This window comes from Apis laboriosa, unplaced genomic scaffold, assembly GCF_014066325.1.
Source record: "Apis laboriosa isolate Shangri-la unplaced genomic scaffold, ASM1406632v1 scaffold111_cov153, whole genome shotgun sequence".
Classification (NCBI taxonomy): Eukaryota; Metazoa; Arthropoda; class Insecta; order Hymenoptera; family Apidae; genus Apis; species Apis laboriosa.
In genome coordinates, this window is record NW_025220849.1 from 1 (window position 1) to 72,089 (window position 72,089).

The 72,089-nt window shown below is 30.9% G+C and overlaps 8 protein-coding genes across 9 annotated transcripts; 4 read left to right on the forward strand and 4 right to left on the reverse strand.

The window, feature by feature from the left end:
* Window positions 1-1,581: 1,581 nt before the first annotated feature.
* Window positions 1,582-9,308, forward strand: LOC122711054. The gene is made up of 3 exons (XM_043929454.1): window positions 1,582-1,731; window positions 1,791-1,856; window positions 9,193-9,308. Exons 1-3 carry the CDS (start codon window positions 1,636-1,638, stop codon window positions 9,283-9,285), a joined length of 255 nt encoding a protein of 84 aa, XP_043785389.1. The 5' UTR covers window positions 1,582-1,635; the 3' UTR covers window positions 9,286-9,308.
* On the reverse strand, window positions 2,236-3,194 carry LOC122711044 (shematrin-like protein 1). The gene is made up of 3 exons (XM_043929442.1): window positions 3,183-3,194; window positions 2,824-3,035; window positions 2,236-2,389 (listed from the first exon to the last, which is right to left on the reverse strand). Exons 1-3 carry the CDS (start codon window positions 3,192-3,194, stop codon window positions 2,236-2,238), a joined length of 378 nt encoding a protein of 125 aa, XP_043785377.1.
* Window positions 5,504-8,715, forward strand: LOC122711034 (trichohyalin-like). Its single transcript, XM_043929430.1, has one exon. The coding sequence runs from the start codon at window positions 5,839-5,841 to the stop codon at window positions 8,620-8,622; it is 2,784 nt and encodes a 927-aa protein (XP_043785365.1). The 5' UTR covers window positions 5,504-5,838; the 3' UTR covers window positions 8,623-8,715.
* Window positions 9,309-9,839: 531 nt separating the features above from the next.
* On the forward strand, window positions 9,840-11,130 carry LOC122711123 (zinc finger protein 511). The gene is made up of 3 exons (XM_043929583.1): window positions 9,840-10,055; window positions 10,212-10,413; window positions 10,479-11,130. Exons 1-3 carry the CDS (start codon window positions 9,916-9,918, stop codon window positions 10,920-10,922), a joined length of 786 nt encoding a protein of 261 aa, XP_043785518.1. The 5' UTR covers window positions 9,840-9,915; the 3' UTR covers window positions 10,923-11,130.
* Window positions 11,131-11,574: 444 nt separating this feature from the next.
* Window positions 11,575-20,539, reverse strand: LOC122711025 (protein giant-like). Its single transcript, XM_043929404.1, has 3 exons — window positions 19,999-20,539; window positions 14,881-15,032; window positions 11,575-12,576 (listed from the first exon to the last, which is right to left on the reverse strand). The coding sequence occupies exons 1-3, from the start codon at window positions 20,131-20,133 to the stop codon at window positions 11,613-11,615; spliced, it is 1,251 nt and encodes a 416-aa protein (XP_043785339.1). The 5' UTR covers window positions 20,134-20,539; the 3' UTR covers window positions 11,575-11,612.
* A 184-nt stretch (window positions 20,540-20,723) lies between these two features.
* On the reverse strand, window positions 20,724-25,381 carry LOC122711064 (40S ribosomal protein S12, mitochondrial). The gene is made up of 5 exons (XM_043929467.1): window positions 25,245-25,381; window positions 24,880-24,927; window positions 24,748-24,795; window positions 21,141-21,362; window positions 20,724-21,035 (listed from the first exon to the last, which is right to left on the reverse strand). The coding sequence occupies exons 1-5, from the start codon at window positions 25,306-25,308 to the stop codon at window positions 20,902-20,904; spliced, it is 516 nt and encodes a 171-aa protein (XP_043785402.1). The 5' UTR covers window positions 25,309-25,381; the 3' UTR covers window positions 20,724-20,901.
* Window positions 25,382-25,751: 370 nt separating this feature from the next.
* On the reverse strand, window positions 25,752-27,010 carry LOC122711127 (cuticle protein 64-like). The gene is made up of 3 exons (XM_043929598.1): window positions 26,924-27,010; window positions 26,247-26,364; window positions 25,752-25,958 (listed from the first exon to the last, which is right to left on the reverse strand). The coding sequence occupies exons 1-3, from the start codon at window positions 27,008-27,010 to the stop codon at window positions 25,831-25,833; spliced, it is 333 nt and encodes a 110-aa protein (XP_043785533.1). The 3' UTR covers window positions 25,752-25,830.
* Window positions 27,011-29,831: 2,821 nt separating this feature from the next.
* LOC122711112 (mitochondrial genome maintenance exonuclease 1-like) lies at window positions 29,832-31,262 on the forward strand. Of its 2 annotated transcripts, none has more exons than XM_043929563.1 (4): window positions 29,832-30,431; window positions 30,492-30,699; window positions 30,855-30,987; window positions 31,047-31,262. In XM_043929563.1, the coding sequence occupies exons 1-4, from the start codon at window positions 29,891-29,893 to the stop codon at window positions 31,191-31,193; spliced, it is 1,029 nt and encodes a 342-aa protein (XP_043785498.1). In that variant the 5' UTR covers window positions 29,832-29,890; the 3' UTR covers window positions 31,194-31,262. The 2 variants fall into 2 exon arrangements, with proteins under 2 accessions (XP_043785498.1, XP_043785505.1); XM_043929570.1 differs by having other exon boundaries at window positions 31,051-31,183.
* The last annotated feature ends 40,827 nt before the right edge of the window (window positions 31,263-72,089 follow it).

The window sequence follows — 72,089 nt, forward strand, 5'->3', positions numbered from 1 at the left end:
CACAACGATCAAAAGTTTGAACGTTTTGCGAACGCACATCAAATGGAGAATTTATTTATTTTAATTAAACCTTCGTGCAAAAGGAGGGTGGATGGGACGTCGTGGTTAGGGTGGGTCTCCAATTCGCAGCAACCTCCAAGCGGTGAGACCCGGGAAATCATATTTATTTAATATACAATATATAATTTTATCATTGCAATTATATATTTATATATTGTTGATACAATTATATATTTTATAGGAAATAATATGAGCTAATTGGCTGCGAGCGCGATTATATTTTTGGTGATTAATTTTTTATTTGTTGAAGATTGTGGTTAATAATATTTTCGTTTCAATATTTAAAATTGAAAATTATAAGATATTATATATATATATATATATATATATATATGTATATGTAGTGAAAAATATTATCTTTTAAAGATATATATATATATATCTTTAAAAGATAATATTGTGTATGTAGTTTGAATGTAGTTTAGTAGATGGCGTTGTTGTTATATTTGTTGGTCGATTTTCAAAATTTAGTTTAGAGAATCCCGTAAGATGTCTCATTAATTTGTTTCTTGTCGGTACTTTTTTTTTATGTTCTTGTAACACACTAGTGATGGCGCTATTTTCCGAATATTTATGAATGTTCATTTAGTTCTTTCTGTGTATGAATATATTTTATTTTATTTTTACTTTTTTAATTTTTTAATTATCAATATTTTATATTTTAATGATAATAAATATATGTAATATTGATATATATATAAAATAATATATTTATGTCTCGTATAATTATATAGCAATTTGATTGTGATATTGCATATTAAATTTTTTTTGCTATTTTTTGTTTTTTGTTTTGCAAAGCATTAGTGATTGAATGTTTTACTAATCTAATATTACGCATTATTCATGAGAAATGTTTTTTCATATTTTTAATTGTTATATTAATAATAAATTAAATTTAGAATATATTGCATTTGTTGTATATATGTATTGTCTATCAGATTAATTTCTTACCTTATTTATCACTGAGTTGTAGGACACCAAATTTTTTTTTTTGCGATCTTATTCAATGAAGATTCATAGCGTATGTGTAAATATTTTTTATTTTTATCTTTCGATGATGAGGTAAATGTAGTTTCTATATAAACTTATCGTATGGACTATAATAAATATTTTTTTTTTGTTTTGAAATCAATTTTTTTAAATGTGTGACATAAAGTTCCACAGGTCATGTTTTTCTTTTGTCATAGATTACATATGGGAATTTTCTGTATGTACTCTTTGTATTCTATCTGTAGTAACAAAATAATAAACTTCTTGTCGATAAAATAGATTATCCATTATATATTACAGATTTCTTCAATGCAACAGATGTTAAAAATGAAAAATATAAAATAAATTACAAATATATTGTGTGTTTTTATATATTAATAGGTTAAAAAAATTCAATTATCTCTAAATCAATCCAAATTATATGAAATCATTATAGAGAAATCCAATAAAGTCTTTGTTGTTTCTTTTGTATCTAAGCAACACTATACTGCATATCAGGTACATGTAAAATATTCGAGTGCACAAGTATTATGGATTGCGAACGCGAAAGTGAAAAAAGTAATACGTTTTCTATTGCGTTTTGAAATGTACGCAACTAATTCACAACGAGTGTGCAATAATTTATCCGAGCAACAACAAGTTAAACTACAGAAGATCAAAGAGCTGACAACTATTTTAAAGGTTGATTGCAAGCATTAAAAAATTGTTTTTCAAACCTATTATAATTATTTATTCTACAGGATACAGATAAAAATTTGACTATTTGTGAAGAAATATTGTCAACTTATATAAGGAAACGTTTAAGGGTATGTGTAAATTATTTCATTCCTTTTGTAATATGTAATTCCGTTTTTTTTTTATTGATAAACATCATGAATAATAATTATATAGTTAATATGATGAATACGATGAATAATTTAAAGAACAAAATTGAATGATAAAATCAGACAAATATTGAGTGAAATTATTTTACTATGTAAATTATATATATTTTATTTATTTATATTATTTGGGTATCCAAAGTTGTGTTATTTCAGTCTTAAAATTGTAATGTACATGATACTCAATGTATCATTACAAATTTAAATTAAATTAATGTATACTTGATTAGTGCAAAAATTTAAGTAATAAGAAGAATTGTGTATTATAAAATTATGGAAACATCTTAAATGATTTTTTTCCAATTTACCATCCTTTGTACCATCCGCCGTATCCACGATATCCAATATATCCACCATATCCACCATATCCACCATATCCACCATATCCATGCCCATATCCACCATAACCAAATCCATGACCATAATATGGCCAACCTGGATACCATCCTATGGCATACCTAAAATGATATTTTATATATATTTTTATACAAAAAACATTATTATTTTCATTCTTTTATATTACTTCAGATATTCTTGTAAAAAAAATGAAGATTGTATATATTATAAATAAATATATGTATCATAATAATTTTATTATTTTAAAATATTTTAAAATTAAAATTTTTTATTATTTGTACAAACATTGATTGTACAGGTTATCAAAAATTTTTTTATTAAATCATACTTATTCATTAAAATTTTTATTTTTTTTATTATAGTCTCAAATGATTAAAAATTAAATTAAAATACACAAATATTTTTAAAAGAGCAGGAAATTAATCATGCAAAATATTTAACTTCCTATTACAAAATCTGTAAGAATCTTTGAAGCAAACGGTTATTTTTTCCGCAAAATTTAAGATTGCAAAATTTCTTGCGAAAATCTACATACCAGGGCCAACCATAATTATAATAATTCCACGGACTCCAACCGTAACTTCTTTTCGTCACTTTTTTTTCGCCAATTTCATCCTGAGAATTCGGTTGCGCTTGATTATCGGCAATTATTTTTTGCACTATGTCGCTCGTCGATTTTTCAGAGATGCTAGTTGAAGGTATAGTAGTAGCTACCCCCAAAGCAAGAATGGTCAAAAACAGCAACGACTAAAATGTTTATCTAATGTCACCAAAGCACTCTTCCGAACAAATTAAAAAAAACTGATGATACATTAATTCAATGAAACAAATTTGAAATAAAATGAAATAGATTTTTAAATTTTTTAAATTTTCTTGACATAAAATTATTCTTACCAGAAAATTCATGTTAAGCTTAACTGACAACCAACTGTGTGACCTATAGAATGAACAGTACTTTTATACCCGATATACTTTGGAATTTGTTTGTCAGGTTATATATACTCAATTCTGGATCCACATTTTCTAACGAACAAACTAGTCTCTGATACGCTTTCCATCTATGGAATCATTGCATCTCGTAACGAGTTGCATCGATAATAGATTCATCTGGATTGAGGAAAGCACAGAATTCCCAATAGAAATATCATGTAATCGAAATCTGGTTTTATTGTTTTGGTCATTGATTATGAAGATTACCATTGAGTTTCAGAAAAAAATTTTATCAGGCTAGTTTCTTGTAGAAAATATTTATTTACAGGCTATCCGTTTCTTATTTATTTATTTTATATATTTATTTGGAATAGACAAATATTTGGAATAGAAGAAATATGATTTAAAGAATTCCAATTTCATTTATATATAAACATTGTTCAAAGGAAAATTTTTTTTCTATTTTTTTCTTCTCGCTTACAATCAATTAAATCAATTTCTTTCATAAGTTGATAAAAAAAACCATACATTTCTATTCACCAAAACATACTTTTTCCAAATACTATCTTTTCCAAAGTTAAAAACTGTATCTTTATCTAACTAATAATCAAGCGCAATTACATCTAAACAATCATCATGCGAATATCGCATGTATCCTATAACAATTTCACGGTAATTTCGTCGATTGTAAAATACACTAGCTACTATAATGTTTGTCATCCGCTATTATTTACGAAAGAATCGAGATAATGAGACGAATATTCAAACCTGAGAACGTTCTCAAAAGATTTACGCATTATATCATTAATCTGATGAGATAATTAAGTTATTAACTTAATTATTAGATACGATGCTCGATCGAAACGCATTTGAAGCGAATCGACTACTATTCGAAGAGTCAAACGAAACGACAGGAACTCGATTACATAAAGATCTGAACCTTCTACCAATTCCTATCGTTGAAAACTCATGTCGTTAATTTTTTCTTCTTCCTTGATATAATAGCCTCTATAAGGTGGTTTTATCACACCGGTCCAGGAAATCGAATAGCGACACCGTTTGCTCGAACTTTCTCCGAGTGGAGAACAAGTGACATAATCGACATACTTAAGAAAGTGTGGTCAAGCAAATATCTAAACTTAGATTATTGAATAATGATATAATCGTTATCTCTTGTAATATAATACTTGATAAGTATAAAACATATTGGATTCAGTGAATGTAAATGAGCTTAAGTTACATACGGAACTGTTTTATTTTTTAATCGATTGATTTAGAATATTTTTATTATATATATAACTTTCGTTCGAATAATTTCATTAATTATTGTAAGTTGATTTATTTTATTTTGCGAAACAGAAACATAAGAAACATTTTGTACATAAGAAATAGTTTTATTTTTACTTGTTCTATAGAAATAATCAATTGAGTTGCTCTGTATGAATATTTTTAATTAGTTAGTTTTTGTATGTTATGTAATAGATAGTAAATAATAGATATTAAAACGGGTAAGGTGGAAAGTTTCAAAAGAAATTGATTCTATCGTTTTAATCTTCAAAGAAAAGTAAGACAATATGCTATGATTTTGTGCATATGCAAAATATCATAAATCATTTTGTCAGAAGAATTAGCTAGTTTAGTTAAACAATCTTTTTAAAAATTTCTTCCAAGTATATTTCTTAAATGCAGCTGCACAAATCGATGAGCATTAGCTATGCGTATAAGAGATGTAACAAAACGGTATAAATGTTAATGAATATCGTTTGACGATTTGATATAAATGAAAATATAATTTTAGACATCTAAAATTTTTAGAATTTTAAAATTATAGAATTTAAGGATTTTAGAACTTTTAAAATTTAAAAATTTTTATTTGTATATATCCTCAAATCCAAATAATTGTATTTCCTCTTTTTTTTTTCTTATTCTTTCAAGCTGAATTCAATTACATTTAAAAATATTATATTTTTTTTTTATCAAAAGAATTCGAATATTCATGTAATTATTTATAACTACAGGTGCGATTCAAATTATCTCGTATCCGCATCAAATTTATTGCAACTCATCCTATCTATCATCCGATTTCTGTGCAATACCTTCCTTTTCCATTACGATGTATCGCTTCAGTTATCTCAAATCAACGAGCGGTTCTGTGTAATTGAGGTGAAACTCGACATTTCTTTCCGATGTTATGCAAAAATCCATCCCCGCCAGTTGACGTTTCGTTTAACGACTCTTAGCTGCGACACTGGTCGTCCAGTTCTCGCGGGCTCTCGTGATACAAAAGTACTCTTCTTTAACTTAGTCTTTATCAAACGATGAAATACGTCTTCCTGTTTCATATGTTCCTCGTTGAAATTTAATTCCAAATCATAATAATTTAATTGCAAATCATAATAATTAATCATATCAAATTTTTGCGATCATATTTAAAAAAAACCGATATTATAAAAGAAGAATTCGCCAATAAGAAGATCGAGAAGAGTCTCAACATAATATGTAACGACGATTCAAAGAAGCTATAATTGAAGATGTCACGGTGTTCAACCTCGCTACCTCGTTATCATTCGATGCATAAAATATAACTTCCTAACAGAAAGTGATCGAGGAGCCATCAACGATGAAACTTAGCATGTTCCACGTTCTGTGCTACCTGGGTGTGCTGACCGCATTCGTTCTGTCCGCGAAGAGTGACTGGAAAAATCAGCCTGTTTCGAACCCATCATCAAGTATCCAAGAAACGAGGGAGAAGTCTTTAGACGCAAGTAATCCGCGGGACAAACGAGCATTAGGTCTGATTCTTTCAGGCCTGGCACAGGTTTTTGGTTATACGGTAAACCCTGTTCAAATAGCTTCGTTGCCCAATCCGGCTACCGAGTCGGACGAGACAAGAGTAGGTACTCAGTCATCTGGCACTCAAGCGAATTCCACTCAATCGAATGGGTCATCAACTACCGCAGCTCCTAGACAACGAGAGACTATTAGATTCACCGGTGTAGTGAACTTCGGGAATGGAACTGGCGTGCTAACCCAATTACAGCAATACGAGGCGTTGTTTCATGGAGGAAATGGTAATTCGACATCTGCAACAACCTCTGCATCATCGGCAACACAGTCACCCCAGGTAGATCCAAGACCTCCTCTGGTAGTCAAAATTCCTCTACCGGTTGTCCCACAGCCAGATTTGCAGCCTATACCTCAACCACCCCTGCCTGAGATCCCTCCTCAAGATATTATGCTGTCGTATCCTGCACCAATCGTCCCTGTTCGCAAGGAACAACAGATGAGAAGGAAAAATTTGACAGAGAAAGTAACTGTGCAAAATCAAACGATTCAAAGTGGAATGGATGTTCGATCGCATCCTCCTTCGACTACTGTTGTGGTTCAGACGGAAGATCCACGATGGAAGAAGGAGTATGAGGATAGGTTAACGGAATTAGAACGTAAGCAGGAGGAACAGGCTAAAAAATTGAGGGAACAGGAATGGTATAGAAATCGACAGAAGGAGGATAATTATAATTATGAAGAGGATAGAAAAGAATATGATGATCGAGGAAAACAAATAGGAGAACAACATTCTGAATGTAGAAAGGAAGAGGAAGAAACTGATAAGGGAAAGGAGTCAGAAGAGGAAGAAGATCAATCAAGAGAGAAGAATGAAGAGAAGATTCGTGAATATTCCACGAGTCAAAAAACAAAGAAGCCTGAAGAAAGCGAAGAGGAAGAGGAAGGATACCAAAATTATAAAAATGATGATGTTTATAAAAAAAATATGCCTCAGTTAAATGAAAATTATACTAGTATACAATACAATGAACCATTGCCATTAAGTGAAGATGATGAGCAAAGACGACCTGAAGATTTGCGTAATAGTTACGGAGAACCTTTGTACAATCGTGAATTGTTTGAAGATGGGTTCGTGAATTTTTTTGGAAATCAGCCACTGAGAGATATTTATAACTCTCCATTTTCAAATTCAAAAGAGAAAATCTCGGAAGAGGAGGAAGATTCGCGTGAAAATCATGAAGACAGAAGTGATGAAAGAGAAGAGGAGAATATTCCAGCGAGAAATAAATATGAAGAGTATAGTTTAGAGGAAGATATGGATACCAAAAGGAAGGATGAAAACGATTTTGAACCATCGAAAAAATATTTTACTAATGTTCAAACGAATAGCAAAAATCAGTTCGAAGAACGAGGAACGATCGAAGAAATGGAATTTGGTAAATATATGCCTTTAATTGTTCCTGTTCGGTATTTAACTGCTCCTGAAGAATTAAGAAAAGCGAAAGAGAAATCGTCATCGATGGAAAAATTAAAAAAAGATAATAATGTATTGGAGACAGGAATAACGAAGAAGATTTCAAAATTTAAAGAATCATGGCGATCAAAAAAGGAGAATTTAAAACCAATAATAGGTCTTCCGGAAAAGCCAAGACAACTTCACGAAGGCGAACAAAAGGATCTACAAATATGGCCACCACCATTCGATTTTGTTCTAGATAGTACGATTCATACCAATGTTGTTCAAGCAAAATTTAACAATAATGATAGTATAGAAATTCCTAATATTCGTCAAAAACCTGAATCTTTTAGTAAAAAGAAGGAAGAAAGACAACAAAGAAACAGAATTTTTAATAATTCAACTCAAAAAATTTATGATTCTCCCGAAGATATTTATTATCAAAGATTTAAGAATGATCATAAACATAAAATTGTTTCTGAGAAACGATTGAATAAACCAATAAATGCTGAGAGATCGAATCGTACACATTTTAAAATTGAAGTAAAAGGACTAAAGAAATTTGAACAAAATGACCATGGAAAAGAATTACCACAATTTCATGAACATTATAAATATATTTCCAATAATAATTATAAAAATACAGAACGACCAAATGTCGATGTACAACATTCTTCGAACCAGCAAATTCCAAATTCATTGCATTTTAAAAATTTTGAATCTTTGAAACATAATATTGAAAAAAATGAGCCTGTTGTAGAGGATAAAAACAAAATAAATGATAAAAATCAAATAATGCAAAATGTTCAACAAAAATCTGATCCATCAATCATTTTTGATCCTACAGAGAATTATAGTTTCTTTGATTTTAATGAAAATATACATGATTTTAATCATGGAAGAGAAAACGATAGATTGTCCGAAGTTTTTGAAAGTAACAAAAGAATTGAGAATAAAAGAGCAATTGGCTTGACTATACCGCAACAGGACGTGTATCATTATGACGAAAGTTTGACGAAATTTTCCAATGAACCGGAAAGCAAAAGCGTGAAAGTCAGAGGGAATAATTATTCGAATGGTGCTATTGCTATGAAAATGCATCAAGAACAAATTGGTCCCAGCGAATCGATAAGTTATATCAGTTATCCTAGTATTTTGTAATAATTTGATAATTTTTAAATTTATGATTTATTTGTAATTAAAATCAATAGTTATTTCAAGTGGATTTCGATATCATTTTATGAAATTTTTTTATAAAATTATATTTAACATACATTTTCTAAAATACTTTATGGAAAAAAAGTACTTAGGTGAATTTAATCATATTTCATACTTTATAATCTGAATGAAAAAATTAAAATGACATTTTTATTATAAAATTAATTAAGAAAGAATGAAATATCAAATTATGAAGTATCAAAAACATGGAAATTTTAATTGAATATTTGAATTATTTATTAAAAATACAAATATAAAAATATAAAAATATAAAAATATATTGGATTTTTTTAAGTGGTGTAAATTAATTAAATAATGTATAAAAAATTATGAATAAATTAAACATTAAATTTTAATGACAAAATGAAAATAAAAATTCATTGTTATAAAATAAAAATAAATTTTAATTTTGTTAATATGAAATCTAATATATTTTTTTTAATATGCTTTTTCTATTTATAATCTACAATATACGATAATAATGAAAATATTTTATAATATGATATGTTACAGGATAAGCGAGAAGAAATGCAAAGGAGTAAAGATTTGGAAAATAAAATGACAGAAATTTTAGAAAATTTGAAGACCCGTCTATTGGTCGAATAATATTTATTATTATTACATTGTATTATATTTATTACAATGTATTCTTATACATTTTTTTTCCTTATTTTTGTTAAAATTATTGAATTTATTTAATGGATATTATGTAGATATTTTATTCTAAATTATTAATAAAAGAATGGATTGCTATATAACAGATGCAAAATTCAAAGATATATATCTTACTTACCAATTCCTTTTTTTCTGAATTTGTGCTTCTTTGTCATCCCATATCATCCTCTGTGAAATTATTTATTTATTTATATACAATATATATAAATAAGTTAAAATTATATATATATGTATGACAAATAAATAAGTAATACTTTAATGTTCATTTTGTAATATTTTGAAATATTATTTTATTACATTTAAAAATTGAAGACTTATTTTTTTTTATTAACATCTTTGAAAAAATTTTTCGAGAATAAATGTAATTGCACAATAATCATGATTCGAATATTGATTATTGTCAAAATAATTAGATATTTCACCACTAGAGTGCAGATATATCGTGATGTTAGTGTTAGAGATGTGTTTATATTTATAAAAAATAATTTATGAAATGTGTAATATGAAATAACATTAACATTACAGATTATATTTTTTATAAAATTCAATTATTTTATAAAAATGGAAGAATTTTTACGAAACATAGGTGTAGGATTAAGACCTATTAACGATCCATTTTTTGAGGATTCATATAATGCTTGTAAAATATTTCAACGAAAAGGTGTTACTGTTGAAGATGATGAGGAATTGTGTCATGAAGTGTAACTAAAAATTCATTAAATATTTATTTATTATTCTTTCTAACCTAGAATATGTATAACCTAAACTAACCTTATAAATGAAACCTTATAAGTAGAATTGTAGAATGTAAAAATTAAAAAGAAAAATTGTCTAATAAAATGATTTATTAATTTCAGAATAAGAGAATTTCCTTGTTACGTTACTGGTTGTAAAGCTATATTTCATACATTGATTGATTTTGAAATGCACTATAATAGCAATCATCGATACGTTTGTGTAGAATGTAAAAAATCTTTACCAAATCCTAGATTATTAGATATTCATATTCAAGAAACACATGATAGTTTCTTTCAAGTTTTATCCATGAAGAAATCAATGGTAAATATAAATGCTATTATACATTATTTTTATCAAAATATTTATAAATATTTGCATCTTTTCAGTATCAATGTTATGTTTCGGAGTGTGATTTGAAATTTAATAATGCACTTGAAAGAAAGGATCATTGTATCAATATACATAAATTTCCTAAGAATTTTAGATTTGATAATACTTCACATTGTATAAAAGATAAATCAAAAGATAAAATGGATATTGATGAACCCGAATATGAAAAAAAAGAACGAAAATCCAAAAAAATACAATTAAATAAAAATCAAAAGACTAAAATGTTTGCAGCTGCAGCAAAAAATATATCATCAACAAATTCTAATACTAGTTCATTAAATTCTTCAAATATTATTACAGGGGCAAACTCATTACATTTTATTCCTAGACAAGTTCAAAAATCATATACAAAAGCACTTACTAAAAATCAAACTAATGAGAAAAATGTATTAGAAACAGCTAACATGTTAGATTTGGCTAATTCATTACCAGCTTCATGAGTATATTAGTGTATATATATATATATATATACATAAATATTTTATAATAATTAATATTTTTTTAATATTTTTTTATTATAAATTTTTAATATCACAACAATCTTTGTATGTACAATCAAACTTACAAATAATTTCTATTTTATCATTTATTTACATATTTATGACTATATTACAATATAGGATTATGTACATTAATTTTAAATTTAGTCCTGAGTTGTTTCTAATATATTGAACATTTTTATAGAGTACGTATAAAATTTATTTAAAGTTTTTAAATTTTAAGTACTACTAATTATTAATGCTTAATAATTTATAATTGTCAAATACAATAATGTTTGTTACTTTATAAACAATAATAATAATTGTATAGAATAATAATAATAATAGAATTGAATGGCACAAAAATTCAAAGCTTTTAAATCTTAATAGTATATTAAATCTTAATAGTAAATTAGGAAAACATTTTTACATTTATATATATACATATATGTATATGTATAATATACATTTGGTATTAATATTTTGAAAAAACCAAAAAATTACAAAAAATAATAACATATTATATAATACAAATTTTGTACTTTTAAAAAAAGTCAATTTTCAAAATTAGCATAGAAGAACTTAAGTCTTAAATACTAATAAAATATTAATTAACTATATAATTAAATTTATATAAAGTATATCTTAAACTTACGTTGAATAAACCATACATCTAAGTTTAGCTGTTTCGTTCCTAAGAGCAACAAGTTCATATTTAAGTTTAATATTTTCTTGTTCTAAGAAAGCTGCTCTGATAGCAATTTCGTCTTCTTTTGCTCTTCGAGCGTCCCTGGAGCGTTTCGCTGCCTCGTTATTTCTTCTTCTTCTTTCCCAGTAAGCTGCATCTTTTTCATCAACCGTACTCGTTGGTAATCCAGGACTTTTTGTAACTCTTCGCATTTTCACATTAGTTCCTTCGTTTGATTTTTTAACCGATTCTAACATTCGTTTCCGAAATTCGGAATAAGCCTCATTAGAATTTTGATCATATATCATTTCCACTGCTCCTACAGTGAGTGACAACGGATCTTTTGGATAAGCTTTAAATGGTCTTGCTGCTTTTTTGCTTTCTTTATCTGTAGATGTATTGGATAATCCAATTTCATTGGAACAAGTCATCGAAGTTGTTAACGATGAAGCAGGAATATTAATTATGTCTGTCGATTTAACTGTGCCACTGTTTTGATTAAGAAATGTCGATAACATAGTTGGAATTGGAATATTCATTGGCAAATTGGAGAAATCACTGTGTTGACTTTTGATATTATTCTCTGACATATCTGTATGATCGTAAAATGGTTCATATTTGATTTTTATCGGAGAATTAGATTCTGAAGGTGGTGTTATCATGAATGTTCGAACTTCAAAAGGACTATTTCTTTCGGTTTCGGATTCTGAAACATGATTAGTTTGATCATGTTTCGTACTACTCGCGGATGAATTTAAATATGAATCTAATGAATTTGGTTGGCTGGAAGTCGAAGTTCTTCGTTTCTTGAAAGAAAGATCCAGAATTGCATCGGCGAAAAATGCTTCAGTATTCAATTCTTGAGAATTAAATTCCGTTTTTATGTTGTTCATTGACGGCATGGAGAAAGATTCCATTTTCCAATATCTAAGACAGAAAAATATAAATAAATTAAAATATTATTTTAATCAAATCATTTTCAAAATAAAACGGTACAAATATTTTTAAATTCGTTTAATCTCCGAGATATTAATTATATATATTACTATTCATATCGATCGTGATAAATTAAAATAAAAATAAATAAAAATTCATGCATATATATAATAACGATTAAAATTGTCAACGAAAAGAGAACGTAACCAACGATAAATGAATTTACATATTCTTGAAAAAAACTTATTACATTAATTAAAACAACTTACAATTAGTTATTAAACAAATAACACTGAGTTCTACCGTGTTTGATGTCGTATCATTTAATGAAAATTACACAGAAATCGTTTTACTGTAGGTAATCGAATAGACATTAGCGTCCATTAATTACGCAAGTTTGAAATTCTTTTATGTTTATCGAGTAACTATCGTGGTAAACGACTAATGTCTCTTACCTAATGATTAATCCAAGGTTATACACTGGTCACTGATATCACAACACACTGTCTCTAGTTTGGAAGCGTTTTTAGGAAGATTTTCGAAAGATAACTGTTTGAAAGAAAATCGGTTTTTAACGAACATATACAATCGGTTTTTCGAAAATATCTTTGTAGTATGAACCGTCAAAATCGTTTAAAACGAGAGAGGGTGTACTTTCGCTTATATAGTAGTGGACAACCCTTGTAAGGTCCAAAGGGAGGAGACTTCCTTAGAAAATGGTGGGGAGAGGCCGATCCTGATGACTGTGGGGGTCGAACTGGCACGCGTTTACCACTTCCTATTCCCAAAATGTTTATAGGGCAACACGCTCACGTGATTGTACACAGACGCAATCATGAACGCGGGAAAATTAGTAGTATTGAGTATTTATGATCGCGCAATTGGAATAACAATTTCGTCAGAAATCGTATCTGTGAAGGTTGTTTGATAAAGGTAGTAGAATTTAATACATATGTATATACATATATAGTAATTTTAAAATAAAAATTAAGTTTAATAATTTTGATTAATTGTTGTAATTTATATTTCACTCACTTAAAATACACATATCACAAAAAAATTGATATTTTATTCATTAAAAACCAATAAAGAAAACAAAAGGATTGAATTTTAAAATTCAAAAAATAATTAAATTTTCCTTCTTAGGTAGATTTTTCTTTAATTTAAACATTTTATTTATCATTTTAATATGCCAACCGGTATGCGATTTAAAATATTTAAAAGATAAAAATATTACGTAGCCAATGATGATCTTGCCACTGTACTACCTGTCGTGGCATCCTGAGGCGAAACAAATTGCAGCATTTTCTTGATCTCGTATAACAATCGAATCCCGCTAAATTAATCCTTGCAATCGTACTTATTATTTGTTTCAGGATTGTCGAAAAATCCAGTTACCGGTTGGCATACTAAAATCCTTTTTCTTAAACCCTATCTAAAGCCAGTGGCAATTGCTCTGTCAAAGAATTGTGCGTTTTGCGACCTCCTACTGAGATATAATATTAACAGTATAGACATAGTGCATAAAATTACTCTGCATAACCTTTTCATACAATTCTTATTTTCACAAAGTAATTTTTCACAAAGTTAAAGGGTTCTGTGTCGCAATGATTTACGATGGCAAACTATACAAGAAAATCGCGAAATTTCCTCATAAATTAACCGGCGAAAGCGTTGCGGCCAAGTGAAATTTGCAAAATTTTTAGGGCAAAGGGAAAGTTGTTTGTAACTTTTGAACTTTGACGTTGATCATTTGATGTATGATCTCTTTTTGATGAATTCCTTTCTTTCGTTCGCGCTCGTTAGGACAGCATGTGGCAGTTTTCATTGCTCAACACCGGAAGATACACCCGCTGTTTTCTTCCACTCAGTGTTGACTAATGATTCATTTTCATGGAGTGACTAAATTCATTAGTTTATCATTGGTCCAGCAGTTTCGTCCCAGACGGTATGACACTCCTTTCACACTGATTTCCGAATTTTTCTTATCCTTCTTGCATTTTTAATTTTACAAATTTTGTTCAAAAGTTTATTTCAAAATTTTACTACTTGTAATACTGATTCCATTTGATTCACCGATTCAACCAGTCCTTTTGGTCCTGAGAATTCTCTCGAGAAATTCTGTGAGAAAAATAGGGAAAAAATGACGAACGACGATGGAGTCCAGTTATGCTCGATATAGCGTACTCATTATGTCTTCGTCCCAAGATCACGCCAAATTTAGTTCTTTTCGATGCCCCGTTAAAATGCCGTGTCACCTATAGAAAAGCATCCCGGCGCTCAATTCAACCGCACCGCCTTCTTTCTAGTATACAAATTTTTGCTCCTTTAGCCACATAACCCACATTTCTATGGTGCAGGGCCAACCCGTTATTTGCGATTTTTCCCGTGGTCGTCATCTGACGACAGATGAATAGATTCACGTATTTGCATCTGCTCCTACCGCACTGAAACATATACAAACCATATAACGGTACGTCCATGCGAATCTTCGCGACGATTCGACGTGGAAAATGTCTTAATTCATCGATATCGTTGACATTTTTTAAATTGCTCCGCTGTGAGTAATCAGTTTTCGTGTAAAGAGAATCGAACGAAGTGTGAAATGGGATACAAATTTTTGTGTTGGATCGTTCAGTTGTATAGATTCTTCATTTTATGATATTTATTATATTAAATTATTTATTATATTAAATTGCATTTTTAGTTGTTCTATTATTTCAAAAAGTTTGTTTATCTTCAAAATATTTAATTTCTCAAATCCTGTTTTAATCTTATCAGGTTTTTTAATACATCATTTAAATTCATAATGTATTGGTTTCATAAGAAATCATTAATTTGTCATTAATTTGTCTATTTTGGTATTACGTGTCTATATACATAGCAGAATGTAAACTTTCTATAAATAGTTAGTTATAAATATCGTAATAACATTCAAAGAACAAACTTTTTAAAAATTTTGTAATTTTTATTTTAAATAGATATAATTATAACGATATATTAGATCTCTAAGATTTATAGATTTTGATTTATGTTACTTTAAATCGAATGAATTTATGATTTACGTGATTGTTAAACGGCTATGACTAATATGTAGAAGACATTTGAAAAGGTATAATTTACAAACATATCGTTGTGACTTTTTTTAGATTTCTTGAGTATTCAAAAACCATAATATTTTGTAACGATAATACTTCGTGGAATTGACTTGACGCAATGTTTCCATCTATCTTCTGTTATCAGGGATTAATTCAGATATTAAATGATTTTGAAACTTTCGAATATTGATGATAGCGATCTCTACATCATACTATCGTCTTCCTTTATTTTTATCTTCATCTAAAGCAAGCTTAAATTGCTTATAATTTAAATAAATTAAATTTTTCAATTGTTTTTTTCCATTTTGTTCTTTAATTCAAATAGAAAAAAAAAATATTTTTATTTAAGCAAAAGAAAAATTTAACTATAATAAAAGCCATTTCAATACACATAAAAATAATTTATTTTTATTTAAACCTTATGGTAAAATTTCAATATTTTGAAATAGGTATAGTCATAACATACCAATGTATTGTGCGGTGTTGAAAACATAGAATGTATTGTATTATGCAGGAATATTTACAAAATTAGGTAGGTAAAAGGTGTAACTGTTTGTCTAATCTACAATAAAATTTTATATAATCATTTCATATTTTGGATATACCGATCGTTAAATTTGTAATCCTCGGTTTCAATGCAATTTTATACAAAGACGAAACTTGGTACATTCATTATAGCAAATTCATTTATATTAGTTTAATTAAATTCCTCTCGTGAAATGATCGACAATTAAATTTATTAATTTTTAAATAATTAATAAAAAAATTAATAATTCTATTCTATAAAAATAGTAATGAACTTTATTATTGTTGCAAATTGCCTATATAGATTATTATCCAATATATTGTCTTTATAATTATTCAAAATGATAAATTTCCAGTTATCACAAGTTAATTTATTTAATTTAAAAAAAATATAAGGCAATATTTGCAACAATTTTAGAAAACAATTTTATATGATTCCCTATATTTTTATAAAAAAAATAATATACTGTAAAATAATTTTTTTCTTCATTTTTCCAATTTTCATACAGAAAATAAATTTTAATTTTAATATTATTTATATTATAATATATATTATAATATTTTAATATTATAATATTAATAATATTATAAAGAATTTTGAAAAGAAAGAAATTTACTATTTCCCTCAGTAGGAGATCTCAGGATATGACTTCGTTTTCGAACAGACATTAGTCCTTTTAATAGAATTCAATACTAAGGCTTTTTCAAAAAAAAAAAAAAAAAANNAAAAAAAAAAAAAAAAAGAGAGATAGAACATAATAGCTAGAGAAGCATTAAGACGTAATTATTTTTCAATTTATCTTGCGACGAGACCACCGGCCAAGTTTTGCCAACAGATTTTCGAGATTTGCTTATTTCCGGTCTTCATGCATGCCTTTCCCGCAGGAACTTTTTCTTTCCACAGGAATTTTCTTATTTCATTCATTATATCGCGATGACACGTCTTTGGACAGATTTTTCGAAAAAGAATTTTATTCCTTGAATAGTTTTTTTTTCTAAGATGGTTTTAAGTGAATACTTTATGGTATAAACATCTACCGATACGTCTTATTTGCGACAAAGATTGCAGGGATTTGAGGAAATTTCTGGAAAAGTAACTTGTTAACGAAAGAAAACTTTTGGGGAAAACTTTTCGTGAAAACTTTTCGTGGGAATAAATAGGTAATAAAAGATAAGTAAGTAATAAAAGGTTTAGGTAATAAAAGATATTGGAAATAATAAATAATTTCTAATTTGAATTAAAATAGATTTTTGAAATGTTATCCAAATTGCGCTATTTTTTTTATTTAATATAAATAATGATAAAGTAATAAACTTTATTATTAAAAGTAAAGAATGAAAATTAAAAAATATATTTATATAGAAACATAATTGTCTTTGTAGTAATAATCGTGCTCTTTGAGTGTCAAGTAGCTGATGTGGTTATAATACTAATGGTCCTACCATTAATAAGCATAAAATATTGACTAATAATTGTTCTAACTGGTTGTTTGTTTGTGGTAAGGAAAATATATAACCCAAACTTACCAGTTACCATATTTTTCTATCTTTATTCAACAATACAGTTATAGTTTTAAATACTTGCTGCATAATAAAGAAGTACAGTATTTTAAATACCTTAATTTTGAAAATATTATTTAATGATTTATTTTAAAGTTAGTTTTATTGATGTATTGTAATAAATATGTTATTTATAGAAAGTGCATATACCTGTAAATATGTATTACTAGAAATTCTTATACCGAATTTTCAATAAAATATTCTTTGGGCTACCAAAGTTGTAACAATGGATTTAAAACAGTATTTAAAACACAAACTGTATTTAAACTGGTACCGGTATTCTATTATATTATTAATTATTTTATTCTACTTGATGACGCGTAATATGAAGACAAATTTTGCATTAATAACGATGTGGACTATATTTATTTATCGAAAATTTTAATTTACATTTTGGAAAAATACTAATAAATATCCAAAGCTAAAATTTTAGATTTAAAATCTAATCCCCCTCTTCTAATTCCTTCCAAATTTTACATCAATTTTACTTTTCGAAAGTACGATTAAAATAAGAAATTTATAAATTCTTTCAATTTCTTCTATTTTTGATTGTAATAATTTTCTGATAGAATTTTAAAATAAAAAAAATATATAAAATAGTGAAATAAGGATTGGAAAAATCTAACTTAGAGAAGAACTATTAATTTTATATATATATATATATATATTATTATTAGAATATATATAAAAATCTAAATATTCATCGATCATAAGATTTTTCCAAAGCACTGAAGCCATGTGAAAATTGAAAATAAACGAACCATAATGGCAAAAGCACAAAAACTTTTGAGAACAGATTGTTTGGTGTCCGATTACTAAGCCCTACGGTAAAGAGTTGAAAATTTCTTTCTCAAAGAAAGTGAACACCAAAAGCATTTGCATATCATTTTTCGAGAAATTTTTTTTGAAATGCAAAAAGATTTTTCCATTTTGTTCATTTTTATTTTGTCGACGATTTTCAACTACTTTCTTTTCTCTCCATATTTCACTTTCGATTATTTTTTTTTATTTTTTTCTTCGCCATTTCAGAAACAAAAAATATTTTCATACCTGCACCAAGGTCAGCTCCTTTTTTTAATCTTTTTTTTTTTTTTTTTACTTTTATAATTTTTTTACGTTATCATTCCTATACTTAATCAATTAAATATACAAAAATATATAAATATACTGATAATTTTTATAAAAAAAAAATTGCGAATGATGAATAAAACTTACCAGGATGCAATGCAATGCGATAGAAAGAAAGAAGACATGATTATTGCGGAAGACCGTAATAAAGCAACCGGTACTTTCATTTCGGTTGCAAATACAACGGTATTAAATAAAGGGCAGGACAGTCATAAATAGTAATGGTTTTCTCTCTTATTTTTCCCTTACTTATGCCAGGTACATACGCATAATGCAATAACTATTGCTGAATTTTCTGTGTACTTTTCATAACTAATAAAAATACTGTCACTTGGTTTTATTACGTACATTTTGTCAGGGATGCTTTATAATGGGTGAAGTAAGAGAGAGAGTAGGGAAGATTTAAACTCCATTATGGCGCAACGGATTAACTTCGTCTGACTTTGGAAATGGTATATATTAGTTGCAAAAAAAAAAAAATTTTTTCTTACCCTTGGTCTTTCCTGGTATACAAATTTTTTTTTGCTTTTTCGATTTTTTTCTTCTTTTTACGATAGCTTCCAAATTTTCTCCGTTAATTTTGATGACTTCGAAAATTTCTTCAAATAGGATATTTGTACCGATTACTATATTTTTGATTTATTTTTATCATATAATAAATCATAATGCTACCGAATTGAAAATAATAATTTTTTAAACTATTAATTTCCAATTAAATATTTAAAAAATAATTTTTCAAATTTATAATGCTCAATTTGGCGTGATTGTTTTATAAACCTTGTCTAATAGATTTGTTTCTTTCTTTGTTTATTTTGACAAAAATTCTAAAAATTATATTAAAGAATACAATAACCTATCTCTAAAATTTTCGTGTGATTACACTTTCATCACGGATCCTACGATATGGGAACTTAATGAATCTAGGTCCCGTAGATTCTGCGCAAGTCTGATAACATTCCGCGTCATTCCCCGCAAGAGTTGACTGTTCTTCAGGTTCTCATTTCGTTCGTCCTTCTATTTTCTTCATATTCTTTTCTCAGTACAATTCTATTTTCCAAAAAATAACTCAAATTTATATTCAATAGTATTGTCAAATACTTACATTCATAACCGCGCAACGCCCACCACTTGGACGCATCGACAAGGTGAACAGAAGAATATATTTTCTTAGAGATTGGTCCAAGCGAGGCAAGGTTGAGAGTCGGTCTTTTGAAAACATCGGGATGTTGGTCAGCATGTCATATGGCCAATAGCCAGTGGCCGCGTGGGTGGATACAGGGTGCAGATGCAGGAGCAGGCCAACCCTTCCGTAATAACGTCGAAAGAAGGGGCTGCACAACCCCCTTTCTACATTGTGACATCCTGATATAGTAGAATACACATTGTGTCCACGTTTGCTCGTCTCGGAGGAGGACGCATAGCCTAGCTAACGGTAAACGCACGGTGGGGAAATAGCGTTTCGAAAATGTGTGTCAAAAGGCCGCAATTTGTGGGCCGCTAAATCCGAAAAGCGTGACCTCGAGGAGGAACCCCTTGCATTGGTCGTTGATCGAATTCATGATGGTATCCTGAAAGATTTCTTAAATATCTCGGGTTAAAATAAAGCATTTGATTCTAAGTAATAATTTTAATGAAAATTGATTCGAATAAATTTTGTATTTATCGCATTTCGGAATTTGTGTGAATTAAAGTGTCATCTTTAATTTTTTAAATGAAGTAAGAATATAAAATTCATCGTAATAAAAAGAATAAAATTAATGTGATATTGTAGAATAATATCATTTGAATCAATTTTTGCTAAAATTATTATTTACAAAATGATTCTGATTAGGTATCTCACTTAAAATATTTATTGATATTAAAATTATGAATTGAGTTAATTATTTTAATAACATCCTCCTTAGATCACTTCAGAGGTTACAATATAATAACATTTAAAGAGAGAAACTTTATATAATAATATTTAATTATATAAACTTTAAAAGATTCGATATAAATTCTATAATTAAATAATTTTCTTAATTACGTGGGGTAGATCGTATTTCCCACGAACACATCTGATCTTAACACCAGGAGTATCTTTCACTCTTCCCGGTTTACATAGCACAATATTATGCTCTTGAAGATTGTGACCTTCCTCTAGAATATGATTAATAATTTTATTATATTAGATATGTTAAATATTTTTTTTTCTTCTTTGTGCATTTTGTTTTTATTAAAATATTCATTATAAATTATACTCACTTGGGATAAAAGCAACCATTTCTTTGCCGGTTGATAGGCGAACAAGGACGCATTTTCTATTCGCAGAATTCGGTTTCTTTGGTTTTCTGATTAATGTTTTTATCACCACGCCTTTTTTAAAAGGGTTCCCATCCAAGGGATTTTTCTTCTTCTTATATTTTTTATATGATCCTTTCTCATGCAATCTCTTCAACGTTGTTCCTAATCTTATTTGCATAAAGCCTGATTTAAATAAATATATATGATAAAATAATAAAGTAATAATTATATTATTTAATTATATTATTATTCGCGAAAATAATTTAGAAAATTTCTTTGAAATAAGTTATAAGAAAGAAACGAGTTTTTCTTTTTTTTGTTTCGATATAATTTTCTAAAAATCTTAATTTTTAGAAATGGAATAATTTTTCAAAAACCTTTTCACCTTATTTATTTATCTCAAATACATTTTTTTTTCCTATTCTTCAAATTACTTTACTTTTTTGTTGGACTTTACGTTCCTTTATCAAAGACAAAACATACTAAAGACAAGAACCAAATGAAGAAGAGTCTAGTTACCAAATGAAGAAGAATCATTAGTTTTAAACTAAACACAGGAAGAAACACGTTTGATCTTCAAGAATGTTTAAAGAGAATAAGAAGAGAGAAAATAAGAGAAACAGTTTTAGCGCTAATTAAAATCACGATACTTTCATTTTTTAATCGTATATGCCCGTAGAAGAGAAATAGAAGAGAAATAATAATCTATTGAATGGAAATTCTTTGATTATCTAACGACGATCCGATTTAATTGCTTTTCAGTGAAATATCGCCCTAAGATATGATTTTTTAACTAATTCGATTTCGATAAATTAAAAGACATTGAGTAAGAGACATTGGCATATATGAAATTAAAATGAGAAACAATTCTATTAAATTTACAATGCAATCAACAAAAAAACATAAAAGAATAAATCTTCGTGCTGTTTCTTCTTAAAGAATAAATTTCTAAAAATTTTGACATAATTTAGAAATAATTATAAATAAAATTTAGAAAAATAATTCAAGAATAATACATTCAAAATTTAAAATAAAATTTCTTCAGAAATAATTCCCCAAAAATTGTTGCATTGCTTCTTCCGAAGGAATTCTTCAAAACAGATTTCGATAGAATTCTTTTCAGGAAAATTGCGTGAATAGCGTGAGAAAAAAAGATTGCAGGACATGACAGAAGTTCGATAAGAAAATAGTTCCCAAGGATGATAGCCATTATAAATAAAATCAAGAAAAATAGAAAACCTACAACGTAGTAACGGTACCAAGAAACTGAAAACTCTTTCGCAAATAATCTTACGAGCTGAAGGAAAAGAGGGTTTTTGGAATATCAAATATGATGGCCATTTGACATCTGCGAACCGCTCGTCTAGTCCTTTTTCGTTCGAGCGTGTATAAGCTTATTTAGAAACATTGTTACGAACTAAGGTCCACCCATCTTTGCACAAAAAATTCACGATCCATGAGATCGTGTGACTTGAAAGTGAACAATGAAATTTATATAATTTATAATATAAATTTATATTTGCAAAAATTTGCAAAACATAGTAAACAAACATCTTTTCATTGCATTTGTTTAATTATTTTGAGATTAAGATTAACTAATATGGGGGAAAAAATAATAAGAGATCGATTTTTTGAAAGTATACGAAAGTTAACTTTCAAAAATTGTATTAAAATTTTCCAATCAACATATGCTTTAAATCTTACCAATAACCACATGCTTTAAATCTTCTAAAATCACCATAAAGAATGGATTGTATGAAAGAGGATCGCGATCCATAACGATGTATTCGACGAGATTCATAGTTTAAATGAAATGTTGAGGATGACATGACAATTTCGATATTCCCCTGGTGGATCATAGGAGTCTAAGGTTTGTTAGTCGAGACTGTGGCCATTGTTGTTCATTTCGAGATCTAGCTGACCACTGCTCGTCAATATAACAGATGTCCAAGCCTGTCGCTGCTAATCCTACCTAACTCGGACTTAACTAAGGCAGAGACCAGCAGAACCTATTATGCATGGAAGGCAACCCCTTTTTTTCGAAGATCAATACGCAAGATTACATTGCGAAAATTTTCGACGTGCCGGTTACGCCTTTACAGCGTAGACGTGCAGCCATGACACTGGCTCAGGATAAATCCGTGGCTTATCTTAAGTTGCGATTATTCTATGAATAGAACGAAAATTTGACGTAATTAGGAGCTGATTAACAGGTCTCACTTGAAGAATAAACATTGCTGGTAATCTGGAAATATTTTGAATGGATAACTTGTAAGATTTACAGTGGATTTTTATAGTATTTATACTCGATTGCGTAAAATGTGATATATAGACAAACAAAGAAGATTTTCCTTATATTAGAAAAAAGAAAAGAAAGAGAGACTTAAGCTAATCTAAACTTGTCTTTTTTTTATTTTATTTTTTACATTTTTTATTATTTATTGTGAAACTTTTTAAATTAAAAATTTACTCGTAATTATTATATCAATTATAAATATATCTGAACTTTAAAAAATTTTTTTTAAAATAATTCATGAAATTTTAAATATAGATCGTTTATATAGTGTTAACACACACAAATTATACACACATAGTGTTAATAAAGTGAATAAAAAAGTTACACTTACTCTCTGAAATACAAGTTGAACAAAAAATTTACATAGAACTTCATTCGAATGAAAGAAAAAAAAAAACAAATGCAATAATAATATTATCATTCCTGATGATCGAGAATGAAATTGGTCCCACGAATGGTCCATTGTGGGATCATGAAAACTGAGAAAATTCGGATAACAGTCTTACTGCAGACTGCACCCTTCACAGAATCACTTCTGACAACTGGTCAACCACAAATGGACACGTCACCCCCTTCGATTCCCAACGATTTTCGCTGTTGCTCGAGGAAAAGCCTGCTTTCTCCCCCATTCGTGTCCTTTCTTGCGAAGTAGCCGGAGATCCTTTTTTGCATTTTTGAGATCTCCTCCATTCTCTCTTTCTCTCTTTCCTTTTTTCTATTTTTAGGGATCAAAGAGGTAAAGCGCTGCATGCGCTTTTGCAAGCGATGTGCATTTTCGCGAACGAATAATGCAGGAAGAAAATCGTGGTCCCCTTTTAGAACGACCACCCCTTTTTACTCTGTTGAGAAACGAGAGATACTGATCTGTCGAAAAAGGCTTATGGAAACTCGAGACGTCACTCGAATTCCTATGGAATTGTCTGGTCTTGTTACACTTATGGGAAACGCAAACAATGACCATCAAGGTTCGCGCGATTTCACGTAAATGGGTCACTGATGGTTCTCGTTTGTCGAGGCAGTCCTAGCTTTTTTCTTTTGGAAAACATTCTGAATATATTGATTATTTTCAATATACTTAGTGATTGTTTTTTAAGATTTGGAAAAATCTTTTATAATATTACAATTAATATTTTAATTTCTAATATTTTTTATATTGAAATTATAATTATATTTCCTACTTTTGTGTATGATGTGGTATAGATACATTTCATTTTGTTTTTAACTTATAGGTAAGATATTGGTACAATATCGATATTAAGATATATATCTTACCTTGCATCAAATTTCTAATATAGGAATTAGTAGTGTTAAGTACAGTTCCTGTAAAAACATGAAAATAGTAATTTTTCAAATAAATTTAATAATAATATCTCAAATTTTGTTATTTGTTAAAAAAATAAATACCTTGAATTCCAGGATTTGCACATAATCTAGTTAGTTGTGATTTGCTTGCTGTAAAATAATATCTTTTATTAGATATATTTACAATTAGTTATAATTATTTATTAAATAATTCAAATAAGAATCGAAATTTTAATACACAATATTACAATAATTTAATGATTTATCAGTGACAACAAAAATTATTTATTATAAAACAATCTTTATCAAATATGTATAGGATTGTAATTATAAAAAATGTAAATTATTGTTTATAAATAAAAAAAAAGACGATATTTTGTACTTAAAGATTAAATTATAGGTTAGGTTAACAATATACGTAATAATTTCATTTTATTTCACTTCATTAACACAATAATTAATTTTACCTTCAACTGAATTTGCAAGCCAAGATCTAGCTGCATTCGCTACACTTCTAGCCAAGAAATTCATGATTTGATTTAATTTTTTTTTAATAAGTAAACAAATTTAGTGAATGCAACTAGACATTTTTACGACTCTAGCGGCGAAATGTAGAACTTCGTAGTCATATGTATTTATAATATAGTGGATAAAGTTCATTTCTGCATTATCTTTATATCGGACACAAACCATTAAAAGGTATTAATTATTTATTAAAAAAATTAATAAAAATATTCCATTTTCTATGTACATTAGAACTTCAGAGACTTTTAAATTAGTTTCACTAGATTAAAAAATATTTTTTTACATATTTAAATTTATTTTTAATTAATTAAGATTAACTTTATTCTTAATTAATTAAGATTATTATATATGCATATAGCAGAAAAGGAAACCAATAGTAACACTTATTAAAAAGTATTGAATTTATTTTGCATATTAAAAACTTTTTTCAATGTTACAATAGTTTTACAATTACAATAATGTAATATTATAATAATATATTACAAAGGTATAGTACCAATGGACAAAATTTAGAACAATTTAAATTTTTCACCATCTATATCCTCCAGAGTGTCCATATCCACCATATGCACCATATCCACCATATCCACCATATCCAAGTCGAACAGTAGGGATATGAATAGATTTGGTAATTATTGGTGCGCTATACGCAAAACCTATAATTAACAAAAAAATAAAATTAACATGAATCATGTTAACATAATGTTCCTGTTTAATTATTTTTCCGTTCTAATATTTAGACTTTAAAATAAAATATTACCTATATTTCTTGATTCCTTTCGCATTTCTAGTTTTATTTTAAATTTTAATCAAATATATATTTACATATTGTAAAAATTGATAACTTTACAATAATTAAATAAATTCTATTATTTTAAAAATGGAAATTAGAATTATAAAAATTAAAATATGCGAAAATAGATATAAATTTTTCAACTAATTACCTCCTCCATGACTTGCATAACCCAAACCAATGCCACCATATAAACCTCTTTTCTCAATTATTTTTTCTTCAGATTGGGCATACAAGGGAGATACCAGGGCAATGATAGCAAGAATTATCTGCAACCAATTTATAGCTATATTTTATAAAATAAAATAAAATAATTATGCTATGTTTTTTGATGTTAAAATCAAAATAAAAGTTTTAAGTTCAGAGAAAAATGCATTTTATATATTCATAATATATATATAATATTATAATTATATATAAATATATAATTACAAAAATTAAAAAAAAAGAATTAGAGAATCTTTTACGGATATTATATATATTTTTAAAAAAAATTAAGGTCTTCAAATCTTATAATGGTTTTTTTATAAAAATTCTTTATAATTCTTTATAATAATTTTATAAATTCGGTCCATCTATAAAAAATAAAATAATTGAATTATATTAAACAACGATGTAGAATGTAAAATGAAACAAATTAAAGATATATATTTCAATTAATATTTAGAGTAAAATATAGGGGAAAATTAAATATATAGGGGGAAATTAAATAAATTATAGAAAAAAAATAAATTTTTAATTAATTACACTGTATCAGTCTATATCCATCATTTAAAATGAAACATAAACATAATATAATTAGAAGCAAATAATAGAAGCATTACTTACGAAGAATTTCATGTTGCTTGTTATATTATTGTATCGTAACGATGGGTTGTTCGCAATTGAAACTAATGCAGTCTGCACAGAACACATCCCCTTTTATACCACCGGAATCTTTTCCTTGCGGTATCGCATCCCGGTGAAGTTAGATTATGTGCATGTATGTGTGTCTATGCGCCTTTCTAACTTGTTTACTGTTACTACCTTGTCATGAAAATTTTTCACCGTGAATTTATCGTTATGATAATATTAATATTGCCGTTAACTCAGTTGGAAAAAATGTATGAATTGTAAAGATTAATAATAGATATAATAAAATCAATAGTTATTCGTACAAAAAAAAAATAATAATGTATGTTCTTGCTGATTTTATCAATTGAAATTGAAGCAATCGTTTCATCAAATATAGAAACAATATTTTTTTACAGGCAAATTTTTAAATAGAGAGATTATTACGACGATTATTTTTCTTTCTCAATATACATAGATGTGATATATAAGGTTGTAAATATATTTTTTTTAGCTTTACATACAGAGAAAATAACTTCTTAACTTCTAAAAATGAGAAGAAGATAAGAATCATCTAGATTTTTTGAATATCTTAGGGTTTGAAAAATTAAAAATAATCAATTTGTTGAGACCGACCTAAACAATCTATTATTATTATTTACTTAATAAGAATTTCTTCACATATGATGTAGTATCAATTAAATTGGATTAGAATTTGCATAATGCATCGTTAGTTAATTTATTAAGATCTAACATTATTATATATATTATAAATAATTAATAATTTTTATAGATATATTTTTTTGGTTATAGTTTTGTATTACAATTTGTAACATCTTTTCTATTTAGGTTCATAAAATATCGCGTTAATATTGCTCTTCATGGTATTTGTAGTTAATTGTTTATAGATGCATCGAAAGCGGATGCGCTTCTTTCACATGTTATCATAATGATTTTTTTTCTCTTGATTAAATTGATACGATAACTGACAATCAATAAGAGATGTTAGATCGTATTTTCCATACTTCTCAAATTTCACTGTGTAACTTTCACCGTTACAATGTATTATAGGGATAGTTTTCAGTTGCATTATTACGTAAAAATAAGATTATATTTTGTGCATTTAGATATTACATTTTATGCATTTCGTCCCATAATTATATTCTAAATAAAAAAGATATATCTATGTATTTAAACATGCTATTTATCAAAAATATATATTTAAATGAATGATCGTACGTGGTTTTTACTAAATTTAGATATTATTAAGTGATAAATATTATTAAATATTATTAAATTGACATAAATAATGATATAAAATTCTCCTGACATAAATAATGATATATTAAAAAAAAAAAAATTATATCGATAGCTCAGTAAGATTGAGGAAAATAAAATATTTTCATATTATTTGTGGTAAGAACTACTTATTTGTTTGTACTATTAGACGTCTTTTCTAAATTGAAATTTGATCCTAGATATTATCTTCTTAGAGATGTCTTACAATTTAATATGTAGGTCATCACTTGAAAGCATCATTAGATTTTTAAATATGATCAAGTGTAGTATTTATAAGATTGATGAATAGATCTAATAAACTTTCAATATATCACATTTGTAATCATAAATACTCTCCATTACAATGGAATCTTACATGCTGTAAGATAATTATTAAATCTATCATTTACCATATCTTCAATGTCTTCAAACAACTTATCTCACAAAAGCCATTTCATAATGGATATTTTAATAAAAATGGTTTTTAAATATTTGATTAGATAAAATACATATATTTTAAAATTTAGTAGAAAGATAATATATGAGGAAAAAGAAAAAAATATTTTATTTATTTAAAATTTCATAAAAAATTTTTTATGCAATATATGCATTTCAATTATGCATTTCAATTATGCAATATATGCATTTCAATTATGCAATATTTTTTTTAATTTATTGCTATTTTGTATAAATTAACCTCAGTTTTAATAAATGACGTGATATTACCTAGTGCCTAGAAATTTAAAAGTGAAAGATATAAATGGTTGATTTTATCAACTTTTTTTTTTTACGTAAATAATAATTACAACATTTTGATTGCGCAAATAGAATACAATCAAAAAAAGGCGAACAAGTTTCTTAAAGTTTTAATCATAGATATTATTAAATGTTCGATTGCATGATAGAAGATATCGTGAACGAGGTTATTGTGTAAAATCAATGAAGAGGGTAGTACTCCATAGGTACTCCATATCATTAGAATGATGTCCTGTAACTTGATAAGCAGTTAACTCTGAAATTGCAACCATGAGCTAAAACGAGCTGAATCGTGTAAAATCTGATAAATTATGGTCACGTTTTACGTTCATTGGTGATAATATGTAGTTATTAGGATTCTGTGATGGTTCTTCTTTCTAATGTACGCAGATCATTCATCCAAAAATAATTTAAAATTATAGTATTTCAATTGAAATAAATTTATATATATTTTAAAAAATATTTTTAATTTTTAAATTTAACTCGAGAAAAAAAGATAATTTATAAAATAAATAATGTGTTCCACATAGTAATTACATATGTAAAGTAAATAATATACATATTTATTTATATGTTTTTTTAAGCTAGTTATATTTTACATACATAGACTAATTAAAATAGAATAAATGTAATTTTATTTTTAATACATAAATATTTAAAAAAAAAATATTTTATAAAAAAAAAAGCTTCTATTAGACTTGTAAATGAATTTTTATTAGTAATTTTTAATATAAAATTTTATTATCGACTGAAAAATATAGATAGGTAACAGGAATGTCAATAGATGGCATAACAAGTCAATGAAATTGAACTAAATCTTTATTTTCTTGCGAGTTCTCTTGGTTAGTCAATAATTATAAGGAAAAAGTGATAATAATAACAAGAGTGTTTTTGTTATATTTTTACAATATTATAGATTTATATTCAAATATGATTCGATTGAGAATTAAACAAAGTATAAAGTATAGAACAGTTTTAAAATTTAATATTAAGAAAGAAAGATTTTCAACTAAATATGCGTATAATTTAAATATTAAGAAACAGAATGAAATTGTTGAAACAACAGAAGCTTCTAAGCTAGATAATAATTCTACATGTGAAATGCAGTCAAATCAAATAATATCTAAAAATATTGTTTATAAAGTGCTTAAACAAAAAAAAGATAAAAAAATTGTACAAGTAAAAAAAAAAGAAGATTTGGAATTATCAGAAAAACCAAAAATAAATGAAGTAAAAACTATAAATAAATTTAAAATTATGGAAAATTTAAAATCATTTTCTATTTTTGGTTCTGAAACAATAGAAAATTTTGGTATACAATGTGTTGAGAATAATATAGACTTAAAAATTCCAAGTATAACGAATATTCTTAATGAAACGATGTCTTTGGAAGTTAAAGCTATTTTAGAAAAATGGAAGAAAAATATAATTGATACGTTTGGAGAAACATATTTTAATAAATATCGTAAAGGTATAATATTTTTCATATAATCAAGATCTTTAGATGACATAATGATTGTTATATTTATAGATCTATTGAATAATGGTAAATTATTTCATTCTGTTATCAAAAATGTATTGTCATATGAAGAAACTATAATTCCACCTTCTATTAAATCAGTATATTTTAGTGTGCAACCAATATTAAATGACATACAAACAACTTATGCACTTGAAGAAAATATAATGCATCCAACATTAAGATATAAAGGCATTGTAGATTGTATTGCTTCTTATAGGTATAATAAAAATTTGTTTTGCCATTATAAGAGAAATATAATTTGCTACAGAATTTTAATATAATATAGTATACATACTGTTATGTTACATTGATTCTTGAATATGTAGATTTAGAATATGTATAATTTTATTATTTAAAATAATCTTTGTTTAGAGATGAGATATATTTAATTGATTGGAAAAAATCAGATAAAAAAAAGGCATCACTTGCTGCAACTTTTGATGCACCTGTACAACTTGCTGCTTATATTGGAGCTGTAAATGCTTCAAATAAGTATTCATTTAAGGTAATTATTTATAAGAATAATGTATAAAATTATATAATTACACACAATTGCATTGATAGATAGATAAAGGACTAGTCGTTGTTGGTTATACAAATGGAGAACCTGCAAGTGTTCATGAATTGAAAGACGATACTTTACAATTAGCATGGGAAAATTGGTTGGAAAGATTGGAAAAATTTTATAAAAACATGAACAAAAATAATTAATCTTCTATATAAAAAAATATTTTATATTATTTTTATATAAATAATTTTTATATAAATAAAGTTGAAAGTCATAAAATTTAATTTGATAGAAGATATTTTTTGAGATAGAAAAAAGATTTTGTTGATTAAAAATACTCTAAAATAAATAATGAAGAATAAATAATAAATAGTGAAGAATAAATAATTTAATTATACTTAATTTAATTAAATATTTTTTTTAATAAATTAAATTAAAAAAATATTTTAAAAAATGTATATTATGTTACATTTTGTGAAAATTATTGTTCAATTACAAATTTTCATTAATTTTCATATTTATAATTTGAACATAACTTACCAGTGATAAGTAAAATATTAAGAACGTATATATGGGAGGGTTGTTTCCCTATCTACTTACCTTTCCTACCAGCCTACTTTCCCTACCAGCCTACCTTCCCTATTGTTGGTTAACATATAGCAATTATAACTTGAAACTAGCTACCCTTCGTAGCGCGATATTGTCCAACTCTCTGTTACTAGCCCTTATAAGTGCGATGCGCAACCCTTCGTAACCCGTTGGGAACTGTAAACTAATGGTGAAGCTATGTAGCGAAAACGTATCTTTCCTTGTATTTCACCGTATTTGAATTTTCGAAGTCTTGACTATCTAGATTATTGCGATGTATGGAGAAAGTTAGCAATGGAAATCTTAGTTATAAATAAAATCATAATTCGATACTTTCGTGTTATTTGTAATTTAATTAGCACTTATTTATTAGTATTAAATCGTTTCATAACAAATTTTATTTCGAGATAAACATTATATTAATTAAATATAATTTGTTTTAAAATGAAAATTTGTATCGAAACTAATTCGATGCATTTCTTTAATTATATTGAGATAAATATAATTTATTATAAAACGAAAATTAAATGAAATAAATATAACATGAAATAAATTTCATTTCGAGAATAAAGAATATTAACAAATGTAATTTACTGTAGAATGAAAATATGTAATGTAAAAATCTATCTATCTGTATGGTACTATTGTAGGTTTCTATCAAAGTAATGCAATACACATATATTTATTACACATGTATTATTATACAATATAAATTCATTCATGTCTGATTTAATATTAAAAAGGAATTACATAAGAAGTTTGTTTTCTTTAAATTTAAGAAGACAACTTTTTAAATTAATCAGAAGGAGTTTCTATTTGACAATTTTCTTCTTCACGAAACATTAGAGTTTTTCACTCAAAATTATAAGAATCTTTTTTATGAGATTTACGTAGTCGTTGTTAGATAAGAAAGTTGCTTTTTTAAATTTGCAATCTAAATTCATAATGAGTCGGAAAGTATTATTTCATTATACGTTGATATTAATTTGATATTAATTAATCTAGTCATGTTTTTATACTATATTTACAATAGTATTCATCGAATGCTGTTATGAATAAAGAATTCATCAATAAACAGCACATTAGGTTAAAAAACAGAATCATAGTTGATCAGTTACAGAGAGAGTTATAGAAGGATCTTGATTAACCCATTTGCAATTAACCATGACCTCGATCGATCAGGCTCTCGATTATCAAAGGCTTTATCCGGTGTCAATTATCAAAGGTCTTATCCGAATTATGTTTCATAGAAACAAAAGATAGTTGATAAGAGACGATCAATCGCGTGACGAAATATATGTTTTTTCTTTCTTTTAAATTTTATAATTTTAATTGAGAGAATTTTTCAGATTTTTTCAGATATTGTAAATAACTTAATCTAAATTACTAATTAATTACGTTTCATTATTGGTATTTTTATATTTCCGAAACATTTTTCTTTTTCTTTTGACTTATTGAATGTTTTCGGTTTTTGGGTTTATTAAAAATATATTGATAGAAGAATATAGGAATATATGTAATATTAAAAAACATATAATGTTTGAAATTAATATAATGCCGCATTTTTTGCGAACAATTCTGATACATAGACATTACTATTGTTGTGTCCTGAGAGATATTTGTAATTAGAATTACAGCGGATGTTATGGTTAGTGACTCTTATGGAAATAAACCATGCGATTGTCATTGTACAGCTTAAGAATGCGATAAGAACAATTCCAAGTAACTGCACACATTCAGAATTTTATGAATAATTTCATTCTTTTAAATTTTTATATTTCTTCTTATATTTTATTAATATGAAAGTTATGAAAATAAAACGAATAGTAATTTTATGTAGAAAATATAAAAAATTGCCTATGATTGGAATATCCAAAACAAGACTCTTACATTTAATGAATTTTAATATTATATAAAATATTAAAAATTAAAAATTCTAATAATATCTCTATTCGACGAGTGAGATATCAGTTAATACTTCTCTTTATTTTCTGAATGATACATGATGCATAAAAATAAATTGTGAAGTGAAACGAAAACTTTGTACCGTAAACAGCAACGACATGGGATGAAATTAAATTTCCTCATGAATGAAAATATAGGGAAAATATAGAAATTGTTCTTTATTTTTTTTGTTTTGCGGTACAACTTTTAAGAAAAATTAATAATAATGAATAAATTTAATTAATTTAAAATAAAAAAATATTATTATGAGGTACTAATATTTCCATAGAAAGATAATCATATTTTCGGATTAGATGTTTAGTGAGCACTGGCCTGGAGACAATTCTAAATCTTCCAGTTAATCCTCGTTGATCCTCTCGTAACAGGGACATATTTTCATTGGTCGGTCAACCCCTAGTGTGAACCACCCTCTTTGAACAGGATGAGTTATGAAAACGATAACTTTTGCAGAGGGAAATTCTCACGGACGTATATATCGAGAAAGCAACGAGCTATGATTCTGCAAATTAACTAAAATTTATACAAAATATTTGAGATAAAAGATTTTTTATCCTTTAATATTTGAGAGATAATTTTTTATTTACAATTTATTAATAAGAAGATAATGAGGATAAGAAGATGTAATGAAAAATTATAGATAATAGTTATGTACATAAAAAAATAATTTACAAACAGTTTAAATATTGTGAAAAATAATAATAAGAATTTCGATCGAAGATAAGATTAATAGGAAGTAATTAAAGATGTGGCAAGTTAAAATATTATGAACGATCAATCTCATCGTTATTCTAGATTTTGCAGGAAAATATTTTAAAGAAAATATACATAATAATTTTATGTAGTAATTAATTTTATTTAAATTTCATTTTTCTTTAACATTTTTAATATTTTCTTTAACATTTATAAAAGCTTAAATTTAATTGAAAATTTGAAATTAAATTGTTAATTGGTTTAATTTACGTATTATTATTACGTATTATTAATACGATTATCTCGTATTTTCTTCAATTTCTGAAACATTTTGATAATAATCTTCTTAAATCAGCGAATCCAAACCATAAAATTGATCACGTTAGTTAAGAATTTTCTAGTGCGAGTATTTAGATTTTAGATTACTTCATCGCTATATAGACGCTACATTGAAGATTTACTTCTTCACTGCATACAATCCTATTATTTTAAATCATTCAAAATGAATGAATTAAAAATTTAAGACAATCACGATGATAAATCAGGCTTTCACACGTTCTTCAAATTTGAAAAAAATTATATAGTTACATTTTCCAATCATCAAAAATATTATAAAAATATATTGGATAATATTTCAATCTGGTAATTCGTTTTTAACTAAATCAAAATTATTTTTCTACTTAATCCTAAAAATACGACTTGAATTTTGAATTGATCATTTTTAAACATTTAATTAAAAAATTTACATTTAATTATTCTTTATTTAATTTCGCGATTTTTCCCTGTATATATTTATAATCAATTTTTCGATATCGATTTTTCTTCTATTGTTCTTTCATTTCCCTTCTATATTCATCTGAAAAAATATAACTTTTATTTTAAAATTTCATTCAACCGATAGAAATCGATAGAAATAGTTTTAGCGCATTCCAAAAAATAAAACACAATTTATCTCTCTGAAATCGAGGCTACGAAACAAATCGAGCGACGCATTATCATCGATAAATCCAATCGATCCACGATCGATCATGGTTGATTACGATCTTCCATCATTCAACCCCTCGATCGAAACTTAATTACAACGTCACTTATCCGCAGATAAGCGGAGCTCATTCACCGGGCCAAAACGAGCCGATAGGATTTCTCGGCGCGGTCCCGGGGGCGATTCTCGGTTCACGGTAAATTAGCCGGAAGCCGGTGCCCGCGGCGGTGGGTAATAAAATCATAGTCACGCGATACGTTCTCCCGCGTCGGCTGTTTTCCGTCCAGGCGACGATCACGAATAAATCACCTCTCTCGGCCATTTCGGCTGAACTTGTTTCCCCGATTACGACAGCGCACCGGGGACTAAATGTGCATTTATTGTCGTGACTTACAAGGGTTGTTTTAAACACGTGACCCTTTGATTTGAATGAAATTTGGCGCATCAGATATACAGTATTTGTTTTATCTAAACTGAAAAGTGAAAGATTAAATCTGATGAGTGTTAAGTTACGTTCAATAATTAATTAATAATAAATTAGTTAATATAATTACCTATATTAACTAAAACTTCGATTAGACTTATTACACGTTTATAATATGCCGAATTTCATCACAATCGAAAACTATGCAGATGTAGAAACTCGCATGTCTATTGCATCTTTTGTTACCCTTTCGAGTTGCCAGCCGGGGACGGAGGAGGATGGCCGCCATTAATGGCCAGTTGAGTGTGAAACGGAACTTTTCCCCTCTTACTTCGTAATAACGTGCACGTATATAAGAGGTTCATGAGAGAAAGAGGACTATGCCTGGGCCAATCACGGCCCACCCTCGCGAAGCTAGCCTCTCTTATCCGGAAACTGGAGCAGGCTTGGAATTAAGAAGTTTTCATCGCGTCCGCTTTTCACGGAGATGGCCCTTCCTTCCGTGAATATCTCGCGAATTGGAAGGGAGAGGCTACCTGTCGACCACTCAACCCGTCTTTCTCGACTTTGGAAACTTTATAAATACGTCGGTGAGTTGAATGGGTGAACAGAGAAAGGTTGACGAAAAGGGGGGATAGTGGTTGGAAAGACGACAATGGATGTAGAGGTATAGATCCATAGATGATTGGTCGGGGGTTTCTATGTACCTGAAATAATCCTTTTCGAACGCGAGACACACTTAGTCGCGCGTGAATTATCGATCGTCCGCAAATACGCTACATTTACCTTTCGATGATAGTTAATAATCTGATGGCCGGCGTACAAAGGACCGAATTACTGGCCGGATGGAAAACGATCGTAGCTAGGTCCCGGGGAGCCTAGGCTATACAGGGTGTTAGTGAATTATGCAGTACCTGGTATCTGTCTGGATGAGAGAAATTCGTTGAATTTGATATTATCCACGCGCATATTTATCCACTTGTGAAAGAAGAGTAAATTTTGCGCGAACATATTTATATCTCGAGATATGAGATATATATAGAGGATTAAACAAATTCTTTTTCTTATAATAATTTATTAGAATTTTCGGTACTTTGACAAATAAAAATAAAAATACGTAGTTGCTGACGAATTTTTAAGGTAACTTTATATCTTTTCGAATATTCTTTTTACATATTTCCAATTATTCTAAATGTTCGATAAAATTTTTCCATTAAATATGAATTAGAAAAATGATTAACGTGAATAAGAAATTTTACAATTCGGTTTTTGAATATTTTTCATTCATTAGATAAAATTTTGTCCTCTATAGAGAATTAATATGGTAAAATAATATTAATGGAAAAAATTTTTCTAATATTTAGATTTTTATACATTTTTAAAAATATTTTGCACAAAATAAAGAATATGATATCGTTACTATAGCCAACACCCAATAAAATCCCTGCATTCGAATTATTTCATTAGTTGAGAAGATTCTTTTAATTCATTTCATTCGTATTTTTATTTAATTTATTCATATCCTGTCCATTATCGTTTCTCCTTTTGTACGTGTATCCAAAATTATCGGAAAGTTTTTCTTTCTCACATGGAACGTATCGTTATTCTTTTTTCACGGTGCATAATTTAGAGGAAATGTCGTATCGGCTTATTAGGGAGGTGCATCTGTCGTTCAAATTTATTATTAGCCGAGTATCGATTAGATTATTCAGTTGGCTGTTGTCTCGGTGCACGGTGTTACCACTATGGTGAAAATTAGCTGGCTAGGCAGGCGTGACGATAATGAAAATGTTCCTCTTTTGTAGGCGAATATTGACGTCTTTCAAAAGTTAGCTAATAAAGTTCTTTGTAAGGTTAATTTACGTTGAAAGACTATCGAAAGATGTCAAGTTTAGATTAGAAAAGCTGTCATTTCAAACGATGTACTTATTCATTAACGATTCGAGAAATCATTCTTTTAAAAATCAGAGATTTAATTAAAAATGAGTTAAAAATTATAAATACATTCGTCAAAACGTTCAAACTTTAAAATAGGAATAACGTTATAATAATAAAAAATTAAATATCTTTCTTTTTGAAAAAATTATGTTAAAATATTTTCTATTGTAAAACTCTTTTCAAAATCTTTTTTATTTTTATTTTTAATATTCGTAAATAAGAATAGGTATTTTTGAAATAATATCCTTCGGAAAGAAATTGTAAAGAGAATGTATCTATTCTCTTTTCAAAAATTTTCAATAAAATATGCTATTATATTATAAACGAAAAGAAAGAAAATTACACGATGATTTTCGTTTAAAACAAAGGTTACAGAAACGTTTAGAAATCCATAGAGGTTTGATCTTGAAACGGATATTGCTCTTCCTTTCACTTTGAACGAAATTGCGAATTGTTGGGAATGACTTCCTTCCATGATATACGCTTCACGTCAAGCCAGACTGATCATTTTCTGCATTTGTTTCGTCGTAGAAATACTGTCATCACGTAGTACGTAGAGTAGAGTCTATTTACCCGAACGCAATAAGTCATTCGAAATAAATTACCTTTCCGTTTTTTCGAGTGGAGATAGAGAAAAATGGTGGGAGAAAAAGTTAAGTAGTTTCAAGAAATAGTGAGTTGAACGTTGGGGCGTACCTTTTCCACCGGGCCAATAATTCATCCGTCGTTTTCTTCAAACAAAACTTATGTATTCTTCGCCATCGGAGTCCTCTTATCGTTTTGCGTTCGAAATTATTAGAACACGCTGGAATGAGAATACTTCGCAAAGTATTTCAACCATGAAGGGAATGAAGAAACGATGCGTAGAATGTCTTGGGTAGTTATGAAACATTCTGGGACTTAATAAATTTACGGGGAGTATATATTAATGGACTAAATCGTAATTAGAGAATGATTGTTTACGAATAGCAATTTTGAAATTTAAAAATCTTGAGTTGAAATTTAGTTGTTTTGAACTTTTCAAAGATATAAATTCAAAGCAACAAAATTAAATTTACAAATTTAAAATTGAAAATTTCAATGTTGAAATTTTATTAATTGAAAAAAAATTCGTTTTTAATAAAATACTTTTTGTAAACTATCGAAATATCATAAATGTTATTAACTTTGATCTCTTATTTTCTTGATAATAAAAAATAAATTCGTTCAATACTATTAAATCATTAAAAATTATTTGCTACGTTAACTATCAAACCTTGAATGCCAGGAGTTAATTGACCCAATACTTCATACGCAATTTAATAGCTTGAAATTACGACCTCGAGGGACAGAAAACATAAATGGAAACAGCCTTTGTAAAATATTTCATTCCGTCCTTTTGATGACGCGTGGTTTAAACGGAAAAGGGTCTATATCTAGAAGTATCCAGCGAAAAAGACTCAACTTCACGCGTCGTTTGCTACAGCAATTAAACTCTGTGCACAATAAACTCCGTTGAAGATTACACGGTATCTTATTCTATATAATTATTCTTTTCTCAACGTAACGAGCGAATATTTACGTGAATTATATATAGGGATCAAAAGTAAAAATTAAGTAAAAAAATGATCAGAAAACGAATATCTTTGATGTCACGAAATCGTTAATATAAATTTAAAAAAGAATCGATGACTTTTTTGATATATATTTAAATGAAAAATATTTAATTTTAAAATCATATTCATTTCAATCATATTTTAAACGAACAAATTAAAAATATTTAAATGTTTCTGTTTTTTTATCGAAAGTTAATAATACGAAACATAATAGGAAGAATAAAAAAGAAATTAAAATCAAGAGAGATGAATTAAATCAAAATTATTTCCAGTCCATTTTTTCAATTCAGTTAAATAAAACTGTTATTAACGATTTATTATCACCAATGTTTATTTCTCTAATTGTAAGCTGCTAAATTGCTCATACTTTCTGATATCAACAACAATAATATAATCTAACGATATTTCCAACATCTACCAATCCAATCGTTGATCAATGTTGGAACAATCGCCGTACGAATGTATATTCTGCATAAAACAAAAGCGGGGAGAGGAGGGGAGAAAAAAAAAAAAAGAAAGGATCAATTCCTCCTGAACGCGCGGTATAACCATCACACGCTATCGCGCCCCTACGGGATCTTTTCATCGCGAACAATTTTTCCATGCATCCCCGCACGCAGACAATCCTATCAGTCGCTTTATAAGAATCAGCCTGTGATACGAGCAGGCAATACAGGGGCTCAGCCTTGCTACGAGCAATTTGATGGCGAGCTATATATTACGAAGAAAGCTCCCGCGGCGTGTATATCGCGAAATCGGCGGGATCCGCGCCCTGCTTGAAAATATAACCCCCCGAACGCGGTCGCGCACTTTAAATTCCCCGATGCTCCCGTGCCGGCTTCGAGTTCGTGTACAGGATTCCAATGGATATAGGGAACGTCCACGTTTGCGTCCTGAGAAATCGCATTTCCTTTCTTTCCATCGTTTCTCGCTTCTCCATCCATCGCTTTTATATTTCACGGACGTTCACCCACCCTTTCCGACCCACCCTTCCCCCAACCTTTCGCCTTCTCGTCGACTTTTTCTTTCTCCACTGTTTTCGGTAAAGACTTGTGCGTTCGCCTCGTTATTAATAAAACGCAACGTCGTTGGCGTAAATATTTGCGGCGGGAAGCGAAATCGAAGAGAAAAAAAAAAAACGCCACCTCAAAGGGGAGGTTCTTACGTCTCTGTGTTTCGTTATTTATCGACCGGGAGACAGGGAAGAGACCGGGAGAGACCTCGAATCGGGCTGAATTATTAACCGGGATCTCTGGTTCGATCTTGGAGCGATCCGTTTGTCGCGGTGAAGCCTGTTAGATGGGTGGAAACTGAGGGGGAGAATCGAGGATAGTTAATCTGCGGAGATTAATTTGAGAGTAACGAGTTTCGGTTATTAAAGTCTGGCAGGTTGTTTGAGTGGAATTGAGTTGGGGATACTTAATCGGAGAAAATATGTGTGTATATATGTAAAAAAGTATTGGAAATATCGAATGCGGTTTATGCAATATCGAGACAATTTTAAGGTTTTAGTTAGGTGAAGTATTAGTTAAGTGGAAATATAATTTTGATATTTATTTTAATAGAAGATGATAAGGTATTTTAGTTTCTTTAATAATTCCGGAATAAATTTCAGTGGGTTTTGAAATCAGAAGCGTTTAGTACCAAGTAGTTTCATGTATAGAGAATTCAGCAGCTAATAAGCTCAAGCCACATTCTCTGAAAATGATTTACCCACAGTTCAAGAATCTCCTCGTCGTTTAAACTTTCAGTTTAACAAACTAATTAAGTCACTACCGATTTTGTCACCTGAAAGTTTAAAGAGATTCTTGAACTATATAATCATTTTCACACTGATTGCCTTCCGAATCCTTCGTATAATCTTGCGACAATGTTTAACAACGTTAATTCAATTAATAACAACTATAAACGAGAACTCTTAAACAATTCGAAGCAACTATAATTTTATTAAAAATCCTCAAAACTATATCTTCCATAATCGAAAAGATAATTCCTCCTATACTTTCTCGCGTCTTCCAATAAACTTACATCGTATTAAACCTCCGTTAAACGTACAACCAATAACCCCATGAACTCGGCGAAAATTTATCTCTCGACGACAGAGAAGGTTTCAAAAATCGATTTAAACGCTCGATGGTTCCGCTGGAAGCTCATTATCGATCGGAGGCGCGCTTCCACGAGGAGTCCCCAGCCCTGGCCGAGGATTCCGCGGAATGGAGGGTGGGACCCGCGACGAAACGGAGAAAGAACCGGGGAAAACGCTCGATTTCACAGTCATTGGCTCGCGAAAATGCGAGTACGGGGCAGTCATGTGCGTTGGAACGTGTACGTGATGGGAGAGGAGCGCAAGTGGTCGGTTTACGTGTGCACTCCTGCCGAATGCGGATGCACTTGCGACTTGCACGGTTTTTCTTCACACATGCGGTTGAACAAACTCACAGGATGTTCCAAGATTGGAAGATTCGAGCAAGAAAAGATTTTTCGAAAGTGAATCGAGAAAAAAAGATTTTTTTTTTAGTATTTCTTTGAGACTCGGGTTTTAGGAAAGTGAAAATTGGGTAAATAATTAATAATATGTTATTTTAGGCAAAAATAAACGCGCTATGAAAATTTTAAATACATATATATATGATCGTACATGTAATTTTTTTTCGAAATTTAAACAAACAAATTTCATTCTAAATTTTTCCTATTTTTGTGTGAAAAATAATCTTTTACTAATAATTCATTCAAGTCCAATTAGAATTTAGCTAAATTCCAGAGCTAATTAAAATTTGCTTCCAACATTTGTTAAAAATCCCCTATGAAACATTCTAAGAGATAGAAATATTCGTTTTTATCCGTCTATTCCTTGCCTAACCGCGCTTAACAATTTTTCAATTTACTCGACAACGAAAACTTAAACGAGAAAATATTCTTCTTTTTTCTTCGATTTATTTTTATATGCAGAACTACACGCATCCTGAGACATTTTATATACATGTATGTCACATACACACAGTTATACGCGAGGATACATTTAAGAGTGTGGATGGCGCGCTTCTTTTAAACTTCGCTACTTAGCGGAAGCCCCTCGAGCGCGATTCTTAAAGAGACACTTCGGAGCAAGACACCTGTTCTGAATTCGGAAGCCTTCCTTTTCACAAGTTTTTACGATGGAAAACGTCTCGCGGTGAAAACTATGACACCTGTTCGGGGTAAGTAGGTCCCTTATCTGAAGAATTTTTTCATGTCGACGCGAGTGGTTTCGATTTGCGAGGTTGGTAGATGTTAAAGTCTGTTGGTAGGATGTTCAAGCTTCTCGTGTGCGCAAGGAGATATCTCGTGAAAAGATGTCGTTCGTGCAAAGCTTTGGATAAGATATCTTACGTGTTTGGTTTTCGATGTATACTCTGGAAAATATTGAGAATATTTGTATTTCAGAAACAGTTTATCTTTGTATTTTAAATATTTGAAATATTTATGATTGTAAAGATTATTATATATATTTTTAATTTTATATGAAAGATTAGAATTAGAATTAGATTTAGAATTTTATATGAAAGATTAATAACTATATTTTTAATTTTATATGAAACAATAATTCATTTGTTGCATTAAATTCTTTCGGTATTTCTGAATATTTTTAAAAATAATATTGCATCGAGAGATATCTTTATATTTGTTTCTTTTTTTGGGATTAATTTTGGTTAATTTTCGGTATAATCATTTCAATATTAATAAAATGGGTAAATAAAAATATAAAGAAACGTAAATTAAAATAAATTAAATTAAATTTACTTAACTTAAAATACATTAAATTAAAATCGAAATATTAAAGCTAATTTATTCGAATATTCAGTATTTAATTAAAAACGTATTTCATTCATGTTTACATCTTTATAATCAGAATTTTATTTTATATTTTATATTCGAATATTTTAAAAATGATAAAATCTTTTAATGAAAGAGAATTGATTTTGTACTTGTAAATATCTAGATAAGGGAAAATAATATTGACTTATACTACTTTTCCATTAAAGTCAGATAATATTTATTTGTAGATATTTCATTTACAGATGTGTTATTTCATTAAAAAAATAAAATCAATTGACGTATTTTTTTTAATTAATAAATTTTTATTGCAATCTGGGAATATTGTAGATTTAGATTTAGAAGTTTGAAAATGTATCGAATTTACGTGCTTTACAGCTGTCACCTATTTAATGTACACCTGCTCTTGTCATGCATCATTAATCAACAATCGTGTTCAACATGGCAGGTGCATCAGATTGTGTTATGTATAATTAACCATAATAGTGCATTAAACTATGATATATTGAAGGTCCTGTTCAATAAAATTAGCCAATTGAGAAATTCATTAAATAGATATTTCAGAATGTAGAAAAATATTTCAAAAATTGATATATTGATCAATTTCATTCAATCAGTTCAATATTTTACGAATATTAACATTTAATTTAAAAATGTTACTTACAATTTTTACTCCATTTATTAATTCCAATTTCTCCAGATTTAATGAATACTTGGTGAAAATTTGAAAATTTTTGAATAATTTATAAATTTAATAATTTAATAATTTAATAATCAATAATTATTTTTGCAATATTTTCCACCAAGTTTCATTAATTTCCCTCGATTTCAATAAGTCTTTGATATTTGCATCATTGGCTGTCCCAGATTTAGCTCGAAGCATTTATTAACGTCGTGCACAATCGAACAAATAAAACTGTCATCGGAATATGGATGACGTGACAGTCAACGTATTCGTCAACGAATTTCCCGCTATCGTTGAATTTATCGTTTTTTCCTTCGTTGCACACAATGTTATTTTTTTTCCACGCGAAAATAAGAAAAGTAAGAATTGTTTAATAACTTTAATGTTATTTTACAGCACTATTTTTAAATTGTAGAGGTAGAATTCTTCTCAGTCAAGTTAAAATTCAAGCGTAATTTTCGAATACAGAGCACCATTGTCTGGTGGTATAAGAAAACTAATTAGTCGAAGAGAATAGGTGTTGTTTCTGCGAGAGCAACAGAACTATCCATTCCGAAAATTAACCAAATCCTTTACCCTGTACAACGTGTTGCCATCTAATTTTTAGTCAAAAATTCTGAAAATCTGTACTTTTTTATTCTCTTTTTTTGTAAAATCATTTAAAACGTAATATTATTCTTCAATATTTATAAGAGGATAATTGGCCAAATTTTAATCTAACGAATTTGCAGGATGTTTCTTTCGAATTCGAAAAAATTTTAAAATCTATAATTTAAACATTATATAGCTTGAATCTCACTGCGTAATAGAAACGAAATATAAATGAAATTCTAGTCTTGTGGAAGTTTTTGAATTATAGAGGTCCGATTAAATATTTAAATATTTAAAAATAACGAAAAATGTGAAAAAATATTATGTAAATTAATTTAATGTCATTTTAAAGAAAATATAAATTTTTATTCACGATAATATTAAATTAGTTAGCAAAAAATAATCTTTATTATTATTTTGCTGTCTCATAAATTTATAAAATTACATCCTGCAAAAACATTTTTGTGGCGACAAAATAAAAATAACTATATATTGTAGCTTTTTCATTAATAAGTCCATTTCTTTATTAAAGATATAAAATTCTCTAATGTATTAATAAAAGTAAAAGCTTGTCTTTTTAAATTCAACGACCGCGATAAAATATTCAATGTTCTTTAATTAGTAAAATTATTAGAAGTTTCATCACCGTTTAAAAAAGAATTAATCTCATCAGATCAGTGAAGATTAATTAAACATATTTCAAAATGTATAAAGTTCAGATCAAAACCGCAGAACCGATATGAAGCTTCGTTATGAAAATTAATTAAAAAAAATTAAAATCTCTCGCAAAATATTCTTTCCCTATTGCGCTCTAATTGCTTATCCGCTTATTCACCGGTAAGAATAATCAATCTTGTATAATAATTTTCTTTCTCTTCCTATTTTAAACATTATTAAAAATTATTAAATAATTAATCTTCAAACATAGAATTTCTAGCATCAGATGCAAGTTTTTCCACAAAAAGATGCATTAAAATACGTGTTTGATTTCGCTTTTTCTCTAGAAATAATTATTAAATCGATATTTAATTACGTTTCCCATTTCATTATTAATATATAATCTCATAATTTATATCAATGTAATTTAAATTAAACTTTGAGATCGAAAATGGAATGATCTAGTTCCAAGAATTTCAAAGAATTTACACTTATCCCATCTCGAAGAGCCCACAAAAATAAACTACGATTTCCAAGAAGCTACTTCCAAGAATTTCTAAAAAATAATCTCTCTCTCTCTCTCTCTCTCTCTCTCTCTCCAACGCCTCTTAACGGCATCAAAGTTGCGCAGTTTCGATCGTTTTGTCCCGCTGCGTAGGAACCACGAAAAGGCCAAGAAGGGAGCGAGGGGTAGGAGTATCGTACGCACGACTCTGCGAGGGGGAGGGTTCTCGGTTAAATGAGGCTAACTCACCCTCTCTCGGCCTGGTGTTTCCCTCCCTGTTTCCACTGTTCTCTGTTTCCCTCGACTCTTGTGTTCCCTCTCTCCGAGTCAGTTCCAGTCGAATTCGGTGGTGGGCGCGGCCCCGCGCCCGAAATCGATTTTGGAAAGACGAAGAACGAGAGAAACTGAACGGTTACCGGACGAAGAAGCGGTACAGAGATTACGGACTTACGGGCTTCCTCTGATCTAGCCGCGTATCGAGGGTGTAGGACGATCCCTCTGTTCGATCAGAGGTCATAGGAACCAAAGAGAAAGAGAAAGAGAGAGAGAGAGTCCAAGTCTCGGCTCGTTTCTTCGTTTCTCTCTCGTTTATTTTGGATAGGCGAAGGCCTACAGCGACGTAAGTTATAGCACTCTTCGTTCCACGAACGAAGACAACCGTCAGCCTGTGTTTTAATCATTAAGGTGCTTGTAAGGCTGCTCACAGCTGGGATCTTTGATCTACACTCGTCGCGCTCGGTAAAGCTACTTACAAGAAGGCTCGTGCCTCCGTCGACGACATGGAAACAGAGAGAGAGAGAGAGAGAGAGAGAGAGAGAGAGAGAGAGAGAGAGAGAAATAGAAGAGGAGAGTCAGATAGGAGAATCTTGGCATGGTCGTAGACAGTGTACCGTGTGTCGAGTATCCGACTAGAGAGAGTGGGTGGGCAAGAATGGCGTAGTCTGGCTAACTCGATAACACCCGTCGTTTTACGTAGCGGTGCGTGCACCACTTGTACCGTCGCCGATTTTCAAAGGGGTTGATATAATGTTCGAAGGTTCCGGCGAATTCGAGAAGGCCATTAATCGCGAATGAAAGTTTGATCGCGTAGCGGAGGCTCCGCTTTTAACTCGCAGAACCAACCGAAACGTTCAACTTGATCCGCGTTATTAATTCAATATCGAGCACGCGTACCGCGAATTAACCGGCGCTCGTTTTCGCGTCACGTTCCCTCGCCGCGAGCCTTTTAATTAACCCCCGCGTTTTCCACCCGGTTATCGATGTTTCTTCTCGTTTTGTCCTTTTTCTCTCCATTCTTTTCCTTCTCTTTCTCCATTTTCTTTCTTTCTTTCTTTCTTTCTTTCTTTCTTTCTTTCCTCTCTTCTTTTTACTGCGTGTTTTTTTTCTCTTATTGCCGTTCATCGTCTGCCACGGTACATCGATTCCAGGGAAAATACGCGTAATGCAGATTGTGGAAGGCGCCGCACGTACCGATTTTCCCTCTGATCTTGTATATTCGAAGGGTGGCCTTTTTCAGCGGGTGGACTATCCTCCTCCCTGGAGGAGAGAGTGAACGTGGCTTAAGGACCCTACACACGATGATACTTACCTAGCCACATGACTCCAGGACTCCAGGTCTCGTGCGAAACAGTTTCAAATATCACGTTGCCTATTCATAAGTGTTGGTGTTGCCTCAGGTGCATGCGTAGTTTGGAAATTCATATTTTAAACCCATAGTTTCCCTCTAGGAAAATGAGACGATAATTTAGAGAGATGTTCTTCGGATATCTATTTTGGGATAATGTTTAAATTTTCAAATTATGTACAAATATTTGTAATTAATAACTCTAAAAAAAAAGTGTAAAAAATGAAATAACATCTTTCTATCAGAAAAACATTATTTTCGAGATAATTATTGCATTTGCATATTTAACGAGCTTCAGATTTTCCAATTTTTTTTAAAATTTCTATCTCCTTATGGATGAAGCAAACTTTAAACCATGATCGTACAATCTAGTATTAACTGTTTGCTACAATTCCCATCATTTCACGTTTGTGGACGTTACATATCTAACATATAAACTCACTATAATCGTCTCAACGATGCACCGTGCATTCTCAAGCAACCTATTGCCTTGCTAACTGTTAGCAACTGTAATTTCCACCGTTGTAACTGTCCATAAACATAAATAAACCTAACATAAATAAACGTAACATCAGTTTTCGCTCTATTCCTCCAATCCTACTGAAAGTGGAATTCCTTCCTTCCTCTCTTGCCAATTGGCTGCCGAGAATTGAATCTGGTCAGTTAGCGAGAAATTTCTGTACATCCATACGTAACATTCGTGCCTTGCTATATTACTATAGTTTCACCGTGTGTAAGGAACTTAACTCGCACGAGGAACGCGCGAGTCGGCCGTGGCACGTACGAGCATTCGGTCGCGAGAGCAACGAGCGGGATAGGACAATTGAATTTTGCCCGAGGGCCGTGCCTTCGTTTCAGGATTAGGCTTTAAGCCGGGCACTTGCACGTATTCGTTTATTGGAGATTCAATTTGCCTGTCAAAGGCTCCGCCGTACTTTTTCTCCTTGCTGAGTTTTAATACGACACGTGGAGAATGGCTTTGATCGATCCTGGGAATCAAAGACTCTGTTTTGCTTCCCTAAAGAAACTTGTTGATTATTGGCAAAGATTATGTATTCTTTCTCTGTGAAAAAGATCGTTGGATCGATCGTTCTAATTCCTTAAAGAGACTCGTTGATCATTAGATGGGGATTACGTATTCCTGTTTTGTGAAAAAGATTGGTAAGTTGATAATTCTAATCCCTTAAAAGGACTTGATCATTGGCCAAGGATTACGTATTCTTTCTCTGTGAAAATGATTATTAATAATAGCGATTTCTTGAAGGAATCAATTAGTCTTCTTGATCTTCTTTATCTCATTGTACGTGAAAGTAATTGCACGTGTAGATTGTTTCTATCTTCTGCGAATTTTTAAGTAATTGCGCAAAAAAAAAAATGACAACGTAAATAATACTTTGCAATCAAGTATAGAAGATTATGCATATGCAATTTTGATATTGAATTTTGTAAAGTGTGTGTGTGTGTGTGTATGTGTGTATTGTTGATCACGAGATGAAATAGCGTGAGAAGAGGAATGAGATGGTTCTTTTTCTTAGATTCTCGTTCATATAAAATGTGTTCTTTGAAAGATAGAATGAACTTTTTAGAGAACCAGTAGAAAGAAAGCTTTTAGTCCAGATTTTGTTTAAAATTAATTCGAATCTCGAGAATACAATATATCTCTTTCTTTAATTATAATTAAATAATTTAATTCATGAATATATTCTCAATATCTTTTTCTTTTAATATAGAAAATATTTCGATAAAATATTTCTGGAATAGATATTCATTATTTTGAAATACCTTCTAAATTCTAAATTCTAATGTATTTTAATTAAATTCTATAGCGTGTATTTTATTCAATTTCGAGAATGTTTCGACAAAAATTTATAGAATTTATTCTAGGTTGGATAATTTGACTTTAAATTTTTAATTTTCAATTTAAAACTTGCGTTTTTGGAAATAATATTACCGCTGTTGCACCATCTGTAAGAGAAACCGCAAAATGTATATTTTAAAATAATGCGATGTTGGGAATATCGAGGGAAAAAAAAACAGAAGTTGTAACTTGCATCTTGCAAACTGCTTTCCATTGCTTTCCATTGCGTCATGCTTAAATTTGACTTTTGAGATCATATAAATTTTAAAAAGTCAAAAGCGTAGATACGATGAAAATTCAAATATAATAAATTAAATAAGTATAAATAAATTGGAAAAATAAAAATATATATCTATTAAAAAATTATATTTGTGATATTTTCGTCAAAATTAATAATTATTGAAATTAACTATGTATCATTATTCATCATATTATTCCATCATATTCTATCTTTATTTATTGAAAAATATCCACTGAAATAAATCTTGTTATCGTTCTTCAATAAAAATTTCCTTCCAATTAATTAAACGTTATTTCATCTTTTATTGATAAATCTTCGCTAGAATAAATCAATTAAATTTTTTTCTTTTTTGTCATCGTTTTATATATCTAAATATTTTATCCCCTATATTCTCTTCGAAAAACAAGAAATTTGTTTGCAATTAATTAAAAAACTTTAATATTTTATCTTATCTTGTTTACTGAAAAATCTTCGTTAGAATAAATCAACGTCGATAAATAATTCAACTGCTTTCTATTATCGTTCTGTATCTCATTATTTTCATCAAAAAAGAAATATTCTCAGCGACTTACACCATAAATTCGATTTGCACGATAAATTCACTTTACAAATTAATCAAACGCCGATATTTCTCCGTGTTATTCCACCGTTTATCGAAAAATCTTCGCCAAGATAAATCTCGAATAAATTCAACTCGCGGCTCTTTGTCATCGGTCTGTATATCTCGATACTATTTTTCCTCAAAGAATTCCCCGAAAGACGACTTATACCGTTCGACGTTCCGGTAAAAAGGGATCAATACCCGGTGGCTGCCCGGCCGAAGCTTCCTTTCATCCGGTATCGGGATACATTCACCAACCGTTCTGGCCTTAACAACTGACCCAGAGCGGTCCATCGGAACCAGGGGATATTTTCAGTTATACTTTTTCACCGATAGTCACCCACCACGGAAACTCATTTTCCAGTTTCCCCGCGAGAAATTCGATCAAACTTTCTTGATCTCTCGCGGCTAGATCCTCCGGAGAGGATAACGTTATCTCTAACTTTGTGATGAGCCGAGCATCGACTCTGCTATTTCTTGATAATACAAACATATATCGGTGGTGAGAAAAAAAGAAAATTGGGGTGGCTATGGCTAAAGAATAGTTTTTTATCGAGAGGAGCTTTATTGAAAGCTGGATGAAATCCATAATTAATTGAAAAATACAGGATTATCCTGGCTAAATAATTCACTTAACACGTTCAATCCATTAAAAATTAAAACAGATTTCCGATATTTGATATTTATAAAAAGACAATCGGAGTGAGAAGTGCAACGAAATCCTGTTTTCAAGATTTCTAAACAACGACGCTTGATTTCATCTACGATTATACAGAATGCACATGTAGCATCCCTAATACTTTTTTCATACATAATACTTTTTAACTCCGTTTGAGTACACAGTGTCTCAGAACGAAGAACAAAGATAGAGTCGCAACAGGAGCCTTCTAAACTTCCGGTAACCTTTGCCAAAAGTTGGCGCTGCCGCGTAATCAGCAGACGCGGTTCCCCTTCTTCTTCTTATGAGAAACGTGTCTGGCATGAAATATTCCCGCGGGTAATTAGATTGCGTCGCGAATACTATGTATCCGTGTGCAACTGGGTTGGTAAGTGAGCTGTCGTCGGATTACGCGGGGATATCCGGATCCCTTGTTCGGAATCAATTCACGCGGAGGTAGCCTAATTCGAGGCCGATTCGTTTCGCGATACACCCTATTCTCCCGGTGATCCTCCTCGATGTCTAATCCACCGTCTCCACGTTCCACCGCCACCACAAGGAGAAATTATCCCCGGAGATTGGCAGCCTCGTGGCGATGCGCTCGATTCGCCGACAATCGACTCGCTTCGGGCCAAGGGATACTGAGATTCATTAGCTGAGGTTCGAACGTTCGAGGAATGTTTAAGAGCGTCACGAGGAAGCGAGTTGGTGATCAGAGTTGGAAATGGATTGCCATTGTGTTGTTTGATTTAGGGAAATATGTTTTTCAGGGGATGGTTAGGGAGATGGGGTTAAATTTGGAAATTATTGGAATAAGTTGTTAAGTATGTTTTGTAGCTTGGTTAATTTGTTTAATTTTGGATTGTCGATTTTAATTTTACGGGATAAATTGATTTGACAATCTGTGAATTATTTTGTATAATTAGATAATTAATTTGTCAAATGTTTCGTTTGTTTGAAATAAATATTAGTCTCGGAATAGATGTTTCAACTTTGGATAATCGATCTTAATTTCATGATATAAGTGGATTTAACTGTTTTTAGTTTTGATATTTTATAGTGGGTAATTAATTTTTAAAATATTTCTTTGTCACTTTGCTCGAAATGGATATTCTCAAAATGGATGTCGAGTTATCGATTTTAGTTTTCTAGGATAAGTTGATTTATTTTCATGAATTTTATAAACATGAGCAGTTAATTTAGTAAAAATATTTATTATTTTTACTTGAAATAGATTTTTAGAAAAATAAGAACGAATGAACATATGAGCATTGACTTTTTTTAATGCGATATTTATGTAGTTTGATACAATTGTCGAGTTGTTTTTAAAATATTTACGTGATTTTAAAAATAAGATATGTTGTTCAATTATTTGAATTTCCATAAAAGTCAATAAAATAAAATAAATGGCGATACATTCAATACATGTCCTGTTCGTGATTTAATTTAATAAAAACAATTTTTCCTACATTTGATACGCGAAATAAATTATCCATAAAAACACATAAACAGGTTATCCATAATTTATTTCCCGTCATAATCTTGAACATATCGTTTTGTACGCGTATCACTTTAAAAAAAAAAAATAATCATTCTTCTCTATAAATAAATCTAATATATCAATCCGATTCTTAAATAAAAATTCGACGCGAAAATCATGAGAGGATCATAAAACAATTTTCACCGAGGATAGGAGGAAAAATGAGAGCGAAAAGTAGCGTCGTCGCCTCGTGCAAGTTCTCCGGGGATGAGATTGGACCGAATGAAAATCGTTAAGATTCTGGTGGCGTCGTGTCGTTGGTACATTTGAGCCCGTGCTCTCTTTGTTGGTACGCGTCCAAAGGAGCCGAGGGGATCGATAGCCGCTCTCAATTTTCGTCTCTTTCCGCGAGGACCGTTTCCACGAAAAGGTCGGCACGAAAACCGTGGAAAGGAAGAGGGTTATCGAACGAAAACCGTGGCCACGGTGTAATTCGGTGTGTTTTAGGATCAGGGGTCAGCTCGTAAAGTTCCCTGGGACAGCCATAAAATCAGCCGCAAAACCGACGTGTACCCTCGCGGGGTAACACGCTCGAAAACTATCGACCGTACGCGCGTCTCGACTTCATCCATTTCCAGTTTAATTTTACAAAGGTTCGTAGGAATATACATTTTCGCCAGATCGAATTAGTATCGACAGTTGCAAGCATTTACGTTACGATTAATCTTTTACTTTTTTTTTATCAATGTAGTATATCCAGATGGGATCTATTAATTTGGGAAGATATCTGTCTGTACAGTTAATAGGAAGAAGAGTAGATTATATTTTTTAAGGACGCTATAACTTTTTATGAAAATACTATAAAATAAAAATTATATGACACATTATTATATTATATAAACGCTTGAATATTATAATAATCAAGTTATTTTACAAAACTTTTACAAACAATATAGAACAACATAATAGAATGTAAATCGAAACTTTCGTGTTGCTGGAATTCGTATAATGAATATATTATATTAAAACTTCTTATTTCACGAGGATATAAATCATTCTCATACGTGGTCAGAATTAAGTAGTACGGATCAGAAACGTAGGTCAAGCAAGAAACAACGGTCCACGTATCATGTACAGAGGGTAGTTATGTCTCGAATTCCTCTTGTCAACAGGAATCTACGATCCTTTCGACACTCGAGATTCTCCATCCTGATTACGTTATACCCAATGCATACTGTTCCATTGCTGCTGATACGTACGCTAATTCGACAGACGGCAGGCTGATAATTCGATTCACGAGAAGCGTGGAACTAGCTTTCAACGGTATTACAGAGAAAGATCCTGGTGTAACGATACCGCTAATTAGCATATATTGGCCTGATTATTAATCGAATATTGGATGGATGCGTTTGAGACGATACCGTGGGGAGGAAATTGGCGGTAACCGAGGCCGATAGCTGTTCTGTGTATTTGTTTAAGAAAAGAACGTTCAAGATTCAAGGTTTCTGCTTTGAGACTCTAATGTATAGAAGGAAAGTCTTATAATGGGAAATTTGCGCGATATAAAGGCGAGTGAAAATGCATAAGATGAGTGTTTAGTGAAGCGTAGTTACGTTGAAAGGGGTTTTGTATGAAATTTCTGAAAATATTTGTGAACGAGCTTAATGTATATCGCGCGTATTTTCAACATAAGGGATACTTTCCTGTTTTAATGTATAGTAAAGTATTAACAGGGAATAATGAATGTTTATTTTATAATTATGAGCACGTTTGGAGGGATTAAATGAATATTCTTAAATTATTATTATAGAAATTTAAATTATTATATATTTTTATATACGTTATTTGAATAATAATTTTTTCGTTAAAATTTTTCCGTTATTTTCTTAAAGTTTCATTAAAAATTTCCACATTTACATAAAGCATGAAATTGCAACTAAGGATTAAAGTTAAATTTCAGTTAAATACCTTGATACGTGTAATCAAAGTATTGTACTTAACATCAATTGCAGATAGTTTACGTCAAAAATATTTCAAAATAATTTAATCCTTTGAACTTGCTTATTATTATTCAAATTATTTCATTGTACTCTTCTCGTTGATAATTCAATTAACACTTCTAAATTGTTTTCACATTAAAATATACTAAATTAATAACAATAATTCTAAATACTTCTTGAAAAATTGAATAGAACATTTTTCACCATTAAATAATTAATAATGTTACGTAATGTTACATCCACTTTTAAATTCGTACGCCAAACCATTGGCTCGTATCACTGAAATCGCGCCCGAATTATCGGCCGAAAGAAAAACGTTCCACAACTTCGAACCCTTTCACCACACATTACACCGCAGATTCCCAATCACCTTCAACCCCATATACGGAACCACAGTTTCCACCTCCCAATTTAAAAGCATCGCGACACGGCGAAACAGGTCAAAGCAAAGAGAAATCAATTTCCTTCCGTAGTTCTCGTCTCGCTTTGCGATAGCGAAACACCGTGGATATTGATTCCTTTTTTTGTTTCCGCGATAGCGGAAGTCTCCCACAGGGATTTAACCGTGTGAAAGAGGATCGACACCTACTGTTCCAAGGGATACTTCATTAATCACTCGTTTTCCCACGAGCACGCCCTTCCTTCGTCGACATTTCTGTTCTTCCCTTGATAAAGATATTCGAGTACTTGTAAATGTACTCGAGATAGCTATTCAATTATTATTATGAAACATTTTTTAATATTTTTAAAAAATAATGGAGATATGATATTCATAAAATTAGGTATTATTTAAAAAATAATTAGGTTAATAAATCCTCTTTAGACTTAAAGTTCGTCTTTTCTGAAATTCTTCGTTTCTCTTTAATACATTTCGTGTTATAGTTCGTCGATTTCATTCATCCTTGGGCTTCGTGAACGCAGATAAGAAAACTCTTGGCCCATCTTCAAGCTTATCGCTAAAGTAGAATAGGCAGAAGACACCTATTAAGAAAACGTTTGATATCTGACTCGTCTTCAACTTTATCAACTGGATGGAATAAGCAGTAGACATCAGATAAATATCTTGCACGTTATTGTTAAGAAAATTCTGGCGCCAGACAGAACTGTTTCTTTTGAGAATTAGCTCTCGATTCAATTATCGTGCACAAGTTATTAGATTATTTTATTAGACATAAAAGAAAAATATTAAATAAATTTAAATTAAATCTTTAATTTTTTTTTAATTTAATTAAAGCAATAGTGATTTAAAAATATCGCCAGAAAACAGAGATTACATTACCAATTTCTCATCTAATTTTCTCTTTATCCATTTGATAACAATATATTCTATCGAACTACAGTTCTCAACTCCTTTTATTACATTTCAATTCGCTAGAATAAAATGCATAATACTTGAAGATCCAAAAGAGTACATATAAGCTATATACTAACTAACCATTTGTTTTTACAGGGGACGGAAGTACAAAAGCGACAGCCGTGGGGGTTGTTACGAGTTTGTTCCATTCGACAGGAGTTTGCGGAGCAATAATTAGATCAACCCCACGGAGAAAGCGTGGACGAAAAGGGATAGCTTTGGTGGGGATAATTAGGTAATTGGTCTTGCCATATCTTGCGATCGATTCACGGGAACCGGCTAATTTCATTTTAATCAAGTTGTTCGAATAGCTCGAACTTCGGACACATTTTTCTTACCGCCCAGAAGTATTCCGTCCTCGTGAATAATTCCGGAGAATAACGGATTCGAGGAGGAGTCTAGACAGTGGAATTAGACTCGAACAAGATCCCCCAGAGGAGCATAGTAATGAGTGCGAATTATTTTCTAGGATTCTCTGTAATCCGTCCTTAGCTTCCTTGCCTTGTAATCCACGCCGATACTGCCGTGCAATTTGCATCTGTTTGATTTATTATTTCTTCTGAGATTCGCGAGAATGACTGGGCGATGTGTACTTAGCCTGTTCCAGAAGCTCGTTTGATAGGTAATTTCGTTAATTTGGATGCATGCTCTGGTGCACGTAATAATGAGAATTGAATTTCGAAGGGGTTGGATTCTAGGAATAAAAGAGATAAATAATTCCCAATAATGGGCTATTGAAAATTATCGATTTGACAATCGATCCAAAAGAACGAAATTATATTGATATTCCATCGTTCAATAAACACGACAAATCGAGATCCAAATCAAACATCAAGGCGTCACGTTTATTCAGTAAACGAAGAAAGATCTCACTGAGAGCTGGAAGACTTCTCTCTTCTGCGTCACTCGTGTCACGTCGAGGCCTCGTAAAATGTGGAACAACATGGAATCGGATTTCCCGTAAAATTCCGTTCTTGTATCCGTGCTTGTCATGGGACGTACACCCCATATTACAAGGTTCCATTGATACCCTTCCAACTCGAGGGTATTCGAAAGGATTTTCCACGGTTCTTTTCGATGGTGAGCGTCATTGAATATCGTGGACACGGCAAAGGGTAAGAAAAGCTGACAAGATTGAAAATTCTTTGAATTTGGATGAAATTTAATGAAATTTCGTAGATTTGAAAAATAATGGATACGTGGTTTAGTATGACGCTAAACCTTTGATTAATTTTATCGCTTTCATAAATTTTTATGAATAGAAGAATTTTCTTGAAATAATGCGAAATCCAAAGTTATTAAAAATCTATTTCGATAATGTTCAAACTTGAATTCGCAACTACGCCTCGACTAATTCGATAAGTTTATCATCCATAATCTCTAAAGTTCTCACGCACACTGTCCGTCTGTTTCAGCGGCAGGAGCGAAATTTCGTGGCAAGACGTCTGGACACGCGCACCTCCTAGCGGTTCAAACGGTTGTAAAAGTAAAGTAGGAGAGAGAAAGAGAAATGGAACAGAGGGTGGCGTGAAAGGTGGCGCGGTTTAATCCGTGGTTCAACGAGCGCGGCTTGTCGAGTTCGAGCCCGTTAATGGAAGGTTAAGCCAGCTGATCCTCGGCTAACTTTGTACACCTTATCGAGCAAGGAACCTATCGAACCATTCCCTCGTTTACCTTGCGTCCTACTCTTCGTGCATCGATCAAACAGGTGTTTGTCTAAGGAATTTACGACACCGATCGCTCGCATCGTCCGCCAGAATAATTGCACCCTCTTCGACGCCCACTTTTTGATTCTGGGGAGTTTGTTTGGGTGACTTTAAAGTAGAAGAACGTTGAAAGAACGAGTCTTGGACACGGTTTTTCCACTTTGGTCGGTGGTAAAAAGAGGTTGAATGATCTCGCCGGAGGAATTGCCGCTGCCAAGTTCTATTGATTTTCCGAGGGACCCTCGGGAGATGATGCAAGAGAGATTTAATAGCGGAGATTTTCATCGAATTTCTGTCTTCGTCGATATGGCTGCATGGCGCCACTGAATGTGGGACTTTGTAAGCTTTCGTGGGACGCTCTTTGGCCTAATTTTTTATATCTGAGAGATTAGAATGGAAGAATGGATTTGATTATATTATATTTTGGGATTTCATTTGATTAAAAGGTATGGATTTCCGATCTGTGAGAAATAATTAAGGAATTTCTTTGAATGGGTGGATCAATCTTAATTATCAAATTCTGGGATGTTGTGATATACAATATATACTATAAATTCGTGACCAATTGAAAGTATAAATTAAGAATATTTTAAATCTAGACGAGAGTTTTAATTATTGAAGAGTAATATCACTGGATTTTCTTTATGCTGTTCGTTATTAAGACTTCATTGTTTCAATCCGAAAAAGTATATCTTTTTCTTCGTAAATAGCTTAAAATTATAATAATTTTAATATCGTGGACGATTAATAAAAGTATACAAAAGAGCGTATTAAATTTCAAGAAGAAATTAATTAATTTCTATGATATTTTCTGTGCTCAGCAAGAGGCTGGAAAATCTGTCGAGCTTCATTAAATTTAATTCCAAAGATCGGGAAATCGAACATGGTCGATTCAATTTTGCGATGCATCTCTATTTAAAATTACAAGCATACATATTTCTTTAAAGCGAAGTATTCTTTGAAGTATTCTTAAAAATCGATAATTAACTAAATGCCCTTCATTATTATCGATAATTATTTCAGTATTTGGGAAGCTGAAATATTATCCTTTTCTTATTCAGTCAAATATTTTCCACGTAAAATATAAAAATTGTTAAAATCTTCTTGGATTTATGAAACATAGCTATCTATATCTAGCTATATCTACTAATCCCAAAGCACTGAAACAGTGTAACTATGGTATATTTCCTATCATATCAACTGTAGGATATGTCCAACCCATCCCAAGAGAGTAAAACTTTCCTCGAACAATCTCAAGATTTTAAGTATCGTAATAGAGTTCTCGAAAGCTGTGCGATCTCAAACACAAGGCTCCTGAGACTCGACAGAAACCATCCAAATATTATAACATCTACTACGAATTAGTTCCAAGTCATAAGACTCATTATAAACTACTTTGTAGTTTAATTCTTCTAGAACTCCAGAGACTCTGAGTCATGGAATTTAGTAGAAATTCGTAACATTGAGATTCTCGAAGCTCTATCTTATTGATGCTAAATTTAAGATATATATATTTTATCATTTACTTGTCATATTTATCATTATCAAAACATAAATCTTCCAAGACGTTAAATTCCATCCATAAACCAAAGATTTCAAGATTTTTCCAAACATAAATTTTAGAATCCAAAATTATAAATTCTAAACACAAATTTTAAATCTCTGGACTTTGAATTCCAAAAATTTAAATTCTCATCACTGATCTTAAATTTTAAGAATTTAGATCCCATCTCATAGACACGAACTTTGAATCAACACGCTAAAATCAATATTCAAAGTTCTTCATTAACATTTTCATCTAAACTTTGATTTCTCCATTAAACTCGATACGATCTAAATATCGTTAATAGAGCATTTCTCGTGTAACAGAATGACTCTGTCCCATATCCCATCCGAATCAAGATGGAGGGTTGTCCGAATAACTTCAAATAGGAAAGTTTTGACTTTCATTGGTGAGTGAAGCAATATATCCAACGGATAGAGCGTATGTGAGATAGTCGGTTAGGGTGGCTCCTTCGATAACATCTCGTAGCGATTACGGTTGGTCTCCTTTCGCTTTTCAAGTTCCATTCTTAGGGTGAAGGGATCTCTGCATTCCATGTGGTAACGATGATTCGGTATCAAAGAGAGAAGCGGCTCGACTATCCACGCGATTAGTCCTACGAAGTTTCGCGGATCGTTGAACCCGAATAGCGAGTTTTCCACTCCTCGGGAGTTATTGGGTTCCATAAAGACTTCAAATCGGTTTTCCTTTTGCCGTTGACTTAACACGCATGAATAATAATAACAATTTATTGTTTGTGTAATCGATACGAGACAAATATTTTAATCAAAAGTTATAATTTTTAATTTAGTTTTAACCATGGAATGCAGATTCTTTAAGTTATTTTTTAAATCATCTGCAATTCATTTATTTGATATATTCTTTTCTTAATAATTAAATAAATTAGAATATTTTCTCCAAGATATTTATCAATCAAAGAATAGATGTAAAAATTTAATATATATATTATATGCATATTACTATAATATGCTTCGTTTGATTTAAATATATCGACAGAATGATTATTTTATAATTATTTGTCGATGGAAACAATTGCAATTATAGCCAGATTCCAGATTCTTTTGTGATTCGTGAATTATTTGTATCCAATTTATTTTGAAAATCATGCCTGAAAATTTTCTTTCCCTTTTTCTTGAGTTTCTTTTTCATTCTGCAAAGATAATTCAATCGGAATTATTCAAGCAAGTCCAGTGGTTGAAAATACGTACAAGATAAGTTTCTTTCGACGACAGAGAAACTCGGTCTCGTACGTTTCGTCCACAAATTGCCAGGACGTCCTGGTGGTGGTTCGACTACACCTGCAGCTTGAGGGAAATTTATTGGCCGGGTCAAACTCGTTTATCAGACTCGGAAACGTTGTCGCGAGCCGCTTAAAATTCAATCGGACGCGAGCCATCGTCTCCCCTTCTTGCCTCTATCTAGATAATTCGATAACACTTTTTTTTTTTGACTTGAAGTAGCGTGAATATTACATTTCAGTGAAATTATCCATGTAATTATATAATTACAGAAATATATCTGTACATTTGCATTTTGATGTCTTTTATTTTATTGTGATTATGAAAAATTTTTATTTTCGAACAAATTATTCTTATTGATTTCGTTAATTGGAACAAAATTTCCTATGCAACAATTACGTGCACGAATTATTCTTCAATTCAACTTCAATTACAAGATTTAAAATCTCATAATTTGATTAGATAAAGATATTTTATAAAATAACGTACACAATTTTATATAAAAATCCATCAAATCAAGATTAAATTATTTTAATTTAATTATTTAATTATTTTTCCGTTTTTTTATGAAGAGATAAAAGTTAACAAAGATTATTTATAATCTTTGAATCATAAATATATAATTATCTCTTCGAATGCTTCTTAATTCGATTAAAAATTGCTATTCACAAGCAAATTACATTTATAAATTCGAAATTAAATTTCAAATTAAATCCCTTCCCGAATTAAATCGCTTCATTTATTATGCAACAATTTAATCTCATATGCATTCCACTTGCATTTCGATATCCCTCCGATAAAATGTCATTCTCCTCGTTTATATTTACTCTCTTTATATTTATACATCGCGATATTAGACAAAATTACGTACGTACGTTAAAGACAGCAAATGTTTCTTTCCATCGATGTTTCAAGAAAACAACATTACTGTTCCCTCGAAATTACGGTTACGGTTTATTCCCTTAGCGAAGATGCGTCATAGGGTGACGATCAAGAAGAATAGTCTTGAACGCGAGCAATGGGAGAAAGAATAGGGTGTGTATACGTGAAGAGCTATTTAATTTGTTTCCTAGGGTGTTGCGCGCCCGGCCGCCCCATTAGGCGAGAATGGGCCCCGCGATTTATGCGCCGACGAGATTATCTCGAAGATAAAGGCGGACAGCCAGATAACCGCCGGAATTTCGGGGGGTTGTTTCCGTATGGAAGACAGATCGAATTTATCACCCATCGACCTACTTAACTGTTGCAGAGTGGCGAGGGTGAATCTTGGCTCCGATATTCCACGCGAAGAAAGTAGGACTCTCGCGATTGTTCCGCGAAAATCTTTCAGAATGTCGATGAAAACTGGATGGGCGAGATTTGGGAAGTTGTTGGTAGAAACGCGATGGGAATATTTATTTTATGATTTTTGTGAATTATGAGGAAATTGTGAAATGGTGCTCGAATGGTTGTTTAAAGATAAAATTGCTGAAAAATATGGATAAGATAGTATTTACACAGAATGAGAATTAATAATTAATTTCTTTGTAATTTCTTTGTAACAACATAAAAAAATTTTCTTTATTTCTAAAAGAATTTCTAAAAGAAACTCTCATCATCGATTATATCAATTCTCTTCTTTCATCTCCTTAAACAATTCCAATTCCTCCAAATCTTTCAATCTCTCGTCATTCCAATTAAAATTAACCCCGCTCGATTTCTCGCAATTAACAAAATTCTCCTTATCCAAGATCAAATACCTCGATAATTATCATTCCCAACGAATAAACGAATTCACCAACGACTCGATCGAATAGAGAAGTTCGTTTACAAATGATTCTGGAGAATTTGATGGCCGATTATTGAACGAAAGATCGGCAAGTGTGATTCGAAAGTTTAGGTCTCGAAGCGTACGAAACTTTTGTAATTGTTCCATCGATTTATTCTCCCTCTTCTTAGTCTGGAAATAAATGTTCCTTCGATCGAGCGAGCGCACGCAGCTTCCCGAAATTAAACGGTTAGGCGTGCCTGATGCTCTTCTTCCTCCTGTTCCCATTTAAGGGAATAACAATAGGCGGGCTGGCGAAAATAGAGAGGAGTGTTTTTTGAAAATAATTGCTCGGAAGCTTGAGTATGCCGTGGAATTGGATGGAGGGTTAGAGTATGGATTGTTATCCTTGCTGTGTAATTTCCACCGGGTTGCTGGAAAATGGGTGGTGGGGATTTTAAGAAACAAGGGGTCAAAATTGCGCGGGCGTCGTCCTCGGTTGAACTCGACGAGGGATGGTGTGAAGGTATGGAATATCGTTACAAGGGATGCTAAAGGGTATTCTTATGCGGTATTTGATGAGTTTCGTGAGGAACGGGCAATGAACCTAAGTTTATGTGGTTGGTTCATTATCATATATTATCCTATTCTATAACAATATGGATATCATTCTATGATTTTAGAAAAATACATTACAAATCGTTCAGACGATGCAGTTTCTTCACCAATTTGATAATAATCGTGATAAATATTTAAAATACAATTTTTCAAATTTCATGAAATATTACACGAGAATATTACATGAGAATACACGAAAAATAAATTTATAGAATTCAATATTTTTTCAAATACGTAAGAGTACGTAAAATAAAATAAAATATTCTTTTTTTTAAAGATAATTATTTAAATAAATACAAATAATATATTCCATTCCATTCAACCGATCGCCAAATAACGCTTGTGAAATATATACGAAATTAATGCAATTGGATCCGTTTAACTGCTTATGAATAACGCTCGATTGCAATCTCGCATGCAATCTTGCTGACTGTGTTTCGTAAACAACATTTCAAATGAATCATTTCAATTCGTTGATAAGGTTGCCGATTATGCGTCAACATTTTGATGTTACGATACTTCGATATTTTCCCGATGTGACAAGAAGGAACGGGAAAAAAGGTGAAACGAAAGATTTAAGATAAAAATACCGTTACTAATATTACAATAGAATTTACTTATTGCAAGATTTGATATTATTCGAGAAAAAGAAAATTTCTCTGATGTTTTTGCCAAGAAGGGATATTGATTAATTAATTGAGAGTCTTCTACAAAGTTTCCACGTGAATGGAACTGCTATCAATCAATGTTGGATTAGTGGAGAAAATATCTTTGAGAAGGAACAAGGAACAAGTAACAATACCAAGTGATCCTCGTATAAAAGTAATAAAATAGAATTTACCCTCGAACGAGAATGACTGGCTTGTATCTGTCATATATTTTTACATTACGCTTTTCCGATTATGCTCGTGTCATTGTGTTATCGAATTTTATAGAAATAAGTTTTTAAATAGAAATCTTATTTCTTAACATATATTCTTTCTTAAAGGAATATCAGAAAATATCCATTGCTATTACTTATCACAATCTTGAAAAAGATTTTCAGTAATTTAACAGAAGAACAGAAAATTATACTTATTCCTTTCCAAACGACGAATTTTACGAATCCAGTTATTATGTTCTATCTATTCCTGTAAATTATACTTCTTTCACGATCCTTTTAATTACCCGCAGGCTCGAGTCTCATAAAAAGAACCAACCACCTCTCATTTGCCTTTATCACGATCGCCATTGCCGAGCGCAATAAAAAATAAGCGGATCGATACGGGATGAAATTCGTGGTGATCTCGATATCTCGGCCATTCACGCAATATATGTAGTACCTCGTCAAGGTATATCGTGCTTCAACGACCGTCATGAGGTTCAGCCGCTGCCCTCATAAACCTCTGTGCTCTCATTTTACGTATTCGTTCTGTAATCATGCGCTACCGCTCGTTTCTAAAGCCAACTAATACCACTTTTTTCTTTGCTTTCCTCTTCTGAAGTAAAACTTTTATATATACCAATAATTACAGATTATTTTTATCTTTAAAATTTGGAAAATTGGAATAATAAAGAGAGAAGAAAGGAAATAAATTAAGTTAGTAAGTTGTAAATTATCAATTTTATTTTCAAAAATATGTACGTATCTTATTGTTTAATGTTATTCATTCAACAATTAATTAATGATTTTAACCTCAATCGTCATCATTAAAATATCTCAAAGCATCCGGAAAGAAAAAAGGGCATCGCGAAATCTCCCCATTACGCTAAACCCGTACTTCCTCCTCTATCATTTTTCACCCCAAGCCGTCCAAACTGCGTCCATCGACTTGACACTAATCAAAAAGCCACCCTTCCGTTCAAAGGACACCGTGAAATAAATACACCAACATCTTTTCAATCTGATTCACGCATACCCTGCGAATCGATCCCTTCGAGCACCACCCCTCCACCACCTCTGCGAGGTGATCAGAGAGAAGCCTTCCCACATCCCCTCCCTCTCTGCATTCACCATCTTGCGTGATTTCCGACTTCACATGGCACTTTTCTCACCCGGCAATCTGTACCACACACGGAGGGTTACTCCGTCATCGCCGCATGGAAAAATGGGGGCAGAAGGTGATAGTACACGACGAAGAATCATCCCTATAGAGAGGGATAGTCGAAAGGAAGTGACCCAGGGTCGAAGACTGGCTGTGCAAGGACAGACATGAGGAGGGATGCAAGTGGTAGCCTGGCGATGGCTCGTGCCTCTCCGCTTCTTATAATGTTTTTCCAGAATAAATGGGCTTTCCAACGGGCGCGGTGCCGTCGTTGGCACAGCTTCTATGGGGTTTCGTAGCCATGGCAACCCCGTAACGCCATTAACCGGGCACAGGGTTTCTCTTCTGGCGAGGGTCTCCTGGCGCGTGGAAACTGCGACTCTTCTGTCTTTCTCTCTCTCCCTTACTTTTCGCCTCGTTCATCCCGTGGGGTGCTCCGAATCCTCGAGGACTTTCGGGGAAGGAAGGCTGCGTGTGCGCTCGCGCCCCTGGAAAGAGAGAAACCCCATAAAAATAAATAACTCGCGATCCTGCGAGCGTAAAGGTGATACGAGGCCACCACCCACCCTTCAGGCTTTTTCTTCGCGCATACACGCGTATATTGGAAGTTAAATCGGGGGAGGGAGGGAGAGGAAATTGCGGTGTTGGTGTAGGTTTCAGCATGAACGGGCGACAACGTGCGTTATTTTATCGAAATGGTAATGTATAATTGCAATTTTTATTATTTTTTTCTATTTGCGAGTCGAACAGAAAGTTCTGATTGATCATTATCTGATTATTGAAAATAATCGTAAGCTGATTATTGATTGATATATAATGCTCGTTTTTTAATATTGTTATTTTATTGCACGTGTAATTGGCACAGCAGTAAGAGAAATCGATCGACAATCGGCCTATATTTATTTTCAATCGGATAAGAATAACGTGAAAAAGTTCTAAGTTAAAAATTTAAGATATCAGATGGAGTGTCAGATGATAGTATTGGATAATCTAATTTATGATTCTGTTGCAGGATGTTTCAACAAAAATGGGATGCAAATTTAACTTGTTTCAAAATTTGAGTCTTACCTTATCCTTTATTTTTCCCTATTATAGATAAAAGTAAGATACAAAATGGATTTACAGCCTCAAAGAACACAATCCTCATATCATACAACAACATCCATCTCTTTTATTTTAAATGGCTTACTACAAACAACAGATCGAACTTCTAAAAATCTCCCATAACGCTCTGTTCCTTCCAAGTTATTTAAAGAGCGGGAAAGAAGGGGTGGCTTTTCAACCAATACAAAATTATTGGATACCATTTATCTGTCCTCGGGATGGAGGGATGAAACGCGCGTCACAGGGAAGACTGTAAATAGACTAAAACGCTCGTCACTTCGTAACGCCGTAATAATAATTCCACGATGATGCACGAGGGATGGAATCGATACGCGTGACGCGCGTATGTAATCGAGGAAACCGCTTACGCGGCCTGTTGCGAAACAATAATCCAGGGGAATAATTGGTCGATGGGTGTTACGGTTGTCCGGTCAATCTCGCCTGGGCCAGTCTATAATTCGACCATCGAATCGCGTTACAATCGCGTACCGCTCGTCTATTAACGGCGAGCGGTTGTCCGTGTTCGGTGACATAATAGATTAAACTAGATTTTCGACAATGGTGCCGGATGAAAGAATGGAAAGCAGCTTTCGCGATGGGAAACGCAGCATCTGACGGATGGAGCACACGTGCTCGCCATTGGGTTGGGTCGCTTTGTCGTTTCCGGATCGATTCTTGGCATATTTTTGTTACCGTCCGAATTCGATGTTCGCCAAGATTTATTGGACCGTTTTTTATTTTTTATTTTTTTTTTTCTCTCCTACGTGTACCCGAGTTTCAGGATGTAGTAAATTTTAGAGATTGCGCGTTGTTCTCTCGGTTTGGTTTTGCGAAACGCGGAAGATCGTGTTTACATAGGAAGGAAATAATAAAAGAAGGGTGGAATCAGACTTGTTTAAGATATTATATAGCATCTTCTCTTAAACATAAAAATATATACTACTAATCTCACTTTTGAAAGTAAAATTGAAACAAAATACAATATTCATAATTTTACTCAATAATCTCTCTTAAAGAGGAAAAGCAATGAAAATTTAAGCTGCATTTTTCGCGAATGCATCTAAGTAAACTAAAGTATCTCATCCGAGAAATACAACCCCGCATCTTTACCTGAATCATCTATTCATCCCTTAAAAATAAAAAAAAAGAGGAGGAAGAAAAAGAAATCTACAGCATCGTGCAAATATACTCTTCCTCGGTTTTTCCACTTCCTCGCTCTTGAAACCAAGTTCCAGGCGAAAAGGAGCACCTGAACAAGCTCATCCAGCGCGGATATCCAGCGGGTGACCGTAACGTGGCAGTGCTGCGCGTTGCAAAACAACGGTGCGCAAAATTGTTCGGGCCAGGCCGGCGGCCGTGGCTCGCCGCAAAAACCCTTTGCGGATAACTCGCGCGTCAAAACACCGAGCAATTAACCCTCGAGGGGATTTGAACGCGACGTGGGAGGGGGCAGAAACGGGGCATCAGCCCGGTTCCCGCTTATGTGTCCCGGGGGGAGGGCGGGGAGGTTGCAAAGGGTCCCCCTGCTCGTGGGTTCCTGCGAGACCGCAAGGGAATTACTAAGGATTACATGAAAATTCTATTATCGTCTTAACGTCGCGCTTCATATACCGCGCGAGTGAAATCGGGCTAATGTCGCGAATCAATCCTAGTTTACTGGCTTTTTAAGGAGAATTTTCTCGATGGGCTGGAGAGATGTTGGATGGAATTGCTCGGGAGTGGAGTGGATAGACTCTTAGTGATTTCTTTACTTGTGAAAGGGTTTAGTGTGAAATAAAACGTGTATTTGGAAGAGGGAAATTTTAGGTGAGATAATTTTCTCTTAAAATAGAATGATTTAACGTTTGATCTTTTGATAATTATTTGAAGAAATTATTTCTATATTCGATTGAATTTTTAATATATTAATGAATATAAATAATCGTATTTCGTCTAAAGATTCATTTCATTTGTGTGTGTGTAAAATGAATGCATAATTTCAGGTTATTAAAATATATTGAAAAAAGTAGGAAAGAAATAAATTTAAAACGTACAATAATCAATTTACTAATGGTTGTGAACAGCATGGTACTTTATCAATCCTAGTTTATTGGCTTTTTAAGGAGAGTCTTCATGATGGGTGGAGACGTAGTCGTGGAATAAATTGCCTCGGGATGGTGAATAAATTCTTCGTAGTGGACTTTTTTGATCGAAGAAAGTGAAAGTAAAAGTAAATACGCGTAAATACGTAAGAGAAATTTTAAATAATTAAATTTAAATTATAGATTTTTTTATAATATTCTTCAAAATGCAATGATTTAATTATAATGTGACATATTTAAGAATGAATTTCTTGATAAAAGTGAAAAGATTATGGTTTAGTTGCATCTGGAAAAATTTTTGCGGGATCAATCTCACTTTAGAATCTGAAATTTTCTCGAAAGCAAAGATATAATTGTGGAATGATTCGTTTAAAAATGATGGATAGAGATTGGATTCGTAGATTCTTTGATGACAAGAAAAATTGAAAAGTGAAAAGAATATGTTTCACGTTTGAAATTAATGCAATTTTTTGATAATCTATTTTCAGTTCTATTCATCTCTATTTCTAAATTAAATTTATAAAAAATTAGATATTAGAATTTTTAATTTTATATTTTAAAGTATCTTATACATTTCAATTGTATAAAATTTTAATTATCTAAATAACAATATTAAATTATGAACGAAATTTCTCTATTATTAAATACCTCAAGTTAAATTGTTATTAAAATTTCATAACAATTAAGTTTGCAACAATAATTAAATATTCAAATATTGTTTTAATTATATATAATTATATTTTTAAATTTTGAAATATTGAAATGTTTCATTTAGCATATATTTGTAGTATTAAAATCAACAATCCAATGTTATAATAATCCAGATTATTTTGTATGTAACCAATGTTTTTAATTAAAAAAAAAACTCGAAATTACATTCGTAAATAAATTAATTGATAAAGCTGGAACTTTCTTTCGTAAACCAATTTAAATTGCATCAAAAAAGTAAACTGAAACATATACATAAAACAGTGAATCCTATTTTATTACAAGAAAATTATCGTTTTTTTAATTTAATTATTTTTACGAATAAAAATTACTTTGTATTCATTAATTTATTGAAAAATATTTCCAAATTTGATATAAACAACTTAATAGCTTTTATAGGAGATAATCAATGAAAAATATATTAAATTTTATTAAAAAAATTTGCCTTCTTTTAGGGAATGGACTTAGAGAATAAACAAAAACAACTTTCATATAATCGGAATAGAAATCGTAAATTGCATCATTCACTCGAATCATTCGATATTAAATCTTTGCCAAAGACACAGAATTTACAATAAAATACATTTAACAAAGTTTTAATTAATCTTTAAATTAGATGCACTTGAAAAACTCTTAGTAAGTGATACTATAAGATAAAGATTATAGTATTTTTATAATATATATAGTAATATATATAGTATTTTTATAATTATAGTCATTATTTTATATATCTGTAATATTACGTATCTGTAACATGATATAATAATGTGATTTAACGAATCAAGATGAAATTTGAAAGTTAAAGAGGATGATTAGAATTATAAATGATTCAGAAAAGTGGGAAATACGGTTCTAAGCACAAATGGAGCGAAAGGTGTCGAGAATACGAGTTGCACGTCGCATAATTGCCTATAATAAATTAATAGTGCGGCGTCGCTCGTCATACACACGGGGCATATACGTCCGAGTTTGTAAGGGTGCGGTCCAGTCCCGAAGAGCGAGTGGATGGCTGGCTCTCACCGCAGCCAATTACCGTTCCCTCATTAATCCGGTTAATTGAGGATCACACGAAAAGTCTGTTATAGCCTTGCGACACGCGTCAGAGATTTTAATTTCGTCGCGTACGCTCGGGGACGCGGCCCAACGCTTTAATGCAATCAGCCGGAGCGACACGCGAGCTGTTCGCGATGATATCTCGTAGAGGGAAATTTCGTCTGGTCAATGACCAGGAAAAGTGATTCGAATTGAGAAATTAATGTATTTTTTTCTTCCCTTTCTTTATTTTTGTTAATTAAAAGATGTAACATGGCAAATAACATTTTTTGTAGTGTCTTTGATTTTTTGAATTTGAGTTTTTTCAATATCACTCTATATAAATGTTTGAGGATGAAGAATTTTTTCTTTCTTTGTAGCATCGATCGCGATTTTTTAATAAAGGATTTGTTTTTATGGGAAATACATTAAAAGTTCTAAAAGTCATAGAAAATTATATTCGGTACACAAATATAGTTGTATATAGAGATTTTCAGATTATCGTAGCTTGACTGTGAGTCAGAATGAACTTTCGCATTCATCGATGAAGCGTGAACATCGAAGGGTGAATTATGAATAGGAAAACTGGCGTTCACAATTTCCCTATCATGGATAAGGATGACGATTCATCGTCATCCCTAAATTGTTCTGTTCTTACGATTCTTCTCGCATGGCCAAATCTCCCATCTTTATAACCACCCCCATTTTTATAACCTCTATACATCGATTCTATCTCACGAAAATCGTTCTTTACCGAGGTCGTAATATCTCTAACGTTAAATCTATACTTACTGCAGCTCCCAATTTTTGCACAAAAGTACACGTAGAGAAATATTTGATAGAATTTTTATTCTAAAAAATACGAATATAAAAATATTAATAATTAAATAAACCAACAAAAGAAAAACATAAAACACAATATAAAACAATCGACATTTATTAAGATAAAATAATCCAAATCACATAACAGAATTAAATTTACCATAAAATCTCATCGAATCGAAACGCGACCTAAAATTCAAAATCGATCGATCCCTTCCTCTCTCTCTTCCTCTCTCTCTCTCTCTCTTCCACGATTGCATCCACATTCCATTAAGCAAACCCGTTACGCAATCGAGGATCCAGTTCCGTTAATAAACGCCGGCTGACACGCGTCCCTGACCTGCCCGAGGTGTCGCTAAACCAGCGTATTTTCCGACAATTACTCCGCGATACATAGATGTATACGGTTGTACACGTGCGCCTACGCACCCGCCTCGGTTCTGTAATATTCAACGCGACGATCAGTGGCCAGGGTTGAAACCAGGGTGAACGTGTGGCGAACGATCGGTAGCTGGTCACCCGCGTGGCCAGCTTGCCACAACCAATTACTGCTCTCTCATTAACTCTGTAATAATCATCAACGTCTCTGTCACTCTCCGCCCTCGTTGTCTCGTCGCTTCCTTTTCTTGTTTATCTCTCGTTGCATGTTCTCCCTTCTGCAACTACCCACGCGATTGTGTTTCGTCGAACGCATAATTGCTCGTGAAAAAGGGTGCTTCGAGTACGACGAATGGTAAGTTACTACGTGAGTACTATGTATTCTGTTTGAAAAATAATGGGATTGTCAATATGACGATTGCAATATTTATTTTTGAGGGAATTGTTTGATTTGTTTCTTTGGAATTGGAAAAGTTTTTCTGGCAAACCAGAGAGGAAACTTGTTATTTGATTATTGATAATTTTTTAGTAAAGGAAAAGAAGGAATTACTTAATATCTTTGTTTAATTAATTCAATATATTATTATTATTGCTTCATTGAATAATAGGTATATTGCTTGATTTTTATGAAAATTATTTGGTTTATTTAAAGTAGTGTTTCTTTAATAATATGTTAACTATGTTTAATGTTAATGAACGAATATTTGCAAAAGATTTCTCTTATTTGACTTAGTTCTTAACTACCTTAAAAAAGCTAATTTTTATTTTTTATTTTTATAAAAATTACTTATTGAAATTTATAATTAATTATCAAATTCCAGTAGAAAAAAGAACGAGATATTACAAAAGATTAATAGTGAACAACATTCACAAATATTTGGCAATTTCATAAATGATATTTTTATTAGATACTCTTACCAAAAAGGAAAAAAATATCAAAAAATGAAATATCACTCTCATTTAAACAAATCCAACAATACTACTGAATACTAAAAAAGACAAATCTCGTTACCAGTCAAACAGAATCACCGCACTTGCATCGCTAAAAGCGCGTCAAAATTTACTCGTGCAATAATCACAGGCTGAAAGCAGAGAGAACTCGTTGTTCCCATCGTGGAATTGCTATTGTCCCGGCATTTTACCGGCCACCAATGGGACAGGAAACACAGGCCTCTCGCACAAGCTGAATAATTCCTGTTGGCGCGCGATCGAACGGACCCTGGACCCCGGTTGGAGGGATTTTAATTAAGGAAATTAAGCTATTTATTGCGAGTACCCTCCGCGTGGCTTCTCTGTGTTGCCACCAGCCGTCTTGTCCCTGGCACCTTTTTCCCTTTCTCGAGAACAAAGCAGGAACAACCGTTCCCTTCCTTCGGATTCCGCTTCCTCCTACGCCCTTCCCGGCTCCTTAACGAGGCTAATTGCTCGTGGAGAAACTCGGCGAAAGCGAATCGACCGCGCGATACTGAAAAGTTCCACGACAGGAGAAAAACAAGGATGTAATTCTAGAAAGCGAAGAGCAACAAGATCGATCCTTCGAATGTTTGTTCAAACATCTGTAGAAATGTCCAGCCCGATTTTCTGCTTTCGATGTTTGAACGATTTGTTTGATGGATTGTTAATGGTATTGTACATTTAGATTGGTTAAAATGGTTAAGATTTTTGAATTTTTAAATTTCTTTAGGGAAAAAGAATAAAATTTGAAGAGATGTTATGAGAAGTTTGAAGTTATTATATATGTATATCCATGTTGGTAGATAATTTGTGGATAGATAGAGAATGTGTTCGTTAGTAAGTGCAAATAATATCGTTTATTAATTGTTAATCG

Coding starts and splice junctions, on each gene's coding strand:
- LOC122711064 (XM_043929467.1), bottom strand. CDS start 25,308: ATGAATTTCTTGGCTAGAAGTGTAGCGAATGCAGCTAGATCTTGGCTT. Junction 21,363..24,747: donor TATTAGAAATTTGATGCAAG/GTAAGATATATA, acceptor TATTTAAATCAG/GCTTTATGCAAATAAGATTA. Junction 21,036..21,140: donor AATGGTTGCTTTTATCCCAA/GTGAGTATAATT, acceptor ATCATATTCTAG/AGGAAGGTCACAATCTTCAA.
- LOC122711044 (XM_043929442.1), bottom strand. Junction 2,390..2,823: donor TATAATTATGGTTGGCCCTG/GTATGTAGATTT, acceptor ATATCATTTTAG/GTATGCCATAGGATGGTATC.
- LOC122711034 (XM_043929430.1), top strand. CDS start 5,839: ATGAAACTTAGCATGTTCCACGTTCTGTGCTACCTGGGTGTGCTGACC.
- LOC122711127 (XM_043929598.1), bottom strand. CDS start 27,010: ATGTGTTCTGTGCAGACTGCATTAGTTTCAATTGCGAACAACCCATCG. Junction 26,365..26,923: donor CAAGCAACATGAAATTCTTC/GTAAGTAATGCT, acceptor AATTGGTTGCAG/ATAATTCTTGCTATCATTGC. Junction 25,959..26,246: donor TTATGCAAGTCATGGAGGAG/GTAATTAGTTGA, acceptor TGTTAATTATAG/GTTTTGCGTATAGCGCACCA.
- LOC122711025 (XM_043929404.1), bottom strand. CDS start 20,133: ATGCTGACCAACATCCCGATGTTTTCAAAAGACCGACTCTCAACCTTG. Junction 15,033..19,998: donor GGCGTTGCGCGGTTATGAAT/GTAAGTATTTGA, acceptor TATATGTTTCAG/TGCGGTAGGAGCAGATGCAA. Junction 12,577..14,880: donor TGTATACTAGAAAGAAGGCG/GTGCGGTTGAAT, acceptor TTTCTGTCTTAG/ATATTGGAAAATGGAATCTT.
- LOC122711054 (XM_043929454.1), top strand. CDS start 1,636: ATGTACGCAACTAATTCACAACGAGTGTGCAATAATTTATCCGAGCAA. Junction 1,732..1,790: donor AGCTGACAACTATTTTAAAG/GTTGATTGCAAG, acceptor TTTATTCTACAG/GATACAGATAAAAATTTGAC. Junction 1,857..9,192: donor ATATAAGGAAACGTTTAAGG/GTATGTGTAAAT, acceptor GATATGTTACAG/GATAAGCGAGAAGAAATGCA.
- LOC122711123 (XM_043929583.1), top strand. CDS start 9,916: ATGGAAGAATTTTTACGAAACATAGGTGTAGGATTAAGACCTATTAAC. Junction 10,056..10,211: donor GAGGAATTGTGTCATGAAGT/GTAACTAAAAAT, acceptor TATTAATTTCAG/AATAAGAGAATTTCCTTGTT. Junction 10,414..10,478: donor TATCCATGAAGAAATCAATG/GTAAATATAAAT, acceptor GCATCTTTTCAG/TATCAATGTTATGTTTCGGA.
- LOC122711112 (XM_043929563.1), top strand. CDS start 29,891: ATGATTCGATTGAGAATTAAACAAAGTATAAAGTATAGAACAGTTTTA. Junction 30,432..30,491: donor TTTTAATAAATATCGTAAAG/GTATAATATTTT, acceptor TTATATTTATAG/ATCTATTGAATAATGGTAAA. Junction 30,700..30,854: donor GATTGTATTGCTTCTTATAG/GTATAATAAAAA, acceptor ATCTTTGTTTAG/AGATGAGATATATTTAATTG.